General features: G+C 44.6%; 1 pseudogene; it reads left to right on the top strand.

The window, feature by feature from the left end:
- Positions 1-32,534: 32,534 nt before the first annotated feature.
- On the top strand, positions 32,535-66,809 carry LOC134475530 (casein kinase I-like; annotated as a pseudogene).
- The last annotated feature ends 5,280 nt before the right edge of the window (positions 66,810-72,089 follow it).

Genomic DNA, 72,089 nt, shown 5'->3' with positions numbered 1-72,089 from the left:
ACTAGCAATGTCTCCTGAGATCCACTCCATGTTGGAACTTCAGATTCTGGGAAGCAAAGCCAGCATCTCTCCTCCCTGTAAGCGGAGGCAGGTTGGCAGATTGCAGCCCTGGCAGTGGGAGGACAACACTATCTCCTGAGATTAAAGCCATGTTTGAACTTAGGACTCTGGAAAGCCAAGCTAGCACCTCCCCTCCATGGTAAGCAGCAGTAGTTCAGACCACTGTATCCCTTCCAGGAGGAGAACTAGCAGTGTCTCCTGTGATCCATGCCATGTTGGAGCTTAGGCCTCAGGGAGGCCAAGCCAGCACCTCCCCTCCCTAGTAAGTGGAGGTAGTGTGGCCCACTACAGCCCTTTCAGGGAGAGATCTTGCACTGTCTCCTGAGATACACGCCATGCTGGAAGTTAGGACTCTGGGAAGCCAAGACAAAATCTCTTCACCCTATAAGCAGAGGCAGGTTGGCAGAATTCAGCACTTCCAGTGGGAGCACAACAGTGTCTCCTGAGATCCACGCCATGTCGGAACTTAGGACTCTGGGAAGCCAAGGCAGCACCTCCCCTCAATGTTAAGCGGCAGTAGTGTGGACCACTGCAGGCCTTCCAGAGAGAGTTCTAGCAGTGTCTCCTGAGATCCATGCCATGTTGGAGCGTAGGCCTCAGGGAAACCAAGCCAGCACCTCCCCTCCCTAGTAAGTGGAGGTAGTATGGCCCACTACATCCCTTTCAGGGAGAGATCTTGCACTGTCTCCTGAGATACACGCCATGCTGGAATTTAGGACTCTGGGAAGCCAAGACAAAATCTTTTCTCCTTGTAAGCAGAGGCAGGTTGGCAGAACACAGCACTTCCAGGGGAAGGACAACAGTGTCTCCTGGGATCCACGCCATGTTGGAGCTTAGGCCTCAGGGAAACCAAGCCAGCAGCTCCCCTACCTGGTAAGTAGCCATAGTGTGGCCGAAGCAGCCCTTCCAGAGAGAGATCTAGCAGTGTCTCCTGAGATCCATGCCATGTTGGAGCTTAGGCCTCAGGGAAACCAAGCCAGCACCTCCCCTACCTAGCAAGTGGAGGTAATGTAGCCCACTGCAGTCCTTCCAGGGGGACAACAAGCAATGTCTCCTGAGATCCACTCCATGTTGGAACTTCAGATTCTGGGAAGCCAAGCCAGCAGCTCTCCTCCCCGTAAGCGGAGGCAGGTTGGCAGACTGAAGCCCTGGCAGGGGGAAGACAACAGTGTCTCCTGAGATTAAAGCCATGTTTGAACTTAGGACTCTGGGAAGGCAATCTAGCACCTCCCGTCCATGGTAAGCGGCAGTACTTCAGACCACTGTATCCCTTCCAGGGGGAGAACTAGCAGTTTCTCCTGTGATCCATGCCATGTTGGAGCTTAGGCCTCAGGGAAACCGAGCCAGCACCACCCCTCCCTGGTAAGCAGCTGTAGTGTGGCCACCTGCACCCCTTCCAGGGAGAGATCTAGCAGTGTCTCCTGAGATCCATGCCATGCTGGTACTTCGTACTCTGGGAAACAAAGCCAGCATTTCCCCTCCCTGTAAGCAGAGGCCGGGTGGCAGACTGCAGCCCTTCCAGGGGAGAACAGGAGTGTCTCCTGAGATCCCCGCCATGTTAGAACTTAGGACTCTGGGAAGCCAAGTCAGCAGGTCTCCTCCCTGGTAAGCGCCGGTAATTTAACCCACTGAGGTCCTTGCAGGGGGAGAACTAGCAATGTCTCCTGAGATCCACTCCATGTTTGAACTTCAGATTCTGGGAAGCCAAGCAAGCATCTCTCCTCCCTGTAAGCGGAGGCAGGTTGGCAGACTGCAGCCCTTCCAGGGGGAGAACAGCACTGTCTCCTGAGTTCCACGACATGTGCAAAATTAGGGCTCTGGCAAGAAAAACCAGCACCTACCCTCCATTTTAAGGGCAGTAGTGTAGCCACTGAATCCCTTCCAGGTGCAAAACTAGAAGTGTCTCCTGAGATCCATGTCATGTTGGAGATTAGGACTCTGGGAAGCCAAGCCAGCACCTCCCATTCCTGGTAAGTGGAGGTAGTGTGGCCCACTACAGCCCTTTCAGAGAGAGATCTAGCACTGTCTCCTGAGATACACGCCATGCTGGAAGTTAGGTCTCTGGGAAGCCAAGCCAGCACCTCACATCCCTGGTAAGAACAGGTAGTTTAGCCCACCTCAGTCCTTCCAGGGGGAGAACGAGCAATGTCTCCTGAGGTCCACTCCATGTTGGAACTTCAGATACTGGAAAGCCAAGCCAGCTACTCTCCTCCCTGTAAGGGGAGGCAGGTTCGCAGACTGCAGCCCTGGCAGGGGGAGGACAACAGTGTCTCCTGAGATTAAAGCCATGTTTGAACTTAGGACACTGGGAAGCCATGCTAGCACCTCCCCTCCATGGTAAGCAGCAGGAGTTTAGACCGCTGTATCCCTTCCACGGGGAGAACTAGCAGTGTCTCCTGTGATCCACGCCATGTTGGAGCTTAGGCCTCTGGGAAGCCAAGGCAACACCTCCTCTCCCTGGTAAGCAGTCGTAGTGTGGCCAACTACAGCCCTTTCAGGGAGAGATCTAGCACTGTCTCCTGAGATACACGCCATGTTGGAACTTAGGACTCTGGGAAGCCAAGGCAGCACCTCCCCTCCCTGGTGAGCGCAGGTAGTTTAGCCCACTGCAGTCCTTCCAGGGGGACAACTATCAATGTCTCCTGAGATCCATTACATGTTGGAACTTCAGATTCTGGGAAGCCAACCCAGCATCTCTCCTCCCTGTAAGCAGAGGCAGGTTGGCAGACTGCAGCACTGCCAGGTGGAGGACAACAGTGTCTCCTGAGATTAAAGCCACATTTGAACTTAGGACTCTGAGAAGCCAAGCTAGCACCTCCCCTCCATGGTAAGCGGCAGTAGTATCCCTTCCAGGGGCAGAACTAGAAGTGTCTCCTGTGATCCATACCATGTTGGAGCTTAGGCCTCTGGGAAACAAAGCCAGCACCTCCCCTCCCTGGTAAGAAGCCATAGTGTGGCCAACTGCAGCCCTTCCAGGGAGAGATCTACCAGTGTCTCCTGAGATCCATGCCATGTTGTTGCTTAGTACACTGGGAAACAAAGCCAGCATCTCCCCTCCCTGTAACCAGAGGACGGGTGGAAGACTGCAGCTCTTCCAGGGGAGAACAGGAGTGTCTCCTAAGATCCCCACAATGTTGGACCTTAGGACTCTGGGAAGCCAAGTCAGCACCTCCCCTCCCTTTTAAGGGCAGTAGTTTAGCCCACTGCATCCCTTCCAGGTGCAAAACTAGCAGTGTCTCCTGAGATCCACGTCATGTTGGAGATTAGGACTCTGGGAAGCCAAGGCAGCACCTCCCCTCCCTGGTAAGCAGTCGTAGTGTGGCCAACCACAGCCCTTTCAGGGAGAGATCTAGCACTGTCTCCTGAGATACACGCCATGTTGGAACTTAGGACTCTGGGAAGCCAAGGCAGCACCTCCCCTCCCTGGTGAGCGCAGGTCGTTTAGCCCACTGCAGTCCTTCCAGGGGGACAACTATCAGTGTCTCCTGAGATCCATTACATGTTGGAACTTCAGATTCTGGGAAGCCAACCCAGCATCTCTCCTCCCTGTAAGCAGAGGCAGGTTGGCAGACTGCAGCACTTCCAGGTGGAGGACAACAGTGTCTCCTGAGATTAAAGCCACGTTTGAACTTAGGACTCTGAGAAGCCAAGCTAGCACCTCCCCTCCATCGTAAGCGGCAGTAGTATCCCTTCCAGGGGCAGAACTAGAAGTGTCTCCTGTGATCCATACCATGTTGGAGCTTAGGCCTCTGGGAAACAAAGCCAGCACCTCCCCTCCCTGGTAAGCAGCCATAGGGTGGCCAACTGCAGCCCTTCCAGGGAGAGATCTACCAGTGTCTCCTGAGATCCATGCCATGTTGTTGCTTAGTACACTGGGAAACAAAGCCAGCACCTCCCCTCCCTGGTAAGCAGCGGTAGTTTAGCCCACTGCAGCCCTTCCAGCACGAGACCTAGTAGAGTCTCCAGAGATCCACACCATGTTGGAACTTAGGACTCTGGTAAGCCAAGGCAGCACCTCCCCTCCCTGGTAAGCGCAGGTAGTTTAGCCCACTGCAGTCCTTGCAGGGAGACAACTAGCAATGTCTCCTGAGATCCACTCCATGTTGGAACTTCAGATTCTGGGAAGCAAAGCCAGCATCTCTCCTCCCTGTAAGCGGAGGCAGGTTGGCAGATTGCAGCCCTGGCAGTGGGAGGACAACACTATCTCCTGAGATTAAAGCCATGTTTGAACTTAGGACTCTGGAAAGCCAAGCTAGCACCTCCCCTCCATGGTAAGCAGCAGTAGTTCAGACCACTGTATCCCTTCCAGGAGGAGAACTAGCAGTGTCTCCTGAGATCCATGCCATGTTGGAGCGTAGGCCTCAGGGAAACCAAGCCAGCACCTCCCCTCCCTAGTAAGTGGAGGTAGTATGGCCCACTACATCCCTTTCAGGGAGAGATCTTGCACTGTCTCCTGAGATACACGCCATGCTGGAATTTAGGACTCTGGAAAGCCAAGACAAAATCTTTTCTCCTTGTAAGCAGAGGCAGGTTGGCAGAACACAGCACTTCCAGGGGAAGGACAACAGTGTCTCCTGGGATCCACGCCATGTTGGAGCTTAGGCCTCAGGGAAACCAAGCCAGCACCTCCCCTACCTAGCAAGTGGAGGTAATGTAGCCCACTGCAGTCCTTCCAGGGGGACAACAAGCAATGTCTCCTGAGATCCACTCCATGTTGGAACTTCAGATTCTGGGAAGCCAAGCCAGCAGCTCTCCTCCCCATAAGCGGAGGCAGGTTGGCAGACTGCAGCCCTGGCAGGGGGAAGACAACAGTGTCTCCTGAGATTAAAGCCATGTTTGAACTTAGGACTCTGGGAAGGCAATCTAGCACCTCCCGTCCATGGTAAGCGGCAGTACTTCAGACCACTGTATCCCTTCCAGGGGGAGAACTAGCAGTTTCTCCTGTGATCCATGCCATGTTGGAGCTTAGGCCTCAGGGAAACCGAGCCAGCACCACCCCTCCCTGGTAAGCAGCTGTAGTGTGGCCACCTGCACCCCTTCCAGGGAGAGATCTAGCAGTGTCTCCTGAGATCCATGCCATGCTGGTACTTCGTACTCTGGGAAACAAAGCCAGCATTTCCCCTCCCTGTAAGCAGAGGCCGGGTGGCAGACTGCAGCCCTTCCAGGGGAGAACAGGAGTGTCTCCTGAGATCCCCGCCATGTTAGAACTTAGGACTCTGGGAAGCCAAGTCAGCAGGTCTCCTCCCTGGTAAGCGCCGGTAATTTAACCCACTGAGGTCCTTGCAGGGGGAGAACTAGCAATGTCTCCTGAGATCCACTCCATGTTTGAACTTCAGATTCTGGGAAGCCAAGCAAGCATCTCTCCTCCCTGTAAGCGGAGGCAGGTTGGCAGACTGCAGCCCTTCCAGGGGGAGAACAGCACTGTCTCCTGAGTTCCACGACATGTGCAAAATTAGGGCTCTGGCAAGAAAAACCAGCACCTACCCTCCATTTTAAGGGCAGTAGTGTAGCCACTGAATCCCTTCCAGGTGCAAAACTAGAAGTGTCTCCTGAGATCCATGTCATGTTGGAGATTAGGACTCTGGGAAGCCAAGCCAGCACCTCCCATTCCTGGTAAGTGGAGGTAGTGTGGCCCACTACAGCCCTTTCAGAGAGAGATCTAGCACTGTCTCCTGAGATACACGCCATGCTGGAAGTTAGGTCTCTGGGAAGCCAAGCCAGCACCTCACATCCCTGGTAAGAACAGGTAGTTTAGCCCACCTCAGTCCTTCCAGGGGGAGAACGAGCAATGTCTCCTGAGGTCCACTCCATGTTGGAACTTCAGATACTGGAAAGCCAAGCCAGCTACTCTCCTCCCTGTAAGGGGAGGCAGGTTCGCAGACTGCAGCCCTGGCAGGGGGAGGACAACAGTGTCTCCTGAGATTAAAGCCATGTTTGAACTTAGGACACTGGGAAGCCATGCTAGCACCTCCCCTCCATGGTAAGCAGCAGGAGTTTAGACCGCTGTATCCCTTCCACGGGGAGAACTAGCAGTGTCTCCTGTGATCCACGCCATGTTGGAGCTTAGGCCTCTGGGAAGCCAAGGCAACACCTCCTCTCCCTGGTAAGCAGTCGTAGTGTGGCCAACTACAGCCCTTTCAGGGAGAGATCTAGCACTGTCTCCTGAGATACACGCCATGTTGGAACTTAGGACTCTGGGAAGCCAAGGCAGCACCTCCCCTCCCTGGTGAGCGCAGGTAGTTTAGCCCACTGCAGTCCTTCCAGGGGGACAACTATCAATGTCTCCTGAGATCCATTACATGTTGGAACTTCAGATTCTGGGAAGCCAACCCAGCATCTCTCCTCCCTGTAAGCAGAGGCAGGTTGGCAGACTGCAGCACTGCCAGGTGGAGGACAACAGTGTCTCCTGAGATTAAAGCCACATTTGAACTTAGGACTCTGAGAAGCCAAGCTAGCACCTCCCCTCCATGGTAAGCGGCAGTAGTATCCCTTCCAGGGGCAGAACTAGAAGTGTCTCCTGTGATCCATACCATGTTGGAGCTTAGGCCTCTGGGAAACAAAGCCAGCACCTCCCCTCCCTGGTAAGAAGCCATAGTGTGGCCAACTGCAGCCCTTCCAGGGAGAGATCTACCAGTGTCTCCTGAGATCCATGCCATGTTGTTGCTTAGTACACTGGGAAACAAAGCCAGCATCTCCCCTCCCTGTAACCAGAGGACGGGTGGAAGACTGCAGCTCTTCCAGGGGAGAACAGGAGTGTCTCCTAAGATCCCCACAATGTTGGACCTTAGGACTCTGGGAAGCCAAGTCAGCACCTCCCCTCCCTTTTAAGGGCAGTAGTTTAGCCCACTGCATCCCTTCCAGGTGCAAAACTAGCAGTGTCTCCTGAGATCCACGTCATGTTGGAGATTAGGACTCTGGGAAGCCAAGGCAGCACCTCCCCTCCCTGGTAAGCAGTCGTAGTGTGGCCAACCACAGCCCTTTCAGGGAGAGATCTAGCACTGTCTCCTGAGATACACGCCATGTTGGAACTTAGGACTCTGGGAAGCCAAGGCAGCACCTCCCCTCCCTGGTGAGCGCAGGTCGTTTAGCCCACTGCAGTCCTTCCAGGGGGACAACTATCAGTGTCTCCTGAGATCCATTACATGTTGGAACTTCAGATTCTGGGAAGCCAACCCAGCATCTCTCCTCCCTGTAAGCAGAGGCAGGTTGGCAGACTGCAGCACTTCCAGGTGGAGGACAACAGTGTCTCCTGAGATTAAAGCCACGTTTGAACTTAGGACTCTGAGAAGCCAAGCTAGCACCTCCCCTCCATCGTAAGCGGCAGTAGTATCCCTTCCAGGGGCAGAACTAGAAGTGTCTCCTGTGATCCATACCATGTTGGAGCTTAGGCCTCTGGGAAACAAAGCCAGCACCTCCCCTCCCTGGTAAGCAGCCATAGGGTGGCCAACTGCAGCCCTTCCAGGGAGAGATCTACCAGTGTCTCCTGAGATCCATGCCATGTTGTTGCTTAGTACACTGGGAAACAAAGCCAGCACCTCCCCTCCCTGGTAAGCAGCGGTAGTTTAGCCCACTGCAGCCCTTCCAGCACGAGACCTAGTAGAGTCTCCAGAGATCCACACCATGTTGGAACTTAGGACTCTGGTAAGCCAAGGCAGCACCTCCCCTCCCTGGTAAGCGCAGGTAGTTTAGCCCACTGCAGTCCTTGCAGGGAGACAACTAGCAATGTCTCCTGAGATCCACTCCATGTTGGAACTTCAGATTCTGGGAAGCAAAGCCAGCATCTCTCCTCCCTGTAAGCGGAGGCAGGTTGGCAGATTGCAGCCCTGGCAGTGGGAGGACAACACTATCTCCTGAGATTAAAGCCATGTTTGAACTTAGGACTCTGGAAAGCCAAGCTAGCACCTCCCCTCCATGGTAAGCAGCAGTAGTTCAGACCACTGTATCCCTTCCAGGAGGAGAACTAGCAGTGTCTCCTGAGATCCATGCCATGTTGGAGCGTAGGCCTCAGGGAAACCAAGCCAGCACCTCCCCTCCCTAGTAAGTGGAGGTAGTATGGCCCACTACATCCCTTTCAGGGAGAGATCCTGCACTGTCTCCTGAGATACACGCCATGCTGGAATTTAGGACTCTGGAAAGCCAAGACAAAATCTTTTCTCCTTGTAAGCAGAGGCAGGTTGGCAGAACACAGCACTTCCAGGGGAAGGACAACAGTGTCTCCTGGGATCCACGCCATGTTGGAGCTTAGGCCTCAGGGAAACCAAGCCAGCACCTCCCCTACCTAGCAAGTGGAGGTAATGTAGCCCACTGCAGTCCTTCCAGGGGGACAACAAGCAATGTCTCCTGAGATCCACTCCATGTTGGAACTTCAGATTCTGGGAAGCCAAGCCAGCAGCTCTCCTCCCCATAAGCGGAGGCAGGTTGGCAGACTGCAGCCCTGGCAGGGGGAAGACAACAGTGTCTCCTGAGATTAAAGCCATGTTTGAACTTAGGACTCTGGGAAGGCAATCTAGCACCTCCCGTCCATGGTAAGCGGCAGTACTTCAGACCACTGTATCCCTTCCAGGGGGAGAACTAGCAGTTTCTCCTGTGATCCATGCCATGTTGGAGCTTAGGCCTCAGGGAAACCGAGCCAGGACCACCCCTCCCTGGTAAGCAGCTGTAGTGTGGCCACCTGCACCCCTTCCAGGGAGAGATCTAGCAGTGTCTCCTGAGATCCATGCCATGCTGGTACTTTGTACTCTGGGAAACAAAGCCAGCATTTCCCTCCCTGTAAGCAGAGGCCGGGTGGCAGACTGCAGCCCTTCCAGGGGAGAACAGGAGTGTCTCCTGAGATCCCCGCCATGTTAGAACTTAGGACTCTGGGAAGCCAAGTCAGCACTTCCCCTCCCTGGTAAGCGCCGGTAATTTAACCCACTGAGGTCCTTCCAGGGGAGAAGTAGCAATGTCTCCTGAGATCCACTCCATGTTGGAAACTTCAGATTCTGGGAAGCCAAGCAAGCATCTCTCCTCCCTGTAATTGGAGGCAGGTTGGCAGACTGCAGCCCTTCCAGGGGGGAGAACAGCACTGTCTCCTGAGTTCCACGACATGTGTGAAATTAGGGCTCTGGCAAGAAAACCAGCACCTACATTCCATTTTAAGGGCAGTAGTGTAGCCACTGAATCCCTTCCAGGTGCAAAACTAGCAGTGTCTCCTGAGATGCATGTCATGTTGGAGATTAGGACTCTGGGAAGCCAAGCCAGCACCTCCCATTCCTGGTAAGTGGAGGTAGTGTGGCCCACTACAGCCCTTTCAGGGAGAGATCTAGCACTGTCTCCTGAGATACACGCCATGTTGGAACTTAGCACTCTGGGAAGCCAAGGCAGCACCTCCCCTCCCAGGTGAGCGCAGGTAGTTTAGCCCACTGCAGTCCTTCCAGGGGGACAACTATCAATGTCTCCTGAGATCCATTACATGTTGGAACTTCAGATTCTGGGAAGCCAACCCAGCATCTCTCCTCCCTGTAAGCAGAGGCAGGTTGGCAGACTGCAGCACTGCCAGGTGGAGGACAACAGTGTCTCCTGAGATTAAAGCCACATTTGAACTTAGGACTCTGAGAAGCCAAGCTAGCACCTCCCCTCCATGGTAAGCGGCAGTAGTATCCCTTCCAGGGGCAGAACTAGAAGTGTCTCCTGTGATCCATACCATGTTGGAGCTTAGGCCTCTGGGAAACAAAGCCAGCACCTCCCCTCCCTGGTAAGAAGCCATAGTGTGGCCAACTGCAGCCCTTCCAGGGAGAGATCTACCAGTGTCTCCTGAGATCCATGCCATGTTGTTGCTTAGTACACTGGGAAACAAAGCCAGCATCTCCCCTCCCTGTAACCAGAGGACGGGTGGAAGACTGCAGCTCTTCCAGGGGAGAACAGGAGTGTCTCCTAAGATCCCCACAATGTTGGACCTTAGGACTCTGGGAAGCCAAGTCAGCACCTCCCCTCCCTTTTAAGGGCAGTAGTTTAGCCCACTGCATCCCTTCCAGGTGCAAAACTAGCAGTGTCTCCTGAGATCCATGTCATGTTGGAGATTAGGACTCTGGGAAGCCAAGGCAGCACCTCCCCTCCCTGGTAAGCAGTCGTAGTGTGGCCAACCACAGCCCTTTCAGGGAAAGATCTAGCACTGTCTCCTGAGATACACGCCATGTTGGAACTCAGGACTCTGGGAAGCCAAGGCAGCACCTCCCCTCCCTGGTGAGCGCAGGTCGTTTAGCCCACTGCAGTCCTTCCAGGGGGACAACTATCAGTGTCTCCTGAGATCCATTACATGTTGGAACTTCAGATTCTGGGAAGCCAACCCAGCATCTCTCCTCCCTGTAAGCAGAGGCAGGTTGGCAGACTGCAGCACTGCCAGGTGGAGGACAACAGTGTCTCCTGAGATTAAAGCCACGTTTGAACTTAGGACTCTGAGAAGCCAAGCTAGCACCTCCCCTCCATCGTAAGCGGCAGTAGTATCCCTTCCAGGGGCAGAACTAGAAGTCTCTCCTGTGATCCATACCATGTTGGAGCTTAGGCCTCTGGGAAACAAAGCCAGCACCTCCCCTCCCTGGTAAGCAGCCATAGTGTGGCCAACTGCAGCCCTTCCAGGGAGAGATCTACCAGTGTCTCCTGAGATCCATGCCATGTTGTTGCTTAGTACACTGGGAAACAAAGCCAGCATCTCCCCTCCCTGTAACCAGAGGACGGGTGGAAGACTGCAGCTCTTCCAGGGGAGAACAGGAGTGTCTCCTAAGATCCCCACAATGTTGGACCTTAGGACTCTGGGAAGCCAAGTCAGCACCTCCCCTCCCTTTTAAGGGCAGTAGTTTAGCCCACTGCATCCCTTCCAGGTGCAAAACTAGCAGTGTCTCCTGAGATCCATGTCATGTTGGAGATTAGGACTCTGGGAAGCCAAGCCAGCACTTCCCATCCCTGGTAAGTGGAGGGTGTGTGGCCAACTACAGCCCATTAGGGGGAGAGATCTAGCAGTGTATCCTGAGATACACGCCATGCTGGAAGTTAGGACTCTGGGAAGCTAAGACAAAATCTCTTCTCCCTGTAAGCAGAGGCAAGTTGGCAGAATTCAGCGCTTCCAGGGGGAGGACAACAGTGTCTTCTGAGATCCACGCCATGTTGGAACTTAGGACTCTGGGAAGCGAAGATAGCACCTCCCCTCCTTGGTAAGTGGCAGTTGTTCAGCCCACTGTAACCCTTCCAGGGGGAGAACTAGCAGTGTCTCCTGCGATCCATGCCATGTTGGAACTTAAGTCTCTGGGAAACCAAGCCAGCACCTCCCCTCCCTGGTAAGCAGCGGTAGTGTGGCCCACTGCAGCCCTTCCAGCACGAGACCTAGTAGAGTCTCCAGAGATCCACACCATGTTGGAACTTAGGACTCTGGTAAGCCAAGGCAGCACCTCCCCTCCCTGGTAAGCGCAGGTAGTTTAGCCCACTGCAGTCCTTGCAGGGAGACAACTAGCAATGTCTCCTGAGATCCACTCCATGTTGGAACTTCAGATTCTGGGAAGCAAAGCCAGCATCTCTCCTCCCTGTAAGCGGAGGCAGGTTGGCAGATTGCAGCCCTGGCAGTGGGAGGACAACACTATCTCCTGAGATTAAAGCCATGTTTGAACTTAGGACTCTGGAAAGCCAAGCTAGCACCTCCCCTCCATGGTAAGCAGCAGTAGTTCAGACCACTGTATCCCTTCCAGGAGGAGAACTAGCAGTGTCTCCTGTGATCCATGCCATGTTGGAGCTTAGGCCTCAGGGAGGCCAAGCCAGCACCTCCCCTCCCTAGTAAGTGGAGGTAGTGTGGCCCACTACAGCCCTTTCAGGGAGAGATCTTGCACTGTCTCCTGAGATACACGCCATGCTGGAAGTTAGGACTCTGGGAAGCCAAGACAAAATCTCTTCACCCTATAAGCAGAGGCAGGTTGGCAGAATTCAGCACTTCCAGTGGGAGCACAACAGTGTCTCCTGAGATCCACGCCATGTTGGAACTTAGGACTCTGGGAAGCCAAGGCAGCACCTCCCCTCAATGTTAAGCGGCAGTAGTGTGGACCACTGCAGGCCTTCCAGAGAGAGTTCTAGCAGTGTCTCCTGAGATCCATGCCATGTTGGAGCGTAGGCCTCAGGGAAACCAAGCCAGCACCTCCCCTCCCTAGTAAGTGGAGGTAGTATGGCCCACTACATCCCTTTCAGGGAGAGATCTTGCACTGTCTCCTGAGATACACGCCATGCTGGAATTTAGGACTCTGGGAAGCCAAGACAAAATCTTTTCTCCTTGTAAGCAGAGGCAGGTTGGCAGAACACAGCACTTCCAGGGGAAGGACAACAGTGTCTCCTGGGATCCACGCCATGTTGGAGCTTAGGCCTCAGGGAAACCAAGCCAGCAGCTCCCCTACCTGGTAAGTAGCCATAGTGTGGCCGAAGCAGCCCTTCCAGAGAGAGATCTAGCAGTGTCTCCTGAGATCCATGCCATGTTGGAGCTTAGGCCTCAGGGAAACCAAGCCAGCACCTCCCCTACCTAGCAAGTGGAGGTAATGTAGCCCACTGCAGTCCTTCCAGGGGGACAACAAGCAATGTCTCCTGAGATCCACTCCATGTTGGAACTTCAGATTCTGGGAAGCCAAGCCAGCAGCTCTCCTCCCCGTAAGCGGAGGCAGGTTGGCAGACTGAAGCCCTGGCAGGGGGAAGACAACAGTGTCTCCTGAGATTAAAGCCATGTTTGAACTTAGGACTCTGGGAAGGCAATCTAGCACCTCCCGTCCATGGTAAGCGGCAGTACTTCAGACCACTGTATCCCTTCCAGGGGGAGAACTAGCAGTTTCTCCTGTGATCCATGCCATGTTGGAGCTTAGGCCTCAGGGAAACCGAGCCAGCACCACCCCTCCCTGGTAAGCAGCTGTAGTGTGGCCACCTGCACCCCTTCCAGGGAGAGATCTAGCAGTGTCTCCTGAGATCCATGCCATGCTGGTACTTCGTACTCTGGGAAACAAAGCCAGCATTTCCCCTCCCTGTAAGCAGAGGCCGGGTGGCAGACTGCAGCCCTTCCAGGGGAGAACAGGAGTGTCTCCTGAGATCCCCGCCATGTTAGAACTTAGGACTCTGGGAAGCCAAGTCAGCAGGTCTCCTCCCTGGTAAGCGCCGGTAATTTAACCCACTGAGGTCCTTGCAGGGGGAGAACTAGCAATGTCTCCTGAGATCCACTCCATGTTTGAACTTCAGATTCTGGGAAGCCAAGCAAGCATCTCTCCTCCCTGTAAGCGGAGGCAGGTTGGCAGACTGCAGCCCTTCCAGGGGGAGAACAGCACTGTCTCCTGAGTTCCACGACATGTGCAAAATTAGGGCTCTGGCAAGAAAAACCAGCACCTACCCTCCATTTTAAGGGCAGTAGTGTAGCCACTGAATCCCTTCCAGGTGCAAAACTAGAAGTGTCTCCTGAGATCCATGTCATGTTGGAGATTAGGACTCTGGGAAGCCAAGCCAGCACCTCCCATTCCTGGTAAGTGGAGGTAGTGTGGCCCACTACAGCCCTTTCAGAGAGAGATCTAGCACTGTCTCCTGAGATACACGCCATGCTGGAAGTTAGGTCTCTGGGAAGCCAAGCCAGCACCTCACATCCCTGGTAAGAACAGGTAGTTTAGCCCACCTCAGTCCTTCCAGGGGGAGAACGAGCAATGTCTCCTGAGGTCCACTCCATGTTGGAACTTCAGATACTGGAAAGCCAAGCCAGCTACTCTCCTCCCTGTAAGGGGAGGCAGGTTCGCAGACTGCAGCCCTGGCAGGGGGAGGACAACAGTGTCTCCTGAGATTAAAGCCATGTTTGAACTTAGGACACTGGGAAGCCATGCTAGCACCTCCCCTCCATGGTAAGCAGCAGGAGTTTAGACCGCTGTATCCCTTCCACGGGGAGAACTAGCAGTGTCTCCTGTGATCCACGCCATGTTGGAGCTTAGGCCTCTGGGAAGCCAAGGCAACACCTCCTCTCCCTGGTAAGCAGTCGTAGTGTGGCCAACTACAGCCCTTTCAGGGAGAGATCTAGCACTGTCTCCTGAGATACACGCCATGTTGGAACTTAGGACTCTGGGAAGCCAAGGCAGCACCTCCCCTCCCTGGTGAGCGCAGGTAGTTTAGCCCACTGCAGTCCTTCCAGGGGGACAACTATCAATGTCTCCTGAGATCCATTACATGTTGGAACTTCAGATTCTGGGAAGCCAACCCAGCATCTCTCCTCCCTGTAAGCAGAGGCAGGTTGGCAGACTGCAGCACTGCCAGGTGGAGGACAACAGTGTCTCCTGAGATTAAAGCCACATTTGAACTTAGGACTCTGAGAAGCCAAGCTAGCACCTCCCCTCCATGGTAAGCGGCAGTAGTATCCCTTCCAGGGGCAGAACTAGAAGTGTCTCCTGTGATCCATACCATGTTGGAGCTTAGGCCTCTGGGAAACAAAGCCAGCACCTCCCCTCCCTGGTAAGAAGCCATAGTGTGGCCAACTGCAGCCCTTCCAGGGAGAGATCTACCAGTGTCTCCTGAGATCCATGCCATGTTGTTGCTTAGTACACTGGGAAACAAAGCCAGCATCTCCCCTCCCTGTAACCAGAGGACGGGTGGAAGACTGCAGCTCTTCCAGGGGAGAACAGGAGTGTCTCCTAAGATCCCCACAATGTTGGACCTTAGGACTCTGGGAAGCCAAGTCAGCACCTCCCCTCCCTTTTAAGGGCAGTAGTTTAGCCCACTGCATCCCTTCCAGGTGCAAAACTAGCAGTGTCTCCTGAGATCCACGTCATGTTGGAGATTAGGACTCTGGGAAGCCAAGGCAGCACCTCCCCTCCCTGGTAAGCAGTCGTAGTGTGGCCAACCACAGCCCTTTCAGGGAGAGATCTAGCACTGTCTCCTGAGATACACGCCATGTTGGAACTTAGGACTCTGGGAAGCCAAGGCAGCACCTCCCCTCCCTGGTGAGCGCAGGTCGTTTAGCCCACTGCAGTCCTTCCAGGGGGACAACTATCAGTGTCTCCTGAGATCCATTACATGTTGGAACTTCAGATTCTGGGAAGCCAACCCAGCATCTCTCCTCCCTGTAAGCAGAGGCAGGTTGGCAGACTGCAGCACTTCCAGGTGGAGGACAACAGTGTCTCCTGAGATTAAAGCCACGTTTGAACTTAGGACTCTGAGAAGCCAAGCTAGCACCTCCCTCCATCGTAAGCGGCAGTAGTATCCCTTCCAGGGGCAGAACTAGAAGTGTCTCCTGTGATCCATACCATGTTGGAGCTTAGGCCTCTGGGAAACAAAGCCAGCACCTCCCCTCCCTGGTAAGCAGCCATAGGGTGGCCAACTGCAGCCCTTCCAGGGAGAGATCTACCAGTGTCTCCTGAGATCCATGCCATGTTGTTGCTTAGTACACTGGGAAACAAAGCCAGCACCTCCCCTCCCTGGTAAGCAGCGGTAGTTTAGCCCACTGCAGCCCTTCCAGCACGAGACCTAGTAGAGTCTCCAGAGATCCACACCATGTTGGAACTTAGGACTCTGGTAAGCCAAGGCAGCACCTCCCCTCCCTGGTAAGCGCAGGTAGTTTAGCCCACTGCAGTCCTTGCAGGGAGACAACTAGCAATGTCTCCTGAGATCCACTCCATGTTGGAACTTCAGATTCTGGGAAGCAAAGCCAGCATCTCTCCTCCCTGTAAGCGGAGGCAGGTTGGCAGATTGCAGCCCTGGCAGTGGGAGGACAACACTATCTCCTGAGATTAAAGCCATGTTTGAACTTAGGACTCTGGAAAGCCAAGCTAGCACCTCCCCTCCATGGTAAGCAGCAGTAGTTCAGACCACTGTATCCCTTCCAGGAGGAGAACTAGCAGTGTCTCCTGAGATCCATGCCATGTTGGAGCGTAGGCCTCAGGGAAACCAAGCCAGCACCTCCCCTCCCTAGTAAGTGGAGGTAGTATGGCCCACTACATCCCTTTCAGGGAGAGATCCTGCACTGTCTCCTGAGATACACGCCATGCTGGAATTTAGGACTCTGGAAAGCCAAGACAAAATCTTTTCTCCTTGTAAGCAGAGGCAGGTTGGCAGAACACAGCACTTCCAGGGGAAGGACAACAGTGTCTCCTGGGATCCACGCCATGTTGGAGCTTAGGCCTCAGGGAAACCAAGCCAGCACCTCCCCTACCTAGCAAGTGGAGGTAATGTAGCCCACTGCAGTCCTTCCAGGGGGACAACAAGCAATGTCTCCTGAGATCCACTCCATGTTGGAACTTCAGATTCTGGGAAGCCAAGCCAGCAGCTCTCCTCCCCATAAGCGGAGGCAGGTTGGCAGACTGCAGCCCTGGCAGGGGGAAGACAACAGTGTCTCCTGAGATTAAAGCCATGTTTGAACTTAGGACTCTGGGAAGGCAATCTAGCACCTCCCGTCCATGGTAAGCGGCAGTACTTCAGACCACTGTATCCCTTCCAGGGGGAGAACTAGCAGTTTCTCCTGTGATCCATGCCATGTTGGAGCTTAGGCCTCAGGGAAACCGAGCCAGGACCACCCCTCCCTGGTAAGCAGCTGTAGTGTGGCCACCTGCACCCCTTCCAGGGAGAGATCTAGCAGTGTCTCCTGAGATCCATGCCATGCTGGTACTTTGTACTCTGGGAAACAAAGCCAGCATTTCCCCTCCCTGTAAGCAGAGGCCGGGTGGCAGACTGCAGCCCTTCCAGGGGAGAACAGGAGTGTCTCCTGAGATCCCCGCCATGTTAGAACTTAGGACTCTGGGAAGCCAAGTCAGCACTTCCCCTCCCTGGTAAGCGCCGGTAATTTAACCCACTGAGGTCCTTCCAGGGGGAGAAGTAGCAATGTCTCCTGAGATCCACTCCATGTTGGAACTTCAGATTCTGGGAAGCCAAGCAAGCATCTCTCCTCCCTGTAATTGGAGGCAGGTTGGCAGACTGCAGCCCTTCCAGGGGGAGAACAGCACTGTCTCCTGAGTTCCACGACATGTGTGAAATTAGGGCTCTGGCAAGAAAAACCAGCACCTACATTCCATTTTAAGGGCAGTAGTGTAGCCACTGAATCCCTTCCAGGTGCAAAACTAGCAGTGTCTCCTGAGATGCATGTCATGTTGGAGATTAGGACTCTGGGAAGCCAAGCCAGCACCTCCCATTCCTGGTAAGTGGAGGTAGTGTGGCCCACTACAGCCCTTTCAGGGAGAGATCTAGCACTGTCTCCTGAGATACACGCCATGTTGGAACTTAGGACTCTGGGAAGCCAAGGCAGCACCTCCCCTCCCAGGTGAGCGCAGGTAGTTTAGCCCACTGCAGTCCTTCCAGGGGGACAACTATCAATGTCTCCTGAGATCCATTACATGTTGGAACTTCAGATTCTGGGAAGCCAACCCAGCATCTCTCCTCCCTGTAAGCAGAGGCAGGTTGGCAGACTGCAGCACTGCCAGGTGGAGGACAACAGTGTCTCCTGAGATTAAAGCCACATTTGAACTTAGGACTCTGAGAAGCCAAGCTAGCACCTCCCCTCCATGGTAAGCGGCAGTAGTATCCCTTCCAGGGGCAGAACTAGAAGTGTCTCCTGTGATCCATACCATGTTGGAGCTTAGGCCTCTGGGAAACAAAGCCAGCACCTCCCCTCCCTGGTAAGAAGCCATAGTGTGGCCAACTGCAGCCCTTCCAGGGAGAGATCTACCAGTGTCTCCTGAGATCCATGCCATGTTGTTGCTTAGTACACTGGGAAACAAAGCCAGCATCTCCCCTCCCTGTAACCAGAGGACGGGTGGAAGACTGCAGCTCTTCCAGGGGAGAACAGGAGTGTCTCCTAAGATCCCCACAATGTTGGACCTTAGGACTCTGGGAAGCCAAGTCAGCACCTCCCCTCCCTTTTAAGGGCAGTAGTTTAGCCCACTGCATCCCTTCCAGGTGCAAACTAGCAGTGTCTCCTGAGATCCATGTCATGTTGGAGATTAGGACTCTGGGAAGCCAAGGCAGCACCTCCCCTCCCTGGTAAGCAGTCGTAGTGTGGCCAACCACAGCCCTTTCAGGGAAAGATCTAGCACTGTCTCCTGAGATACACGCCATGTTGGAACTCAGGACTCTGGGAAGCCAAGGCAGCACCTCCCCTCCCTGGTGAGCGCAGGTCGTTTAGCCCACTGCAGTCCTTCCAGGGGGACAACTATCAGTGTCTCCTGAGATCCATTACATGTTGGAACTTCAGATTCTGGGAAGCCAACCCAGCATCTCTCCTCCCTGTAAGCAGAGGCAGGTTGGCAGACTGCAGCACTGCCAGGTGGAGGACAACAGTGTCTCCTGAGATTAAAGCCACGTTTGAACTTAGGACTCTGAGAAGCCAAGCTAGCACCTCCCCTCCATCGTAAGCGGCAGTAGTATCCCTTCCAGGGGCAGAACTAGAAGTCTCTCCTGTGATCCATACCATGTTGGAGCTTAGGCCTCTGGGAAACAAAGCCAGCACCTCCCCTCCCTGGTAAGCAGCCATAGTGTGGCCAACTGCAGCCCTTCCAGGGAGAGATCTACCAGTGTCTCCTGAGATCCATGCCATGTTGTTGCTTAGTACACTGGGAAACAAAGCCAGCATCTCCCCTCCCTGTAACCAGAGGACGGGTGGAAGACTGCAGCTCTTCCAGGGGAGAACAGGAGTGTCTCCTAAGATCCCCACAATGTTGGACCTTAGGACTCTGGGAAGCCAAGTCAGCACCTCCCCTCCCTTTTAAGGGCAGTAGTTTAGCCCACTGCATCCCTTCCAGGTGCAAAACTAGCAGTGTCTCCTGAGATCCATGTCATGTTGGAGATTAGGACTCTGGGAAGCCAAGCCAGCACTTCCCATCCCTGGTAAGTGGAGGGTGTGTGGCCAACTACAGCCCATTAGGGGGAGAGATCTAGCAGTGTATCCTGAGATACACGCCATGCTGGAAGTTAGGACTCTGGGAAGCTAAGACAAAATCTCTTCTCCCTGTAAGCAGAGGCAAGTTGGCAGAATTCAGCGCTTCCAGGGGGAGGACAACAGTGTCTTCTGAGATCCACGCCATGTTGGAACTTAGGACTCTGGGAAGCGAAGATAGCACCTCCCCTCCTTGGTAAGTGGCAGTTGTTCAGCCCACTGTAACCCTTCCAGGGGGAGAACTAGCAGTGTCTCCTGCGATCCATGCCATGTTGGAACTTAAGTCTCTGGGAAACCAAGCCAGCACCTCCCCTCCCTGGTAAGCAGCGGTAGTGTGGCCCACTGCAGCCCTTCCAGCACGAGACCTAGTAGAGTCTCCAGAGATCCACACCATGTTGGAACTTAGGACTCTGGTAAGCCAAGGCAGCACCTCCCCTCCCTGGTAAGCGCAGGTAGTTTAGCCCACTGCAGTCCTTGCAGGGAGACAACTAGCAATGTCTCCTGAGATCCACTCCATGTTGGAACTTCAGATTCTGGGAAGCAAAGCCAGCATCTCTCCTCCCTGTAAGCGGAGGCAGGTTGGCAGATTGCAGCCCTGGCAGTGGGAGGACAACACTATCTCCTGAGATTAAAGCCATGTTTGAACTTAGGACTCTGGAAAGCCAAGCTAGCACCTCCCCTCCATGGTAAGCAGCAGTAGTTCAGACCACTGTATCCCTTCCAGGAGGAGAACTAGCAGTGTCTCCTGTGATCCATGCCATGTTGGAGCTTAGGCCTCAGGGAGGCCAAGCCAGCACCTCCCCTCCCTAGTAAGTGGAGGTAGTGTGGCCCACTACAGCCCTTTCAGGGAGAGATCTTGCACTGTCTCCTGAGATACACGCCATGCTGGAAGTTAGGACTCTGGGAAGCCAAGACAAAATCTCTTCACCCTATAAGCAGAGGCAGGTTGGCAGAATTCAGCACTTCCAGTGGGAGCACAACAGTGTCTCCTGAGATCCACGCCATGTTGGAACTTAGGACTCTGGGAAGCCAAGGCAGCACCTCCCCTCAATGTTAAGCGGCAGTAGTGTGGACCACTGCAGGCCTTCCAGAGAGAGTTCTAGCAGTGTCTCCTGAGATCCATGCCATGTTGGAGCGTAGGCCTCAGGGAAACCAAGCCAGCACCTCCCCTCCCTAGTAAGTGGAGGTAGTATGGCCCACTACATCCCTTTCAGGGAGAGATCTTGCACTGTCTCCTGAGATACACGCCATGCTGGAATTTAGGACTCTGGGAAGCCAAGACAAAATCTTTTCTCCTTGTAAGCAGAGGCAGGTTGGCAGAACACAGCACTTCCAGGGGAAGGACAACAGTGTCTCCTGGGATCCACGCCATGTTGGAGCTTAGGCCTCAGGGAAACCAAGCCAGCAGCTCCCCTACCTGGTAAGTAGCCATAGTGTGGCCGAAGCAGCCCTTCCAGAGAGAGATCTAGCAGTGTCTCCTGAGATCCATGCCATGTTGGAGCTTAGGCCTCAGGGAAACCAAGCCAGCACCTCCCCTACCTAGCAAGTGGAGGTAATGTAGCCCACTGCAGTCCTTCCAGGGGGACAACAAGCAATGTCTCCTGAGATCCACTCCATGTTGGAACTTCAGATTCTGGGAAGCCAAGCCAGCAGCTCTCCTCCCCATAAGCGGAGGCAGGTTGGCAGACTGCAGCCCTGGCAGGGGGAAGACAACAGTGTCTCCTGAGATTAAAGCCATGTTTGAACTTAGGACTCTGGGAAGGCAATCTAGCACCTCCCGTCCATGGTAAGCGGCAGTACTTCAGACCACTGTATCCCTTCCAGGGGGAGAACTAGCAGTTTCTCCTGTGATCCATGCCATGTTGGAGCTTAGGCCTCAGGGAAACCGAGCCAGGACCACCCCTCCCTGGTAAGCAGCTGTAGTGTGGCCACCTGCACCCCTTCCAGGGAGAGATCTAGCAGTGTCTCCTGAGATCCATGCCATGCTGGTACTTTGTACTCTGGGAAACAAAGCCAGCATTTCCCCTCCCTGTAAGCAGAGGCCGGGTGGCAGACTGCAGCCCTTCCAGGGGAGAACAGGAGTGTCTCCTGAGATCCCCGCCATGTTAGAACTTAGGACTCTGGGAAGCCAAGTCAGCACTTCCCCTCCCTGGTAAGCGCCGGTAATTTAACCCACTGAGGTCCTTCCAGGGGGAGAAGTAGCAATGTCTCCTGAGATCCACTCCATGTTGGAACTTCAGATTCTGGGAAGCCAAGCAAGCATCTCTCCTCCCTGTAATTGGAGGCAGGTTGGCAGACTGCAGCCCTTCCAGGGGGAGAACAGCACTGTCTCCTGAGTTCCACGACATGTGTGAAATTAGGGCTCTGGCAAGAAAAACCAGCACCTACATTCCATTTTAAGGGCAGTAGTGTAGCCACTGAATCCCTTCCAGGTGCAAAACTAGCAGTGTCTCCTGAGATGCATGTCATGTTGGAGATTAGGACTCTGGGAAGCCAAGCCAGCACCTCCCATTCCTGGTAAGTGGAGGTAGTGTGGCCCACTACAGCCCTTTCAGGGAGAGATCTAGCACTGTCTCCTGAGATACACGCCATGTTGGAACTTAGGACTCTGGGAAGCCAAGGCAGCACCTCCCCTCCCAGGTGAGCGCAGGTAGTTTAGCCCACTGCAGTCCTTCCAGGGGGACAACTATCAATGTCTCCTGAGATCCATTACATGTTGGAACTTCAGATTCTGGGAAGCCAACCCAGCATCTCTCCTCCCTGTAAGCAGAGGCAGGTTGGCAGACTGCAGCACTGCCAGGTGGAGGACAACAGTGTCTCCTGAGATTAAAGCCACATTTGAACTTAGGACTCTGAGAAGCCAAGCTAGCACCTCCCCTCCATGGTAAGCGGCAGTAGTATCCCTTCCAGGGGCAGAACTAGAAGTGTCTCCTGTGATCCATACCATGTTGGAGCTTAGGCCTCTGGGAAACAAAGCCAGCACCTCCCCTCCCTGGTAAGAAGCCATAGTGTGGCCAACTGCAGCCCTTCCAGGGAGAGATCTACCAGTGTCTCCTGAGATCCATGCCATGTTGTTGCTTAGTACACTGGGAAACAAAGCCAGCATCTCCCCTCCCTGTAACCAGAGGACGGGTGGAAGACTGCAGCTCTTCCAGGGGAGAACAGGAGTGTCTCCTAAGATCCCCACAATGTTGGACCTTAGGACTCTGGGAAGCCAAGTCAGCACCTCCCCTCCCTTTTAAGGGCAGTAGTTTAGCCCACTGCATCCCTTCCAGGTGCAAAACTAGCAGTGTCTCCTGAGATCCATGTCATGTTGGAGATTAGGACTCTGGGAAGCCAAGGCAGCACCTCCCCTCCCTGGTAAGCAGTCGTAGTGTGGCCAACCACAGCCCTTTCAGGGAAAGATCTAGCACTGTCTCCTGAGATACACGCCATGTTGGAACTCAGGACTCTGGGAAGCCAAGGCAGCACCTCCCCTCCCTGGTGAGCGCAGGTCGTTTAGCCCACTGCAGTCCTTCCAGGGGGACAACTATCAGTGTCTCCTGAGATCCATTACATGTTGGAACTTCAGATTCTGGGAAGCCAACCCAGCATCTCTCCTCCCTGTAAGCAGAGGCAGGTTGGCAGACTGCAGCACTGCCAGGTGGAGGACAACAGTGTCTCCTGAGATTAAAGCCACGTTTGAACTTAGGACTCTGAGAAGCCAAGCTAGCACCTCCCCTCCATCGTAAGCGGCAGTAGTATCCCTTCCAGGGGCAGAACTAGAAGTCTCTCCTGTGATCCATACCATGTTGGAGCTTAGGCCTCTGGGAAACAAAGCCAGCACCTCCCCTCCCTGGTAAGCAGCCATAGTGTGGCCAACTGCAGCCCTTCCAGGGAGAGATCTACCAGTGTCTCCTGAGATCCATGCCATGTTGTTGCTTAGTACACTGGGAAACAAAGCCAGCATCTCCCCTCCCTGTAACCAGAGGACGGGTGGAAGACTGCAGCTCTTCCAGGGGAGAACAGGAGTGTCTCCTAAGATCCCCACAATGTTGGACCTTAGGACTCTGGGAAGCCAAGTCAGCACCTCCCCTCCCTTTTAAGGGCAGTAGTTTAGCCCACTGCATCCCTTCCAGGTGCAAAACTAGCAGTGTCTCCTGAGATCCATGTCATGTTGGAGATTAGGACTCTGGGAAGCCAAGCCAGCACTTCCCATCCCTGGTAAGTGGAGGGTGTGTGGCCAACTACAGCCCATTAGGGGGAGAGATCTAGCAGTGTATCCTGAGATACACGCCATGCTGGAAGTTAGGACTCTGGGAAGCTAAGACAAAATCTCTTCTCCCTGTAAGCAGAGGCAAGTTGGCAGAATTCAGCGCTTCCAGGGGGAGGACAACAGTGTCTTCTGAGATCCACGCCATGTTGGAACTTAGGACTCTGGGAAGCGAAGATAGCACCTCCCCTCCTTGGTAAGTGGCAGTTGTTCAGCCCACTGTAACCCTTCCAGGGGGAGAACTAGCAGTGTCTCCTGCGATCCATGCCATGTTGGAACTTAAGTCTCTGGGAAACCAAGCCAGCACCTCCCCTCCCTGGTAAGCAGCGGTAGTGTGGCCCACTGCAGCCCTTCCAGCACGAGACCTAGTAGAGTCTCCAGAGATCCACACCATGTTGGAACTTAGGACTCTGGTAAGCCAAGGCAGCACCTCCCCTCCCTGGTAAGCGCAGGTAGTTTAGCCCACTGCAGTCCTTGCAGGGAGACAACTAGCAATGTCTCCTGAGATCCACTCCATGTTGGAACTTCAGATTCTGGGAAGCAAAGCCAGCATCTCTCCTCCCTGTAAGCGGAGGCAGGTTGGCAGATTGCAGCCCTGGCAGTGGGAGGACAACACTATCTCCTGAGATTAAAGCCATGTTTGAACTTAGGACTCTGGAAAGCCAAGCTAGCACCTCCCCTCCATGGTAAGCAGCAGTAGTTCAGACCACTGTATCCCTTCCAGGAGGAGAACTAGCAGTGTCTCCTGTGATCCATGCCATGTTGGAGCTTAGGCCTCAGGGAGGCCAAGCCAGCACCTCCCCTCCCTAGTAAGTGGAGGTAGTGTGGCCCACTACAGCCCTTTCAGGGAGAGATCTTGCACTGTCTCCTGAGATACACGCCATGCTGGAAGTTAGGACTCTGGGAAGCCAAGACAAAATCTCTTCACCCTATAAGCAGAGGCAGGTTGGCAGAATTCAGCACTTCCAGTGGGAGCACAACAGTGTCTCCTGAGATCCACGCCATGTTGGAACTTAGGACTCTGGGAAGCCAAGGCAGCACCTCCCCTCAATGTTAAGCGGCAGTAGTGTGGACCACTGCAGGCCTTCCAGAGAGAGTTCTAGCAGTGTCTCCTGAGATCCATGCCATGTTGGAGCGTAGGCCTCAGGGAAACCAAGCCAGCACCTCCCCTCCCTAGTAAGTGGAGGTAGTATGGCCCACTACATCCCTTTCAGGGAGAGATCTTGCACTGTCTCCTGAGATACACGCCATGCTGGAATTTAGGACTCTGGGAAGCCAAGACAAAATCTTTTCTCCTTGTAAGCAGAGGCAGGTTGGCAGAACACAGCACTTCCAGGGGAAGGACAACAGTGTCTCCTGGGATCCACGCCATGTTGGAGCTTAGGCCTCAGGGAAACCAAGCCAGCAGCTCCCCTACCTGGTAAGTAGCCATAGTGTGGCCGAAGCAGCCCTTCCAGAGAGAGATCTAGCAGTGTCTCCTGAGATCCATGCCATGTTGGAGCTTAGGCCTCAGGGAAACCAAGCCAGCACCTCCCCTACCTAGCAAGTGGAGGTAATGTAGCCCACTGCAGTCCTTCCAGGGGGACAACAAGCAATGTCTCCTGAGATCCACTCCATGTTGGAACTTCAGATTCTGGGAAGCCAAGCCAGCAGCTCTCCTCCCCGTAAGCGGAGGCAGGTTGGCAGACTGAAGCCCTGGCAGGGGGAAGACAACAGTGTCTCCTGAGATTAAAGCCATGTTTGAACTTAGGACTCTGGGAAGGCAATCTAGCACCTCCCGTCCATGGTAAGCGGCAGTACTTCAGACCACTGTATCCCTTCCAGGGGGAGAACTAGCAGTTTCTCCTGTGATCCATGCCATGTTGGAGCTTAGGCCTCAGGGAAACCGAGCCAGCACCACCCCTCCCTGGTAAGCAGCTGTAGTGTGGCCACCTGCACCCCTTCCAGGGAGAGATCTAGCAGTGTCTCCTGAGATCCATGCCATGCTGGTACTTCGTACTCTGGGAAACAAAGCCAGCATTTCCCCTCCCTGTAAGCAGAGGCCGGGTGGCAGACTGCAGCCCTTCCAGGGGAGAACAGGAGTGTCTCCTGAGATCCCCGCCATGTTAGAACTTAGGACTCTGGGAAGCCAAGTCAGCAGGTCTCCTCCCTGGTAAGCGCCGGTAATTTAACCCACTGAGGTCCTTGCAGGGGGAGAACTAGCAATGTCTCCTGAGATCCACTCCATGTTTGAACTTCAGATTCTGGGAAGCCAAGCAAGCATCTCTCCTCCCTGTAAGCGGAGGCAGGTTGGCAGACTGCAGCCCTTCCAGGGGGAGAACAGCACTGTCTCCTGAGTTCCACGACATGTGCAAAATTAGGGCTCTGGCAAGAAAAACCAGCACCTACCCTCCATTTTAAGGGCAGTAGTGTAGCCACTGAATCCCTTCCAGGTGCAAAACTAGAAGTGTCTCCTGAGATCCATGTCATGTTGGAGATTAGGACTCTGGGAAGCCAAGCCAGCACCTCCCATTCCTGGTAAGTGGAGGTAGTGTGGCCCACTACAGCCCTTTCAGAGAGAGATCTAGCACTGTCTCCTGAGATACACGCCATGCTGGAAGTTAGGTCTCTGGGAAGCCAAGCCAGCACCTCACATCCCTGGTAAGAACAGGTAGTTTAGCCCACCTCAGTCCTTCCAGGGGGAGAACGAGCAATGTCTCCTGAGGTCCACTCCATGTTGGAACTTCAGATACTGGAAAGCCAAGCCAGCTACTCTCCTCCCTGTAAGGGGAGGCAGGTTCGCAGACTGCAGCCCTGGCAGGGGGAGGACAACAGTGTCTCCTGAGATTAAAGCCATGTTTGAACTTAGGACACTGGGAAGCCATGCTAGCACCTCCCCTCCATGGTAAGCAGCAGGAGTTTAGACCGCTGTATCCCTTCCACGGGGAGAACTAGCAGTGTCTCCTGTGATCCACGCCATGTTGGAGCTTAGGCCTCTGGGAAGCCAAGGCAACACCTCCTCTCCCTGGTAAGCAGTCGTAGTGTGGCCAACTACAGCCCTTTCAGGGAGAGATCTAGCACTGTCTCCTGAGATACACGCCATGTTGGAACTTAGGACTCTGGGAAGCCAAGGCAGCACCTCCCCTCCCTGGTGAGCGCAGGTAGTTTAGCCCACTGCAGTCCTTCCAGGGGGACAACTATCAATGTCTCCTGAGATCCATTACATGTTGGAACTTCAGATTCTGGGAAGCCAACCCAGCATCTCTCCTCCCTGTAAGCAGAGGCAGGTTGGCAGACTGCAGCACTGCCAGGTGGAGGACAACAGTGTCTCCTGAGATTAAAGCCACATTTGAACTTAGGACTCTGAGAAGCCAAGCTAGCACCTCCCCTCCATGGTAAGCGGCAGTAGTATCCCTTCCAGGGGCAGAACTAGAAGTGTCTCCTGTGATCCATACCATGTTGGAGCTTAGGCCTCTGGGAAACAAAGCCAGCACCTCCCCTCCCTGGTAAGAAGCCATAGTGTGGCCAACTGCAGCCCTTCCAGGGAGAGATCTACCAGTGTCTCCTGAGATCCATGCCATGTTGTTGCTTAGTACACTGGGAAACAAAGCCAGCATCTCCCCTCCCTGTAACCAGAGGACGGGTGGAAGACTGCAGCTCTTCCAGGGGAGAACAGGAGTGTCTCCTAAGATCCCCACAATGTTGGACCTTAGGACTCTGGGAAGCCAAGTCAGCACCTCCCCTCCCTTTTAAGGGCAGTAGTTTAGCCCACTGCATCCCTTCCAGGTGCAAAACTAGCAGTGTCTCCTGAGATCCACGTCATGTTGGAGATTAGGACTCTGGGAAGCCAAGGCAGCACCTCCCCTCCCTGGTAAGCAGTCGTAGTGTGGCCAACCACAGCCCTTTCAGGGAGAGATCTAGCACTGTCTCCTGAGATACACGCCATGTTGGAACTTAGGACTCTGGGAAGCCAAGGCAGCACCTCCCCTCCCTGGTGAGCGCAGGTCGTTTAGCCCACTGCAGTCCTTCCAGGGGGACAACTATCAGTGTCTCCTGAGATCCATTACATGTTGGAACTTCAGATTCTGGGAAGCCAACCCAGCATCTCTCCTCCCTGTAAGCAGAGGCAGGTTGGCAGACTGCAGCACTTCCAGGTGGAGGACAACAGTGTCTCCTGAGATTAAAGCCACGTTTGAACTTAGGACTCTGAGAAGCCAAGCTAGCACCTCCCCTCCATCGTAAGCGGCAGTAGTATCCCTTCCAGGGGCAGAACTAGAAGTGTCTCCTGTGATCCATACCATGTTGGAGCTTAGGCCTCTGGGAAACAAAGCCAGCACCTCCCCTCCCTGGTAAGCAGCCATAGGGTGGCCAACTGCAGCCCTTCCAGGGAGAGATCTACCAGTGTCTCCTGAGATCCATGCCATGTTGTTGCTTAGTACACTGGGAAACAAAGCCAGCACCTCCCCTCCCTGGTAAGCAGCGGTAGTTTAGCCCACTGCAGCCCTTCCAGCACGAGACCTAGTAGAGTCTCCAGAGATCCACACCATGTTGGAACTTAGGACTCTGGTAAGCCAAGGCAGCACCTCCCCTCCCTGGTAAGCGCAGGTAGTTTAGCCCACTGCAGTCCTTGCAGGGAGACAACTAGCAATGTCTCCTGAGATCCACTCCATGTTGGAACTTCAGATTCTGGGAAGCAAAGCCAGCATCTCTCCTCCCTGTAAGCGGAGGCAGGTTGGCAGATTGCAGCCCTGGCAGTGGGAGGACAACACTATCTCCTGAGATTAAAGCCATGTTTGAACTTAGGACTCTGGAAAGCCAAGCTAGCACCTCCCCTCCATGGTAAGCAGCAGTAGTTCAGACCACTGTATCCCTTCCAGGAGGAGAACTAGCAGTGTCTCCTGAGATCCATGCCATGTTGGAGCGTAGGCCTCAGGGAAACCAAGCCAGCACCTCCCCTCCCTAGTAAGTGGAGGTAGTATGGCCCACTACATCCCTTTCAGGGAGAGATCTTGCACTGTCTCCTGAGATACACGCCATGCTGGAATTTAGGACTCTGGAAAGCCAAGACAAAATCTTTTCTCCTTGTAAGCAGAGGCAGGTTGGCAGAACACAGCACTTCCAGGGGAAGGACAACAGTGTCTCCTGGGATCCACGCCATGTTGGAGCTTAGGCCTCAGGGAAACCAAGCCAGCACCTCCCCTACCTAGCAAGTGGAGGTAATGTAGCCCACTGCAGTCCTTCCAGGGGGACAACAAGCAATGTCTCCTGAGATCCACTCCATGTTGGAACTTCAGATTCTGGGAAGCCAAGCCAGCAGCTCTCCTCCCCATAAGCGGAGGCAGGTTGGCAGACTGCAGCCCTGGCAGGGGGAAGACAACAGTGTCTCCTGAGATTAAAGCCATGTTTGAACTTAGGACTCTGGGAAGGCAATCTAGCACCTCCCGTCCATGGTAAGCGGCAGTACTTCAGACCACTGTATCCCTTCCAGGGGGAGAACTAGCAGTTTCTCCTGTGATCCATGCCATGTTGGAGCTTAGGCCTCAGGGAAACCGAGCCAGCACCACCCCTCCCTGGTAAGCAGCTGTAGTGTGGCCACCTGCACCCCTTCCAGGGAGAGATCTAGCAGTGTCTCCTGAGATCCATGCCATGCTGGTACTTCGTACTCTGGGAAACAAAGCCAGCATTTCCCCTCCCTGTAAGCAGAGGCCGGGTGGCAGACTGCAGCCCTTCCAGGGGAGAACAGGAGTGTCTCCTGAGATCCCCGCCATGTTAGAACTTAGGACTCTGGGAAGCCAAGTCAGCACTTCCCCTCCCTGGTAAGCGCCGGTAATTTAACCCACTGAGGTCCTTCCAGGGGGAGAAGTAGCAATGTCTCCTGAGATCCACTCCATGTTGGAACTTCAGATTCTGGGAAGCCAAGCAAGCATCTCTCCTCCCTGTAATTGGAGGCAGGTTGGCAGACTGCAGCCCTTCCAGGGGGAGAACAGCACTGTCTCCTGAGTTCCACGACATGTGTGAAATTAGGGCTCTGGCAAGAAAAACCAGCACCTACATTCCATTTTAAGGGCAGTAGTGTAGCCACTGAATCCCTTCCAGGTGCAAAACTAGCAGTGTCTCCTGAGATGCATGTCATGTTGGAGATTAGGACTCTGGGAAGCCAAGCCAGCACCTCCCATTCCTGGTAAGTGGAGGTAGTGTGGCCCACTACAGCCCTTTCAGAGAGAGATCTAGCACTGTCTCCTGAGATACACGCCTTGCTGGAAGTTAGGACTCTGGGAAGCCAAGCCAGCACCTCCCCTTCCTGGCAATTGGCGTTAGTGTGGCCCACTGCAGCCCTTCCAGACAGAGATTTAGCAGTGTCTCCTGAGATACACACCATGTTGTAACTTCGGCCTCTTGGAAACCAAGCCAGCACCTCCCCTCCCTGGTAAGGACTAGTAGTTTAGCCCACTGAGGTCCTTCCACGGGGAGATCTAGCAAGGTCTCCTGAGATCCACTCCATATTGGAACTTCAGATTCTGTGAAGCCAAGCCAGCATCTCTCCTCCCTGTAAGTGGCGGCAGGTTGGCAGACTGCAGCCCTTCCTGGGGGAGAACAGCAGTGTCTCCTGAGTTCCACGACATGTTCGAAATTAGGGCTCTGGCAAGCAAAACCAGCAGCTCCCCTCCCTTTTAAGGGCAGTAGTTTAGCCCACTGCATCCCTTCCAGGTGCAAAACTAGCAGTGTCTCCTGAGATCCATGTCATGTTGGAGATTAGGACTCTGGGAAGCCAAGCCCGCACCTCCCCTCAATGGTAAGCAGTGGTAGTGTGGACCACTGCAGCCCTTCCAGAGAGAGAGATCCAGCAGTGACTCCTGAGATCCACCCCATGCTGTAACTTAGGACTCTGGGAATCCAAGCCAGAATCTCTTCTCCCTTTAAGCGGAGGCAGGGTGGCACACTTCAGCCCTTCCATGGGGAGGACAACAGTGTCTCATGAGATCCACACCATGCTGGAACTTAGGACTCTGGAAAGCCAAGCCAGCACCTACCCTCCTTGGTAAGCGCAAGGGTGGCAGACTGCAGCCCATACAGTAGGAGATCTAGCAGTGTCTCCTGAGATCCACGCCATGCTGTTACTTAGTACACTGGGAAACAAAGCCAACATCTCCCCTCCCTGTAAACAGACACCGGTGTCTGACTGCAGCCCTTCCAGGGCAGAACAGGAGTGTCTCCTGAGATCCCCGCCATGTTGGAACTTAGGACTCTGGGAAGCCAAGTCAGCACCTCCCCTCCCTGGCAAGCAGTGGTAGTGTGGCCCAAGCAGCCCTTCCAGAGACAGATCTAGCAGTGTCTCCTGAGATTCACGCCATGCTGGAACTTAGGACTCTGGGAAGCCTAGCCAAAATCTCTTCTCCCTGTAAGCGGAGGCAGGGTGGCAGACTTCAACCCTTCCAGGGGGAGGACAACAGTGTCTCCTGAGATCCACGTCATGTTGGAACTTAGGACTCTGGGAAGCCAAGCCAGCACATCCCCTCCCTGGTAAGCGCCGGTAGTGTGGCCATCAGCAGCCCTTCCAGAGAGATCTAGCACTGCTTCCTGAGATCCACGCCATATGGTAACTTAGGACTATGGGAAGCCAAGGCAGCCCCTCCCCTCCCTGGTAATCACAGGTAGTTTAGCCCACTGCAGTCCTTCCAGGGGGAAAACTAGCAATGTCTCCTGAGATCCACTCCATGTTGGAACTTCAGACTCTGGGAAGCCAAGCCAGCATCTCTCCTCCCTGTAAGCACAGGCAGGTTGGCAGACTGCAGCCCTGCCAGGGGGAGGACAACACTGTCTCCTGAGATTAAAGCCATGTTGGAACTCAGGACTCTAGGAAGCCAAGCTAGCACCTCCCCTCCATGGTAAGTGGCAATAGTTCAGCGCACTGTATCCTTTCCAGGGGGAGAACTAGCAGTGTCTCCTTCGATCCTTGCCATGTTGGATCTTAGAAATCTGGGAAACCAAGCCAGCACCTCCCTTCCCTGGTAAGCTGCGGTAGTGTGGCCCACTGAAGCCCTTCCAGCAGGAGACCTAGCAGTGTCTCCAGAGATCCACACTATGTTGGAACTTAGGACTCTGGGAAGCCAAGGCAGCACCTCCCCTCCCTGGTAAGCGCAGGTAGTTTAGCCCACTGCAGTCCTTCCAGGGGGACAACTAGCAGTGTCACCTAACGTCTATGCCATGTTGGAGCTCAGGACTCTGGGAAGCCAAGCCAGCACCTCCCCTCCCTGGTAAGCGGTGGTAGTGTGTCCCACTGCAGCCCTTCCAGGGAGAGATCTCGCAGTGTCTCCTGAGATCCATGCCATGTTGAAGCTTAGGACTCTGGGAAGCCAAGCCAACACCTCCCATCCCTGGTAAGCGGCTGTAGTGTGGCCCACTACATCCCTTTGAGGGAGAGATCTAGCACTGTCTCCTGAGATCCACGCCATTCTGGAACTTAGGACTCTGGGAAGCCAAGCCAGCCTCTCACCTCCCTGTAGGCAGAGGCAGGGTGGCAGACTTCAGCTCTTTCAGAGCGAGGACAACCGTGTCTCCTGGGATCCACACCATGTTGTAACTTAGGACTCTGGGAATCCAAAGCAGCACCTCCCCTTCCAGGTAAGCAGCGGTAGGATGGCAGCCTTCAGCCCTTCCAGGGGAGAACTAGCAGTGTGTCCTGAGATCCTCGCCGTCTTGGAACTTAGGACTCTGGAAAGCCAAGCTAGCACCTCCCCTCCATGTTAAGCGGCAGTAGTTCAGCCCACTGTATCCCTTCCAGGGGGAGAAATAGCACTGTCTTCTGCGATCCACACCATGTTGTTGCTTAGGCCTCTGGGAAACCAAGCCAGCACCTCCCCTCCCTGGTTTACAGCGGTAGTGTGGCCCACTACATCCCTTCCAGGGAGAGATCTAGCAGTATCTCCTGAGATCCATGCCATGTTGGAACTTTGGACTCTGGGAAGCCAAGGCAGCACCTCCCCTCACTCTAAATGGTGGTAGGGTGGCAGCCTACAGCCCTTCCACAGGGAGAACTAACAATGTCTCCTGAGATCCACGCCATGTTGAAACTTAGGACTCTGGGAAGCCAAGCCAGCACCTCCCCTCCCTGGTAAGCGGCGGTAGTGTGGCCCACTGCAGCCCTTCCAGGGGGAGAACTAGCAGTGTCTCCTGAGATCCTCGCCATGTTGGAACTTAGGACTCTGGGAAGCCAAGCCAGCACCTCCAAAAAAAAAAATCAATGTATATTATATGCAAGTTGTCGTACACCAAAATATAATCCACTATTCTGTGCAATTTATGTGAATTTATAAAGTCATTTTTGGATTCTATAAAATTAAAAAAAAAGAAGTCTATAATATGCTAGTCATGGATCTTCTGGGACCCAGCCTTGAAGACCTCTTCAATTTCTCTTCAATAATGTTTACAATGAAAACTCTACTTATGTTAGCTGATCAGATGATCAGTAGAATTGAATATGCGCTTACAAAGAATTTTATACACAGGACATTAAGCCAGATATTGGGTATTGAGTATTAATGGGTATTGGGCATCAGTGTAATATTATTCCTTATTTATTTTGGTTTGGCCAAAAAGTACAGAGACAAAAGGACAAGTCAATACATACCATGCAGAGAAAGTAAAAACCTCCCTACACTGCCCAATATGCTAGGATCAATGCACATCTTGGTACTGAGCAGAGTTGTCGAGATGACATGGAATCATTAGGATATGTTTTGATGTATTTTAATAGAACAAGCCTGCCATGGCAAGGACTCATGGCTGCACCAAAAACAAAAATATGAAAAGATTAGTGAAAAAAGATGCCCACTCCTATTGAAGTTTTATGTAAGGGATTTCCTACAGAATTTGCTGTGTACTTAAACTATTGTCATGGGCTGTGCTTTGAGGAAACCCCAAATTACATGTACCTGAGGCAGCTATTTCGCACCCTTTCGGGAATTTGAATCACCAATATGACTACACGTTTGACTGGACAGTGTCAAAGCAGCAGGAAGCACAGCAGACTACAGCACCTGGTATTCCCAAGCGGTCTCCCATCCAAGTACTAACCAGGCCTGACCCTGCTTAGCTTCCGAGATCAGACGAGATCGGGCACGTTTTGTTTTTATTGGTCTTATTCTTTACTGTTTTGTTCAATTTTATTATAACTGATGATATAGACAATTCTTTTTAAGATAGCAAGAGGCATTATGGTAACCATTGTTGATCACCTTGTATTTTGTTTTTACATTATGCATTATGTCCATCCTTTTGATTTGACTGACTCTGTCCTGGTATGTCACATTTGGTTTTACTTTCTTCAAAAAAAAAAAAAAAAAAGTAATAAGAACTGTGGGAGTAATAAAACCCAAAATGAGTAATTGTCATTGTACAAAAGAAAGGAAAAGAAAGTTCTCTAAAAGATATAACTGCATATGTATTTAAGTGTATAAGATAGATAACCATATTACTGAGTTTTGTTGGATTATTGAACAAAACTGTTTGCAGTCTCACTGTTTGAAAGTCCCCTCTATATGCTTTAATTTTGTAACTTCAACAACTATTTCTAAGATGACAATATGTAATTAACTAGTGATTTCCTACTGTTTATTTTTTCTGAAATTCTGTATACCTTGTACCCTTTTTCTGTTTTTTTTTTTCTTTTTTCTCCTTAAATAAAATTTTTAAAAAAGATATATTTGATGCTACAGTATATGAAGTTATACTCAAGGTTTTCAAGGAAAGAGACAATATGGTAACTACTTTTATGTTGGGATTATCTTGTGGTGAAACACTATTTTGCTTAAATGATTATGCTTTGATCTGCGCTGTTTTGCTGTTATGCCCTCTTTTATCTCAATCTCCATTTTATTATTTACTTTTTTATTTTTATCCTTTTAATTAAGTGAAAAATGAATAAAAAATAGCAGGATATATTATAGTAACCCACTTTGACTTTCCATTATCTTGATTTAAAGCCCTGTATAGCTCTCACCATCTTGTTTTGACTGATGTCCCCCTATTCTGTTTTGCTTGATAGCACCAGGTTCGAAAGTTTAGGCAACAGCTGTAAAGATAGTGGGATTCATTATGACGCCCATTCTGGTTGACTATTATCTACTTTTGAAGACCTATAATGTCTCCAATGTTTTGGTTTTGCCGCTTTTGTTCTTTACTGTTTTGTTCAATTTTGTTATAACTGATGATATAGGCAATTCTATTAGAGATAGCGGGAGACATTATGGTAACCATTGTTGATCACTTTGTATTATGCTTTTACATTATCTATTATGTCCACCCTTTTGATTTGACTGACTCTGTTCTGTTATGTCACATTTGGTTCTACTCTCTTCCAAAAATGTAATAAGAACTGTGGGAGCAACAAAACCCAAAATGTGTAATTGTCATTGTACAAAAGAGAGGAAAAGAAAGTGCTCTAAATGATATAACTGCATGTATATTTAAGTGTATAAGATAGATAATGATATTCCTGAGTTTTGTTGGATCATTGAACAGAACTGTTTGCAGTCTCACTGTTGGAATGTTCACTTTATAAGCTTTAATTTTGTAACTTGAACAACTATTTCTAAGATGACAATATGTAATCCATTAACTAGTAATTTCCTACTGTTTATTTTTTTCTGTAAATCTGTATAACTTGTACCCTTTCTCTGCTTTTTTTCTTTTTCTCCTTAAATGAAATTAAAAAAAAAAAAAAGAAGAAGCACAGCAGACAGTCTCCTCCAGTGGACAGGGTCAGCACACCCAAACCCCCACAGGCTTCTAAGCATGAATTGAAGAACAGAAGAAGCAAACCAGATGATCGGAGCAGCATTTGTTTCTCCGCAAATCTAGAAAGTTTAGTTCATATGTACACTAGCCAGTGGTTGTGGACAACCATTTACTTGGTGTAAAGAACTTAATTTAAGTATAAACTGGCTCTGGGCAGTGCCGCTGATGCTTTGTCTGGAGTTGTAGGTGCTGTAATTGTGAATATTTAACCGAGATAGTGAAAAAAATAGCTTCAGTACCAAATAATAATAAAAATAATAATGTTTAACATTTGTAGAGATTTTACTATAAGCTAAGCATTCTTCTAATGACACTATAGTATCACTTGTGCTTTCCACTATGGTATCATTTAAAAAGCCTGAGTTCAGGGATGTGTTGATGTTCTATTGCTGCATGTCACATTGCCACAGTTTAGCAACATCAATTTATATTCTCATGCTTTCTGTTTTAAAGACTCTGCCTAGCTGAGTATCTCAGTTTAAGCTGCTGTAACAAACTATGTAGAATAAAAGTGAATTAAACAACAGACACTTATTTCTCACCATTCTGGAGACTAGAAGTCAAGGGTCAGAGTGCCAGCATGGTGAGCTTTTAGTAACAGATCTCTTCAAAATTGTATACTATTATGGTTTGGATTTGAAATGTCCCCTAAAGGCTTCTGTGTTGAAGACTTTGTCCCCAGTGCAGCAATGTTCAGAGGTGAGACTTTTGGGATATGAATGCATTCTGAGGGTTATAACTTCATCAGTGGATTAGTTTATTGGTAGTCATAATTTGAAAGCATTATTGGAGAGGCATAAAAACTAGAAGGTGGGGCCTAGTTGGAGTAAGTGGGTACATGCCCCAAAATGAATAGTGTATGTATTTTATCTCTGACCTCCCCTCCCCTCGCCTCTCCTCTCCTCTCCTGTCCTCTCTTTCCTCCTCTGTCTCTGTCTGTGTCTCTATCTCTCTCTGCCTGACTTTGTTTCTCTCTCTCTCTCTCTCTCTCTCTCTCTCTCTCTCTCTCTCTCTCTCTCTCTCTCCTCTCTCTCTCTCTCTCTCCTGCCACAAATTGAGCAGCTTTGCTATACCATGCTGGTATGAATTAAGAACTGGTAGTCAACTTAATACCAGCTATATTACATTAGCATGGCACTGAGTGAAGATGCTCCACCTGAGGAAATTTGCTGACATAACTAGGTAGGCGTTAAGGCGTTATTGCATTGAGGCACTGTGGGTTCTCCTGCAAGTTGATGTTTGAGCCATTGGTTCTCCTGGAGAAGCTTTGGTCCTCACATTGAGCATTGCTTCCTGGCTCTGGAGGGAAAGATGTGTGCTGCTTGATCTCCAGGATGAACTTGTCACACTGGCTTCCTGTCATGTACCCAACTGTGCTTGTCTACAGAGCACAACACAGAGCTCAGGGGCTCTGTGTTGCTGAGGATGGCTGTGATTCCTTTCAGGACATCCCTGGTCTTTGTTGTGTGTGTGACTTCTCAGCTCCAGCTTAGAACCTTCATCCCCCAGCATAGCTCCTTCACTCCAGTGGCATGGACTTTCTGGCTTCCACCGCTGACCTTTGAGCCTTCCCAGGATGGATCCATAAAGGAGACTGGCATGAGTCCTTCTTGTGGGCTCTGGACCTCCAGTTGGACTTGTGGGAGGCATTGTCATGAGTTCTGGGTTTTCATCTGCACTCATGTGGGATGTTGCTGTGGAATTTAGGCCCTTGACTACATACTCTATGTCTTTGGTATTGCGGATAGATTTCCTGCATTATCTTGTGTTAACTCCCAGTGACCATTATAAAAATAATAAAAACTCCATGTCCCGATTCTAATTGTTCTCTGCACAACCCCTGACTATAACACATGCCATCTTCCCCCATGATATATTCTGCCTTACCTCAGTCCCACAGCAATGGGCCCAATAAACTACAGGCTAAAATCTCTGAAACCTGAAACAATTAAGCTTAGCTTAAATTGATTTTGTCAGGTATTTTGCCACAGTGATAGAAAGTTGACTAATATGCAGACTATCAACTTCTCTTTATATTCTCCCATGGTAGAAAGAAGATGAGAGAGTTCTGTAAGGTTTCTATTCATGACCTAATCACCTCCCAAATGACCTATTTTCTAAAGTCATCACATCGGGATAACAGTTTTAATGTATCAATTTAGGGGTGACACAAACATTCAGTGCATTGACCTAGGTGTTTGCTCAAGGTCTCCCTAGGCTAAAATTAAACATTGGCTGGAGCTGTACCCTTATCTAAGACTTGAGATCTTTCAAGCTCACCAGTTGTTGGCAGAATTTATCTCTTTTCTGTTGTAGAGCTAATAATGTTCCTGTTTTTTCCTAATTGCCTGCCAGGGACTACTTTCAGCTCTTGTAATCAAACTCAGCAAGCCTCTTGTCAACAGGATAGCTTACTTCCTTGAGGCCAACAGATTCTTTCTTTTGACTCCCCTGATTAATCTCAACTCACTCAGGGCAATCTCCCTTTTTGTTAACTCAGTCAACTGATTAGTGACTTTTATTGAGAAAAATGTCTTCATCTTTGCCACACAGAGTTTTTGCCACATAGAGTAATCTAATTATGAGAGTGCTAGCCCATTATGTTTACAGGTTCTGCCTGCACTCAGGGGGAGATTATACGTGGGGCATATAACTAGGACATCAATATTGAGAGTTATCTTAGAATTCTGAGTACCATAGAAGCCTACATCTGACATTTGATTTCATTAGGTTAATGCAATTAGTGATATCAGTACATTTACATCTGCCATTTTGCTACTTATTTTTAATGTCTTTAGTCTGTTTTTTCCTCCATTACTATCTTCTTTTGTGTAACATAGGTTTTTTTTAGTGTTTCTTTTTAGTACTTTTGTTATTTTATTACTGTATCTATAGAGGTTTGTCTCTTTGCTTTTGCTCTGATGATTGTGATATGCATCTTAATTTAAAACACATCTTTTCAGATTAATGCCAATTTAATTCTAGTAAATAGATTTTGCTTCAACATAGCTCTCTTTCCTGACTTTTATACTATTGCTGTCATTTTTATTATACATTTATATATTAGAACACTGACATAATTATATATGTGTTTCATGCAACTCCTTTTTGAATCAGTTAAGAGAACTACTATATATTTATTCTATATTTTGTATTTACCTAGATAATTTTACTAATGCTTTTTATTTTTTCATGTGTTTTTGAGTTACAATCTAGTGTCATTTCCATTTAGCCTAAAGGCAGATCCACCAGCCACAATTTCTCTTAAGATTTATTCATCTTGTAATTCTTTTTATTTCTCTTTCATTTTTGAAGAGCTTTGTTTGCTGAATATAGAATTCCACATTTACAGTGTTTCTTTTCAATACTTTGATTATGTCATTCCACTGTCTTTGAGACTATTTCTGGTGAGATACCAACAGTTAACATTTTTGAGGATCACTTTGCAGAGATCACTTTTTTGAGATTCACACTTCGTTATTATCATTTGACAATGCATGTATCATTTTGTATTTATCCTACTTATAGTTCATTGAGTTTTTTGAGTATGTAGATTCATGTTTTTTCACCAAATTTGCCAACTTTGGGGTTTGAAAAATATTTTTTCTGCTGGCTTATCTCCTATTTTCTGAGATTGCCATTACATGTCTAATGGTCCACTTACTCATGTCACATATACCTTTGAGGCTTTGTTCATATTTCTTCAATATTTTATTCTCTGTATTTCAGGTTGCATAATCTTTAGTGATCTACTGTCAAGTTCACTGACTCTTCTTCAGCTTATATTTACTATTGTCTTCTCCAGTGAACTTTTCAAGTGTTGTACTTTTAAATTCCAGTTGGTTCTTTTTAATGTTTTAGATTTTTCTTTATATTCTGCATTCAATGAGACATTGTCATCACAATTTTTTAGTTACTTAAAAATGGTTTCTACTAGTTTTTTTAACATATTAAAAATATGTACTTTAGACAGATTTTTTCTTTTTTCTTTTAAACAAGTTCTTGGATGTTCTCAGGATGACCTCCAATTCATATTCCTCCTGCCTCAACTTTGAAAGCAATTGAGATTATAGGCACATACCACTGAGCCAAACTGATACAGTAATTTTCAAACAGCCCCCAAATAAAGAGGCTTTGCTGTCTAAAAACATAAGGCAGAACGGGCAATCTAATTCCTTCCACAGCATTTTTCAGTGAGCCCAAAAATTAGGTCTAAACTGTGTGTGGCAGTACACTCTTAATCCCAGCACCCAAATGGTTGAGGCAGGAGGATCACCATGAGTCAGAGACCAGCCTGAGCTACATAGTGAGTTTAAGGCCAGTCTATACTACATAGTGAGACTTTCTCAATCAATCAGTTGATATCTTTTTTAAAAGTATTTAAAAATGTTTATGAAAGAGTTTTTGACACAGAAGCCAAAATATAAAGTGGCCTTCATTTTAAGAATGCAGAGAGAGAACTTCTTGACCACTGAGGTCTGGCTTTCTCTCTGTGCGACAGGTGGTGTGGGGGCATACATATAGCTTAGGTTTGGGGTGGAACCTAAGGGGCATTACTGATGCACAGGTAGCCCATTGGAATTCATTTCGTGCCACAGGTAAATTGCCTAGGGGCAGGGAAGGTGACCTTTCACCTCCCACCCTCCCATCAATCGCTACATCGTCCCTTTTAGGGCAAAATCCTTTCAGTTTATTTCTTCATTGCCCAAAGCACAAAATCAATGTTCCTTGCTACTATAAGATACTTTTCTTTTCATATTTTTGACATATAAGTGTTTATTTGTTTGTTTTTGTAGTACTGAGGGACACAACCCAGGGCCTTCACATTGAGCTACATCCCCAATCCTTTTTTATTTTTTAGTTTGAGACAGGCTCTCATTAAGTTGCTAAATTGCCTGGACTGGGCTGGATCTTATGATCCTCCTACCTCAGCTTCTGAGTGTTGGGATTACAGGTGTCAATTTAGATGTTTTATATTTTTGACAAAGTAAAATTTATTTATCTATATCTTTATGTTTTATGCCTCATCTAACCCATTTTAACATTACTCTTCTGTAGTTACTTTTTGCCTTTTATTATTTTATATTATGTGTTTTAATCCTTAATCTATCTAAAATTTATTTTCGTGAAAGTCATAAGGTAAAGATATAACTTTATTTTTCTTAAATGAATAATTGGTTTTATTAAATATGTATTCATTAAATACGTCATATTTTCTCCTTTGTCAAAAACTGGATTTCCACATATATTTGGATGTATTTTGGACTCTAGTCTCATCTGCTGATCCATTTGTCATGTGCTGCTCCACTAGCTCACCACTTAATTGCTATAGCTCTATAGCACTGTAATTGCTATAGTTAATTACCCTAGCTCTAAATTGTGATATCTGGCAAGGTAATCCACCTTCCACCATTCTTTTCCAAAATCATCTCAGTTTCCAGTATATTTTCTAGGCAAAGTTATTTTTAGAATCAATTTTTTGGGTTCTATTAAAATATTATTAGGATTTTTACTGGGGTTAAATTTATAGACTATTAAAAGTAATTGACATGCTCACAATATTGAACTTTACCATAGTAGAGTATACCTATCACTTCATTCCGATAATTTTGTTTGTCCTGCAGTAAATTTTTACATTTATATTCATCTAGATTTGTTGTTGGATTTTTCCCTATGCAAATTATAGTTCTGGGAGTTACTATGATTAAGAATTTTTAATCTGTTACATTTTCTAGTAGACTATTGCTGGTGTATAAAAACATTGCACTTTTTTCTGTTGCTCTTGTATTTTGCCACTTTCCTGAACTACTTTTTATTGATTTAGTGGTTTCTTGGTTAACTGTCTTGGGTTCTTGTGTAAACAATTATATTTTCAATAAATAATGATAGCTTTATATTTGTTCAGTACTTATAGTTCTTTTGCTAAAGTTAATTCATCTGTTTCATATTTATTGGGTGGATGCTCTGTTCCAGGCTTGTTATGAACTCTGGAGATAGAATAATGGACAAAAGAGACAAGGTTTCTGCCCTCTAAAGTTTATATTCTACTCAGGAGAGATTTATAATCTAGGAAAGAGGAAAAAGTCAATCATCAATGGCAAAAGGTCCCTGTATTTAGTGGCTGAAAGTAATAATAAATGTTACCTCACATAGTTTATGTTGATCAAGAATCTGGGGACAGATTACCTAGGTGATTCTAGCTCACAGTCTCTTATGAAATTGTAGTCAACATGTCAGCTGGACTTGTTATCATCTATAGGCTTGACTGAGGCTAACAGATACATTACCAAGGTAGCTCCTGGCTGGCAAACTGGTGTGGCAGGGGACCTGAGTTCCTTATCACATGCCTTGTCTTCATAAGGCTGCCCAAATATCTTCCTTACACAGCATCAGGCTTTCTCAGAAAGTGTGATCTAACAGCGAGAGATGTACAGAAGCTATACAGCCTTCTATGACCTAGCCTTAAAAGGTATATTATGTCATTTCCACAATATACTATTGGTTACTAAGGTCAGCACTATTCAGTGTAAACAGGGCAACCCAAAGGTTGGAATGAGGCAGAGATCATCACAAGCCATCTTTGAGTCTGGCTACCAAAGACTATACATGAATTTTGAAAGACTTGTAAGCCAAAAAAGTTGAAGGTGTCAGCAGTTTAATGTAGAAAAGTAGAGACTAAGACACAGGCCCACAGGGAACAAAGCAAGATTATAAAGGAAGGAAACTGTAACATAATGATTCTCAACCATCAAACTTAATAATAGTTTTTAACAAATATTTTCTTATAAATGAAATTATTGGATAAATAACCTACTAATTTGTATAATTTGAAAGGATGAATTTAATGTCCTAACAGTAATATGAAGAACATATAAAATGCAAATTTTAATAAAATAAGATGTATCTCAGTTGTTTTGTTTTGCTTTGCTTTTTATTCTTTTTAAAATAAAAAATGCTGTAAAAATAAATGCTCAATCATGACTTTACTAGAAGGCATAATGAAGTCAGTTGTCTCTACTGAAAAATGTCAACTGATGCAGATGTCTTATATTAGCCATTCAAATTCCATAAATGGTATTGTCTTTGTAGTATGTTTTCCAAATGGTGAAGCACTCTTGACAAAATTTTGAACAAAGTGCAGCCTTCCCTGATTTCTGTAATATATGCCTTCTGGGAAAATTCAGCTTTAACTTAAGTTATATAAAATACTTGATGGTTTTATGCAATATGGAGTTAAATTATAAACTCAAATAGTTTAAAATTAATTATGTCCTGCGGGACGATAGAAAGTCACACAGGAAAGGAATTCCATGTGCATTGTAGGACTTTAACAACTCTCCCCCTACCAAAAGTGCCCCCAAATTGTTGTGGCACCGAACATATCACTACTCATTTCTAAAAATGCCCTCTAGACATAGCAAGTACCTCTCAAATGAGAAATTATGGAAGAAAGGCGTGAAAGGCAGGGGTAGGAAGCAATGGAATGGACACAGTTTCTGACGCCATGGACTGAAACCGTATTGGATCCAAAAGTTGGCCTGCAAACCTGAAGCTTATGCTTAACAGCTGATCTACAAGTTGGACTTGAACCCAGCTGATGAGAAAGGCAACAGTGTGCTTGAGGTGGTTACAGTGAAAAAGCACATAGAATGTGTCCAGGTCTAGCAATGGCAAAAGGTATACCGAATAGACTTTTAAGGACCAAAGATTATTCAGTCCATTGGTGTTACTGCCACACTGACTAGGGTAACAAGTTGCACAGGTTTTTAAATTCACTATCTTTAATATTTAAGTTCTTGACTACTTTCCACTACTGGCACGACTCAGGGAATATGAGAATTCCATCCTCTCAATTCCTTTGAAGAGTTTGAGGAGTACTGGTACTACAGCATCCTTAAAGGTTTTGTAGTATTCAACCCTGAATCTCTCATGTCCTAGGCTTTTTTTTAGTTGGTAGATTCTTTAAAATTGTGTTTAATTCATTGCTGGTTATTGAATTGTTAAGTATATATGTGTCTTATTTGGTTAATTTTGGTAGTTTGTATGTGTCTAGGAATCTGCCCAATTCTTCAAATTTTGCTAATTTGACAGAAGATACTTTTTTTTAATTTTGAAAGAGAATAAAGCCAAAGAAATAAAACAGAATAGAGTCAATCAAAGCAAAACAATGAACATGGTGCAATACTTTAAAACAAAAATATAAAGAAATCAATAATAGCTACCATAATGCCTCTTGTTATCTTCACAAGAATTGCCCATACCATCAGGCGTAATAAAATCAAAAAAATAGTACAGAATAAAATCAATAAAAACAAAACAGTAGAAACAGTACAGGACTTCAAAACAAGATAATAGTAAAATCATAGTGGGTACCATAACGCATCTTGTTATCTTCAAAGTAGTTGCCTATACCATCAGACATGATACAATCAAACAAAACAAAACAGAATGTCAGAAAATGCTTTTTTGAAGCAGTTACTGTCTTCTGAATTTCCAGAGTATCTTTTGCATTTCTAATGGCATTGCTGTGAGTCTTTTCTCACTTTCTCTTGGTAAGTCCAGCTAGGGCCTTATGTACTTTAACTATTCTTTCAAAGAAACACCTCTTTGATTCATTGATTCTTTTACTAGGATTTTTATCTCAATTTCATTGATTTCTGCTCTCATCTTTACAATTTCCCTTCTTAATTTTGTTTTGGACCTGGATTATTGTTATTTCTCAAGTATCTTAAGATTTTTTCATAAGGTTTTCTATTTGAGCTTGCTGTTTTCCTAATGTGAGCATTGATTGCAATGAATTTTCCTCTAAAATCTCTTGCATAGTGTCCCAGAAGTTTTGACAAGTTGTACCATCATTCTCATTAACTTTCAAAAGTTTTTAAATTTTTTCTTTGATTTCTTTTGTGATCCATCAGTTGTTTAGTAGTATATAGTTAATTTCCAGGAGCTCTTTTCTTTTCCAAGATTTCTTCTTTCCTTGATTTCTATTTTCATTGCACAGTGCTTTGATAGTATGCATAGGTTAATTTATAATCTTTTGCGTTTACTTACGCTGGTTTTCTGGACTTGTCTGTGATCTATTTTAGTAAAAGTACCATGTGCTGTGAAAAAAAATGTATGCTCTGTTGTAGATGTTAGGATACTCTGTATGTGTCTGTAAAGTCCATATATTCAAGGATATGGTTCAGTTCTGAAATTTAATTATTGGTTATTTTTTTCAGTTTGTTTATCTCTTTGTGAAAGTGGAGTGTTAAATCCCCTACAGTGATTGTGTTAATGTTTATTCAATCTTTTAATTTCAAAGGTTTTTGTTTTATGAAGATAAGTGATCCAATATCTGGTATATATATGTTTATAAATGTTATCTCTTCTTGATATATTGTTCCATTAGCTAGTATGTAGTGACCTTCTTTATTTCTTTTAATCAGTTTAATTTGATATTTATCATGTCTGATGTTGAAATTGCTACCTTTGCTTGCTTTCAGAGTCCTGGTACATGAAATGTTTTCCATCATTTAATTTTTAGTCTCTGAATATCTTTTTTTGATCAGATGAATTTACTGAATGCAACAAATTGTGGGATTCTGTTTTGTGATCTGGTTTCCAGTCTGTGTTTTTTAATTGGAGAATTGAGGCTATTAACATGGAGAGATATTACTGAGATGTGTTGGTTATTTACTACCATAGTTTTTTTAATCTGTTGCTGTATTCTTTAGTTACTTTTCCTGATTTTTGCTGATGTTTAACCATTGATCTCACTAGTTTCCTCTGTGCTTTTAGGTATGTCCAATTCATTGTTTCTATTGAGAATATTTTTAAGTGTTTTCACTAGAGCTGGCCTAGCATTCATATATCTTCTGAGCTGGATTTTTTCATGGAAATAACTTATTTCTCCATCTATTTTCAAGGATAGCTTTGGTGGGTAAGTTAATCTTGGTTAGAAGTTAATTGCCCTTAGGGCTTGAAATACTTTATTCTAAGTTTTTCTGGCTTTCAGGGTTTATGCTGAGATCTGAACAACAGGAAATCAACAGTGCTACCATAATGTCTCATTTTCTTCAAAATAGCTGTCCATATCTTCACATATTATAAAATCAAATGAAACAAAAATAAAACAACACCAATCAGAACAAAAGAATGAAAGTTGTGATTCGAATTGGTTTAATTTTATATCTATTTATTTGGTATTCTCTAGCTCCCCTAAAACTCTCTTTTTTTAAAAGTAAATAAGAACCAAAATGTATAATAGATACTGTGAAAGTGAAAGGGGAAGAAATTTCTCAAAAGGAAACAACAACTGGAATGGGTAATGGAGCAAAGAGAAAAGAGTAGAGATAAGAATATATATATATGATACAATAACTAAGCCACAAATCTCTATTATTTCATTGAAAAGTACAGTTTGTGCTTACACTGTTTGATCAGTTTCTCATGTCTTTATCTTATAATCTGAGCAAGTACTTTGAAGATAATATGCAATATATTAACCATTTTTTATTTTTTATTTTAAAGAGAATAAAACAAAATAAAGCAAAACAGAATAAAGCAGGTCAGAAAATAACAATGCAAGCAATACAGAATTTCAAAACAAGACCATAAAAAATCAGCAATGGCTACCATAATGTCTCTCGTTTTTCTCACAAGAGCTGTCCATACCATCACACATAATAAAATCAAACAAAACAAAATAGAACAAAAGCGATCAAAACAAAAGAATGAATGCATTTCAGGACTCAAAACAAGATATTAGGAAATTAACAATGGCTACCATTATGTCTCTTGCTTTCTTCAAAATAGCTGTCCGTATCTTCACACATCATAAAATCAAACAAAAAAAAAATAGAACAAAACCAATCAGAACAAAAGAATGCAAGCATTACAGGGCTTCAAAACTGGACAATAGGAAATCAACAATGGCTACCATAATGTCTCATTTTCCTCAAAGTACCTATCCATATCTTCACATATATTATAATCAAACAATACAAATAGACTAAGAATGAAAGCATTATAGTACTTCAAAACCAGACAACAGGAAATGAAAGTGGCCACTATAATGTCTCTTGTTTTCTTCAAAATAGCTGTCCATACTATCACACAGAACAAAACTAATCAAGACAAAAGTATTAAAGCATTATAGGACTTCAAAACAAGATGATAGGAAATCAACAATAGTCACTATAATGTTTTATTTTCTTCAAAATATCTATCCATAGTATCATGCACAATAAAATTAAACAAAACAGAACAAAACCAATCAAAACAAAAGAATGAAAGCATCACAGGACTTCAAAACAAGGTAATAGGAAATCAACAATGGTTACCATACTACATCTCGTTATCTTCAAAATAGCTGCCCATACCATTAGACACAGTAAAATCCAACAAAACAAGACAGAATAAAACCAAACCTACCAAAATTATGAAGGAACTACAAGAATTCAAAACAAGATAATAAGAAATTGTGATTACCACCTACCCTTTTCAGACATCTCCTCCACTATCACCTTCACAACATCTATTTTGCCCTTTGGATTCCACTAACTCTTTCAGTTTTCTATGCTAGAGAGACAACTTAGTATTCACCTGTATGAGCCCAAAGCATTTCACCCATGAGCACAATCTCCAGTTGCATCCATTTGCCTACAAGAGCCTCAAGACCATCCTACTTTATAGCTGGGTAGCTTTCCATTGTACAAAAACACCAAATCTTTCTTATCCATTCTGCAGTTGATGGACGTTATCTTTCCTTTTTTCTGGTTTCCAGTCAAGTGGAACAATTGTTTTCTCTTCTTTAATTTTTCAGTCTACTAATTTCCTTTTACAACCAGTGTGTATTGGTTCTTCTCTGCAATGCTATCCTCTTGATGTTGGCCCTCCACTTTTCTCCTTTGTTCAATTGCCTGTCCTGTTTGGCAATCCTTCTCAGCTGCTTTTTCTGGAACCACAGTCATCTTTATCTCTCTCTAAAATATCCTTCAGCACTCTCAGTAGGGTTGGTTCGGTGGTCATGAATTCCTTCAGTTGTTCTTTATCATGGAAATATTTTATTTTTCCATCAGTTTTGAAAGATAGTTTTTCAGGGTATATCAATATGGGCTAGAAATTGTTTTCTTTCAGTATTTGACTTCCAACTTTTCTTGACTTTATGGTTTGTGTTGAGAAGTCTGCTGTGATTCTGATTGGTTTTCCTTTATAGGTGATCAGTTTCTTCTCCCTAAAAGCTTTTAATAGTCTGTTCTTGTGCTGAAATTCTGGAATCTTGATGATTATACATCTGGGTGTAGATTTATTTTGGTTATGGCTATTTGGAGTTCTATATGTCTTGCACATCTGTATACCAGGTCCTTTTCCCATGCTTGGGAAGTTTTCTGCTATTACTTCTGTAAATAGCCTTTTTATTTCATTTGTGTTGACTTCTGCTTTTTCACTGATACCTATTACTCAAATTATTTTTTCTTCGTGTAATCTTGCAGTTGTTGAATTGCTATTTCCTGGTTCTTTGCTATTTTTAAGAGATTTTTCCTTTTACAATTGCTGGCTGCAATCCTGTCTTCAAGGTCTAAAAGTCTATCTTCAGACTTCCAAGCAATTTTGCCAGCTTTTGATTGATTTTTTAATCTCTTGGATATCTCTTTGAATCTGTTTTTCACATTGTAATTCCTTCCTATATTGTTTATTCAAGGTTTTCATCATTTTCCTATGCTCCTGTTTTTTAATCTATGTCTTCTTTAGATATGCTCAGCAATTCTTTCATTATGTTTACGATTTCTTCTTTTAACTGAGACATTATTTCTGATATCATGAAGCTGTTTCTTTACTTCAGTTCCTAGCCTCTCAGGGATCCCAGGTATGTGACTTTCATTTTCCTCCATGACTGCATCCCCCAGACTTGTTCTGTGTGGGCTGGATGTCTGAGATTGCTTTTTGCTCCTTTGTCTTGACATTCTCCTGAGTTCCTCCCAACAAGCCAGTTTTGGGGTCCCAGGCTCCTCCCACATTGGCTGTCCCTATGCAGTGTAGAGGAATTGGACAGACACCTTAGTTTCTCTGGGCCCAGGTTCCCAGGGAGATAGCAAGGCATGGGGCAGACTTCTCTAGACCTGAGAAGCTACACTGAGGTTTCCGGGATGGCCAGTCTTGCATGGTGTTGGTGCTGCTTCTCTCATCATGCATGTTTACACTAGGACTCCTCCAAGAGTGGCAGGCACACAAGGGTGTGTTTTTCTGATTCTCCCAGTGGGCACTGGCTGCCCAAAGGAAGCAAGCCTTCTGATGGTGCAGCAGGCAAGCAGGGGCAGATCTGGCTGGATCTCCCTGCCCATACTGGCTGCCCTAACCATTATTAATCTCCTATTATCTTGTTTTAAAATTCTATATCATAGTTTTTATTTCTTAATTTTTTTTTAATTTGCAGACTAGGGAAGAGAGAGAACAATGGCTGTGCTAGCAAGCAAGCCCAGTCTGGGAACCAGCGCCATGCATGGGCCACCATGGACTGGAAACAGCTAGACCCCAACCCCATAAGTGACTGGCTTATCCAGAGAAACATAAGCTGTGATAATAGCTATCAAGGTGAAGTGCAATTTGTTTCACTAACATTGCAGGTCTAGGGCCACTGGTCTGATCATGGATTCAGAAGACATGGGTTCACAATATGGCATCTAGGGGCGATCTCCTTCTGAGAGTTGCAACCACTGTTGACTCCCTATGGTCTTGTTTTGACGTCTAATATCATTTTCATTGTTTTGTTGGCTTGGGTTTTATTCTCTTTTGTTTTATTTGATTATGTTAATTTTGATGGCAGGAGAAACTATTTCAAAGATAGCAAGATACATTATGGTAGCAATTTTGGATTTACTATTGGCTTGTTTAAAATCCTTTATTGTGTCCATTGTTTTGATTTTATTGTTTCTATTCTAGTCTATCCTGTTCGATTTTTACTATGTCCAAAGTTAACTGAAGTTATTTTGAAGACATCAAAAAGCATTTTAGTAACTATTGTTCGTTTTGTAATGTTTGGAAGTCCTGTTATCTCTTACACTGGTTTGTTTTGATTGGTTTTATTCTGTTTTATACTCTTTAAAATAAAAAGACATGCCTTGGTGCAGTCCTCTTTTCATTATAATTGTTTGTTGTTCTATAATCATCACTTACTTTTCTTAAATTTTCTTCCATAATTTCTGTAAGCTTGTTACTGAATCAATCTATATTATCTCCTAATTTTCCTCTAATTTCAATCAGCCTTAAGTTGATCTTCTTCTTGTCCTCTAGTAGCTGGTATATAGTTTCGTCTTGTTCTCTTATATTCTTTTTTGCTTGTTTGAACACCTTACCATGATTCACTATTTTTTTCTCAATATCAGTCACTCTAGGCCAGGCTGGCCTGAATAGTGAGTGAGCCCATTATGAACTATATAGTGAGATCTGCCTCAAAAAACAAAAACAAAACACAAGCACTCTATATTCACATTGATCATTTTTGCAATGTATGAATTTTTTTTTTGTCTTTTTCTTTTTTATCAGTACCGGGGATCAAACTCATGACTGCCTCCTTGCAAGGCAGGCGCTTACGCCACTGAGCTAAATCCCCAGACCCTGCAATATATGAATTTTACACGGTTTTTTTATTTCAGGTATTTCTGTCTGACTTACTTCAAAGGTTCATCTTTGTTGAATCTGTCATTCAGATCTTTTAACTTTTTTTTAATCTTCTCCAGTTTTTTATCTATTTTCCTGAAATTCATCATGGGCATATTGAGTAAAATTATTGTGTGATATGAACTTTTGGGTCATTTCCTCTTTGATCTCATCTATTTCTTCATCCCTTCTAATAATTTTTCATATATTTCTGCTACCTTGTATTTGGTATTCTTTTCTCCTTCCATTATGATCCATTGCTCTGCCTTGGGATAGTTGGAGGAGTTTGGAGATCTACTTCCTTGCTTCCTCATTTCCCCATTTTCCTAAGGACACACACACACACACACACACACACACACACACACACACATATATAATTATATATGGCACTTTTTTCCTCCTTTTTAGAGGGGGAGTTGCTGCCAGTTGGGTACTAGAGAACAGTAGATAGTTTAATCTTACATGGGGAGTTTTAGTAGGATTGTTACCTCTCCATGAATAACTTTCAGATTTGTATGTTCAGTGCTAGTATTTACTTCTTTCATCAATTATTTTAGGTTATTTCAACTCTGTTCCTATGTTTTGATGAAAGAATTACTTCTATTTATAATAGCACCTACAGATTCAATCTTACAACACTTCCATATGATATTCCTTATAGTCACTCTTACCCACCTTGTCTATTCTCTATGCACACTATGAAAGCTTATTATTTGTGGTTGCTCTGCAATGAGGTACATGAGATGGGGTGGGAAGAATGGCAGGTATTTGGATGAGTAGTGTTAGACTCTATGAGAGAGATTTGAAAGAAAGAATAGTGGCAAGTGAGAAGAAAAGTTTGGTGTGTTGTCTGATATTATTGGAGTACTTTTGGTTGAGTCATATTGAGAGTTAGTATTAAGAGTTTTCAGAGGATATTTTGTGGGGGAAAGAGCAAGATATTGGAGAAGGGGGGTTTACTTTGTGATTGAGGAAAGCTATGCAATTGTCAGAATTTGTGCATAGGTAGGACAATAATCCAGCTAAGATATGAAAGAGCCAAAGATATAAGATGAAAAAGATTGAGAAATAACACTAGTGAAGATTCAATTGACTGTGAGGAAGCTAACTATGGGGTATTTTAAGACATGGGGGGGTTAATGTTTGAAAAAGAATAAAGAACTATGTTAATAATTTTGTTGGGGAGGGGATTGAGTTTGAGAAACTAAGCAGAGATAACTTCCTATAAATCAGCACTATGTGTGGGCTATGGGGAAGACAACCAGACCCACCCCCTTCCTTTTTTTTATTTTTTTTATTTTGAAGGTAGTAAAATACAACAGAATAAGACAGAACAGAGCCAATTGAGACAATGTAGTGAAAGTGGTACAGAATTTCACAGCAGGATACCACGACAACAGTAATAGGTATCCTATATCTCGTTATCTTCACAATAGTTGTCCAGTCACTCAAGTATAGTAAAATCAAATAAAAAACAGAACATTACAAGAACATTCAAAAGAGAATATTGACTAGCGTAATACAATTAATCATAATGAAACAAAACAGCGAAAAAAACATTTGCCTTCATACAGAGTATGGAAGGAAATCCCCCATATTTAATATAATGCATCCTCTCAAGACATGCTCAGACCTTTGTCCCCAGGTGCTAACCGAGGGAGGGAGGTTGGGATTTTGATTTCCAGCACGTGCGCAGCTCACGAGAGCTGCTAACTGGGTCTCCTCCTGACTCGAGCTGGAGGAAGGCACTTACCAAGAGGTAGGGCGAGTTGCCTTCTTCTGCAGCCGCCTGGGTTCTACCATCACCAGCCCCTTCTTACTAGTGGATTCCATGCATGGGCCATAGGGAGGAGAACAAGAAGCCACTTCCTGTGAGTCAATGCCATGCACAGGCTACAGGGATGACAACCATGTGCAAGCTGGGAAACAAGAAGAGCCAAGGTTACCCTCCTGCCCTCTGTGAGTGGCCAGCTGATCCAGAGAAACACAGGCTGAGATGATAGCTGTTGAAGTAAAATGCAACTTAATGCTTGTAGTGTTTAATTGACTTTGCAGGCCTAAAGTCAGTGATCTGATCATCTATTTAGAGGATGACAATATGCAGTATGTCACCAATGAGGATCTTCTTATGAGGGTGGTAGCTATTGTTAATTCCATATTATCTTGTTTTAACATCCTGTGTTGTTTCCATTGCTCTGTTTGGTTTGATTTTATTCTACTATGTCCTGTTTGATTTTGTTATATTTGATGGCATCAGCAGCTATTTCAAAGATAGCAAGATATATTATGTTAGCTACTTTGGATTTACTCTTAGCTTGTTTTGAAGTCTTGTATTGTTTTCGATGTTTTGTTTTCATTGGTTCTATTCTGTTCTTTTTGTTTGACTTTCCTATGTCTGATTGTATGGGAAGCTATTTTGAAGACAAGAGACATTATGGTAGTCATTGTTGATTTTCCATTATCTAGTTTTGAAACCCTGTATCACTTACACTGTTTTATTTTGTTTGGCTGCATTCTGCTTTATTTATCTTGGTTTTGTTCTTCTTTAAAATAAAAACAATTTTTAAAAAACGAAACTAGCCAGAGAGCTAAGATAAGGGAGAAAATCTAGACACCTATTAAACCAGAGCCAATGAAAGAACAAATGCACACAAGTCACAACATAATAAACACAAGAAACCGTAAAAGAACATAAGCCCACATTACTAAATAAATCAGTAAACATACAAAAACCTAAACCTATATGATCTCCAGAGGTAACACAGATTAATATTCCAATGAGACATTACATATGCAATTCCCAAGTAGTTCTTTGCCAGATAGTCTAACTGCTCACACCCCAATTACTCTTCTGATTCCTCCTCCACAGTGCTGAAGCTAACTCAGACTCAGGACTTTTTTCATGTAGGCTTCAGACACTCTTGCCGAGTCTGATCAATTCTGGGTTAGGAATTCTTGCTGTCTCTCTCCCTGATTGTGATGGTGAATTCAGCAGATAGGTTAATTGTCACTAAATTGTCCACTTATCAGTATTATTCCTATTCAGTCAATGCAACTACAGCAGTAATAGGCTAAATTATTACAGTGTATTTATCAGGGAGAGTTGAAAAATGGCATACCATGAGACCCTGTTTGGGATCTCCCTTTAACTTAAAGAAGCAATCCCAGTTATGCTGTAAACATTACAACAATCCAAGCCTTGATTTGCAGTTAATATGCACTAAATGTGATGGCTGTGTCTCATCTACACACATTGAACAGCATTCAACCACAATTTTATACATCAGTTATGTAAAGCCCAGTAGATTAAGGACTGGGTAATGCCAGAGAGGAGACAAGAAGAGAAAAAACAAACTTTTTTAAAGTCCTCAGCTCTGTGGTATTGACATAGATTAGAGCACAGCAAAGCTGACTGGGGAAACAGCAATGACATGTTAACTAGAAGACCCCTGAACACAGAGCAGAACAGTCTCCAAATCCCTGCACCTAGACTTCTCAAAAGAACTTGAGCAGATTTTCAATAGGATGCCCTAGACCTGGCATCAGCCTGAGGTGTGGGATCCCAGCACTGCCTCTCAGGACGTGTATGTAGAATCTCTCTCATATTTCCTCACAATTTAGACAGCATGAAAGGACGCAGATGCCAAGAAGAACTTGCTATTGCTCATAATATCCCAATCTGATTTCTCCAAGCTGTTCTTTTATCTTGCATTTCCCTCTTTTACTGGGCCCAAGCTCACTCTGCAGAGCCAGTTTCACTCTCACTTTTCACTTTTACTTTTTCAAATAAACTTTGCCATTGCTCATTGCTCATTTAATTCAATTCTTTGTTTGAGATTAGAAGAATCTGGAACCAAACTTCAGAAGGGGAAGTGAGCAGCCTAGAACCCAATAAGGTTTAATTGGCAAGCCACTTTTAGAGAGAGCTGTCCGATAACACTTTGGCATAGCCAGCCAGGCGAATCAAAAGCCAGGAGATTCTGATAACAGTATGGGAAGGAAGAAACAGGAAGGGGGACAAAGGTCTTATTGGTGGCAAAGGTATATTATTATAAATTTAGGAGGAAATAACAGGGAAGTCTGGGTACAAAATTGTTAATGAGAAATGGGGATGGGAAAAGATACTATGATTGATATAAAATATTAGAGGATAAGTTAAAGGGAGACAAATGAAAAAGCAGAGAGAAAAGAAAAAGAAAGACTGAGAATGAATAAAACACAGAAGAAAGAAAGGCAAGGAGATATGGATAAAAGTGAAAGGCTAGGGGGCTGGGGATTTAGCTCAGCAGCATAAGCACCTGCCTTGCAAGCAGGCAGGCATGAGTTCGATCCCTAGTACCAATAAAAACGAAAAAGACAAAAAAAAAAAAAAAAAAAAAAAAAAAAACAAGTGAAAGGCTGTAAAAAGAATAAGGGAGGATTCCTTTACCTTCTATAAACTATATTGGGAGACAAAAGGCAACAGGAAGAAAAGTACGCATGCATAGACACATGCATAAATAAAATGGGTAAAATAGTGAAATAAAATTGGGGAAATTTTTCAAAAGGTAAAGTGTAAAACATATTTTCAATGAAAATATAATCAAATTGAAGAATAGCAAAAGAAAGTTTTCTGTTTATTTGGACACATGGCTTTTCTCCTCAGCCTAGAGGCAAGGAGCAGAGCTCAGGCCAGGATGCATTTCTGTTCACACTGGAAGTCTAAGGCGGCTGTCTGTCCCCAGAATGGTGCTGGATATAGAGACTTCTTTACAGTGACAACACAGTGCCAGTGCAAACTTCCAATCCTGTGTAGCTCACTCGGCTAAAACTAGCTTCTGGTAAGAGCTGGGTCTGCTTTCACCAGCTCCTGGCTCTTGGCATGATTTCCCCATCTGATCTCCAACTACCGAAAGTCTCCCATGACTGCCTTTTCCTCATCCACTTGCTACTGTGAAGTCGTCAAAGAAGGGGTAGTTTTGGGACCCAGGTTCAAACACTCAGTCCTTTTTTTACCATGCCATCCCAAGCAACTCCTGCTCCTGCTTGTGACCTCCAGCAGGCACTTGTACCAAGGTCACTCATCAACTTTTGACTGTGGAAGGCCATTCTGGAAGCACTGTCTTGCATTCTCCTTGCTGGTTCTAACTGCAGAAGACTTTCCCCATCCTGGTGCAGTTCTCTGGTTCTTCATGAGCAGAAAAGTTGTTAGTTTCAGCTTGCCTCCCAGATGGTGGCTAGCCAGTCACTGTGGGCATTGCTGTGCAGTCTCTTCTCCACAATGTGATCTTTTTCTACTTAATCCTGTTACCTTCTCCTCTCTCATTTCCGTCATGGTTCTTATATACCCTTCGCTGATCTTGATCCCTCTCCAAGCTATTGATTTCCAGACTTAAAACACCTTGCCCTCGAGAAGCTGAGTTGCTTGCACTCACTGCTCTGCAACTTTTGGGCTTTTTTTTTCTTTCATAGTTTTTATTTTTACTGTGTTAAGTTTGGAAGTGATACCAAACTGTTGTATTTCTTTAATCAATGTGCTCTCTTCAGTGACATACATTACATTGTATATTTGGCAGGCCTGAGCTCAGGTAGACCTACTGACAATATGATGCCTTCAACAAAGAAGAATTAACAGACACAAAGAAGTTTAGGACTAGATCTGCAGTCTTCTTGATACCAGCTCTATCTACACACCTGTGCTGATTGCCCTTACGGTTTTGACTCTAAACATTCCATCCAGTTTCCTTGAGATTGTGACCCCAAACCTTAAATACACACACACACACACACACACACACACACACACATATATATATATATATATGGCCTCCCCTTCAGATATCTGCTGATATCACTCCAATGTCAGCCTGCTGGTATGTAGGTGTAACAAAATCTAATCTTTCCCACAGTCTCAGTCTCTAGGTGTTTCCTCACACACCATTAATTAACAATATTAATATGTGTATCAATATATTGATATGTATTATAGTTACACATACTAACACATAAATAAAATGAGTGAAAATTATACCCCTTGTATTATCGATACTCTCTTCAGAGAGATGCTAAGCAGCAAAATATTGATATTGTGATATCCAGAAATAGAAGAGAGTATTAATCCATGTGTAAGAGTTACAAAATTCAAATGACCTCATTGTCACTGAGAGTCCCAATGAGAAAGATTTATCTAAGAAAATACAAGTAAAGTTATGCATAAAAAGGAATGAGAAGTGGAGAGGTGACACTGTGGAGACATACTTGAGAATAAGACATGACACATTTGCAGTCTTGGGGCTTCCACTTGATGCCTTGACATCTCCACAGATATTTATTTTTATAACAGGGACAGACAGTGAAGATAGAGAGAAGATGGATGAAGCATCTAGGACTTGTGGACCCTAAACAAGCAGTACTCAGAAACTACCATTGCACCTTTGATGAAGTCACTTTTGCATTCTAGAAACTTCATTTATTTATTTATTTTATTGATCTTGCTCCCTTGGGGCTTAAACTACTAGCACTTCTAACATGCTTGCTACTGCTGAGAGACATCTCTCCTTTGCATGTGAGAAGATTGAAGCCTAAAAGTATGAAATGTCTTGAAGAAGTCTCTATAGCATGTTAATAGCTCAGCTGGGACTTTCCACTTGAGCACTTTTATACCTGTAAGTGAAAGGTCTGATCGGAGCTACTATAGGTGTGTGAGCCTTGCCTTCGTCTTCAGGCTTCTTTCTTTGGGCTAAGATTAGAGACACACCGCTGTCCCATTTAAGACTCAGCTTCCTACCACCTGGAACGTTATGTCCTGTGCTTTTTGTATTTAGTTGTTAAAGATACAAGCACTTGAAGGTCCTGAGCAGTCAAAATACTTATATTTGCCCAAGAGTGTGCTGGAGTCTTCCATCCCCTAGCCAGATGTGCCTTAAGCTGGCACATCTATGGCACATCTTAAGAACTATGTGTCTCCTGGGACTGAGTGGCCTGAGAATGTTGTCAAGCTGCCCAGTAAAGACAGTCTCCTCCTTCTACCATCTCATGTCCTCTGATTCTGATATGAGGGATGCTAGATACAAGCTTATCCTGTCATAATTGTCTTGTTCTCCTTCAAAGGTCTGACACCTAGTAGGGTGTTCAGAAAGGTTAATTTCTTCCTCAGGGACCCAGGCAAATCTCCTGAGAAAGATGATTAATATTCCCCGATGGTTCCAATTATCTACAGCTGGGTAAAAGCTACTTCAGAGCTGGTTGTAAAGCAACCATTTTATTAACTCTCACAATTTTGAGAGCTAGGAATGCTTGTAGGCCTCAACTAGATGATTTTTCTGTCCTGTGTGACTGAAGTCACTCTCACTGGTTAGACGGGTGGGTTTTGAGGGTCTACAATGGTTTTATTTACATTTGACCTTATTGGGCTTACTACTGGAATCCTGGTGCAGCTGAGAAAGCTGATGATGATGCCTGAATGTGAACTCTGCTGCATGGCAGTCTTAGAGTATTTGAAATTCTTACAGGGTAGGTTACTGCTACCAGAGTGAGTGTTACAAAAGGTCTAGAAAAAAGCTGCAAGTCATGTTATGATGAGATTTTAGAAGTTCCAGAACATCACTTTGCTATATTCTGTTGGTCAAGCAAATCGAACAATCCAGCCCAAATTCAAAGGAGAAAGAGACTAAAGTTCCTTCTCAGTGGAAATTGTAGCAAGAGATTTGTAGCTATCATCAATCTACCACATCAGAATCAACAAATATTTATTAAATGTCTACCATGTGCCAAGCATAGTTCTAGTCATTGTACGTAGTGAGACAGGAGATTAGAGCATGGCAAAGTTCACTATGGTAGTAGGCATAGCTTCTTAATTTCAAAATCACAGAGCACATGTGCAGAATGGTTCCCAAAGCCCTGAACATGGATTTCTTGAGATAACTGAGCAGGTTTTTCATACAATAGGCGAGTCCTGATAGCCAGCCTGAGGAATGGATGATTAAAAAAGGATGGGCCACATTGAATTTTGCCACTGTGTTCTCTTTATCATGGTGATTACCCTCATGATGTAGCATGTAGTACTTCTTTTATTGGGTAGCTTTCTTCTAAAATGCAGCTCATCAACTAAACGTTATTGAGTTCAAACTTGTTGGCCTCTCTTTCTGGAGTCAGATTCCAAGTTCTTCTCATCTTGAACAAAGAATTAGACAAAATTAGCAAAAAGAAGTGATAAAGTTTGAGAAAGCAAAAGTGAAGAGTAAGAGAGAAACTGTCTCTGCAGAGCAAGCATGGGCCAAGTAAATAGAAAAAGAGAATGAGAGCAAGGATGAAAGTACACGCTCTGTCTGGGAAGTACAGTGTGGGCTATCACGGAAAACTACAGTAACACCAGCTCCTCATGGCTACCTTTCTTTTATATTGTCCAAATCTTAAGGAAACTCACAAGAATTTCTTCTGCATCTGGGTCATGAGAGGCAGTACGGAGATCCCAAGCCTCAGGCTAGTGTCAGGTCTAGGGCATTCTATTGCAAGCCTGCTTTAGTTCTTGTGAAAAGTCCATGTACAGGGCTTTGGGAAGTATTCTGTGCATGTGTCTGGGATCTTATGGTTAACAGGTCATGCCTACTACACCAGCCAGTTTACGCCACGCCCTAACCTCCTATCCTAAAAATGCCACTGTCGATCCATATATTAAATATTAATCAAGCAAAATTTATTTTCAAGTTAACAACTAAATATAAGGTACTATAATCCACTGAAGTATCTTCCACTCTTTAGTTTAGAGTCTTCTGCTATGTGTAATTGGCCTTCCATATGCTTGGGTTCCACATCCAAAGATTCAAACAAGGACCCAAAATATTTCTTAAAGATGCATCTGGGCTGAATGTGGTAGCATATTCCTGTAATCCCAGCACTCAAGAGGCAAAGGCAGCAGGATCACCGTGAGTTCAAGGCCAGCCTACACTACATGATGAGATCCTGCTTCAAAAAAAATGCATCTGCCAGAGGGATATCTGTACTTGTATGTTTGTTGCAGCACTATTCACAATAGCCAAGAAGAAAAGAAAAACATGTATCTATTAAGTGAGACATGAGTAAAGAAAATGTGGTGTATATACACAACGAACCACTGCTCAGTGATGAAAAGATGAAATCTTATTTGAAGTGACATGGATGAAATGGGAATCACTATGGTAAGTAAAATAAACCAAGCATAGAAAGACATGTACCACACAATCTCACTTAAATATAGGATCTGAAATATCAGTCTCATAAGCGTTGAGAATAGAAAATGGTTACTCGAGAGTGGTAAGATGAGAGGAGAGGGAAGAATGGGAAAGGTTGATCAATAGGTACTAAATTGCAGTTAGATAATAGGTATCAGTATTATATCACACAGTAGAGTGACAATAAATAATTAAAATGTGCTATGTATTTCAAGAAACCTAGCTGAAAGAATTTTGAATGGTTTTACCAAAAAAATTGATAAATTTTTGAGGCAATAGATAGACTAACCTTGATTTGAACATTACACAATGTATGCATGTATTGAAACATCATATGGGCTGAGCATGGTGAAACTGGCCTATAATCTCAACACTCTGGGAGGCTGAGGCAAGAGAATCACAAATTCCTAGCAACTTAGCAAATTAGTGAGACCCAGTCTCAAAATAAGAACGGTCATAAATGAAGTTTAGCACAAAATCACATGGTACCCTATAAATGTGTACAATTTTATGTGAAATTAAAAATCACATCTGTATTGAATATTCAGACATCATCCTGCCATTATTCCTAACCAATACAGCCTAGTAACTATTTGTAGGACATTTACATTGTTTTAGGAATTTTAAGTAATCTAGAAATGATTCATGTACAGTCTTTCAGTAATAGTACAATAATGCAATAGTACATTTAGTACAATTGTACAATTAGTAATTGTACTATTAGACATATTCAAGGATTAGATGGCATGAAGGAGGACTAGGGGAACACTTTTTAATATAATTCCCAGAATTAGTTTTGATGCCTATTTATTCCACCAGGGATCTAACTTTAGCTCAGATACCTCATACAAATAAGTACCTTCTAACCAGAGATTGTTTTTTTCAAATCTACAGATGTCCTACCCCACTAACTGATACTGGTACTTAATTCAGAGCTAAACTAATAACAAGGAAGGTTAGATAATCTTTTCAGGGTACTTGCTTGTATTAGTAAATCAAAAGCAGCAAATGTCAGTGTGGGTTTTAGCATAAACCATTTATTAGGTAATTGTTTTATGTGCCTGCCATTGCTTTAGGCACTTTCATGTACATTATCTTTTTTCTTGTACATTATCTTTAGTCACTTATTTCTAATCTTTGTGACAAATCTGTAAATCTGATGTTAATAGTGCATGAAGAGAAACAACATGCTCTCATAGCATATTATCTAGCACAGGCAGGTACTCAATAAATATTTCTTGATCTAATATCCCATCTAAACTTAAAATTAACTTCATGACTAAAATGAATAAAATCAATCATATGCAGAAACAGACCCTTCATGTGCAGCATTAGATAGGGTATTGTTTTAGCTTTTGCAACAGAAAGATCTAAAACAATGGTAGTTTAAGCAAGACAGTTCCTTTTTCTTGCAGATAAAAGTAAGGACTGCATTGGTGGCTTTACTCTTCAAAGTTGTCAGGGATGCAGGATACTTCTCACTGCATTATCATCTGCTTAATTAGTGTCATGTTTATGATCACATTGATTCACCTTATCTTTACTCCAGACAATAAGAGAGATGAAATGGAACAGGGTGGGTATGTCCTTTCCCTTTAAGGAAACAACTCATCAATGGCTCATAGCACTTCCACTTACTTTCTGCTGGCAAAAATTTACCTTTCCTTCTATGTGTGTCACATGGCCATACCTAGCTATGAGGGAGGCTAAAAAATGTCTTTATTCTGGGCAGCCATGCGTCCATGAAGTCCTGGGTATTATATTATTGTGAGAGAGAAGGAGAGAGTAGATATGGGAAATCAACCATCACTCTTTGTCACAGGTACTCATTCAACAATTTTAGTTGACATTTCCCCCCAGCACTGAGAACAGAAGCCAGAACCTTGCATGCGTTAGGCAAGTGTTCTACTGCTGTGATACACAACAGGTGCCCATCAAATAATTTTAAATGATGATGTTGCCAGTGAGAGTAGAAGAGTATCTTCTGACTTCTAGATAAGAGCCTAAGGGATTCCCTAAAATTGTCACAGGAAGACATCAATTTGTAAAGTAATTAAACTAAAAATATCAGTCTGTCATAAGATTATCTCATGGTGACTAAAATAGTCTATTGAAAGACCAGCCAAATGCTATGAATTAATGAGTACATCCAAATCTGTTTGGGGACTTGCCTTTCCCTGACAAATTGATATACCTTTCTGGACTACTGGGAACAGAAACTAGATTACAGATAAGCAATAATGGTAACATATCAAAGGAAGATTAGTGGCCATTAGAGAAAAATAAGGGTTTTAAAAGGCAAAATCAGATTGGTGGTTATCAGTGCTAGGATACAGAACACAGATTCCAATTAGTGTGCTGGTTACTGCAGAGTGCAAATGACACAGCCTTTCCAAATGATTCCTGTTTCTTTTGACTCTACACTCATCATACAATCTTCTGATTTTGCTTCCCAAGTAGTTTGATTCTAGATTGGCATAGGCTATGCAAAGAGCAACAAACGGTGTAATAACTACAAAGGGATCTTCACAACTGTGTCACAACCAATGATTATTCTGATTTAAATATCCTGTCAGATGTTAATGATAGTCAGTCACCAACAGTGTAATAATTTATGGGTGTACTGAAAATGTATTTGGGGTGGGTGCCACAGTTTGTTTGAAAATGGCTTTTCTTCCTTAAAACTCATGTTGAAATTTAGTATCCAATATAACAATTTTAAAAAATGGAAGGACCTTTAAAAAAGAGACCAGGCATAATGGCTCATGCCTGTAATCCAAGGTATTAAGGGAGGCTGAAGCAGGACGATTACAAGCTCAATCCAGTCTGTGAAATTTAGCAACTAGGTGATAACCTATCACAAAAAAAAGGAATGGGGATGTAGCTCACTGTGAAGCTAAAGGCCTGAGTCTAATCCTGAATACCACCAAAAAAAATCATTAATAGGAATTAATGCCTTTTTCATGGGATTATGTTTGTTTCATGAGAATCAGTTACTGTAAACTCCGTATATGTTGTCTCTTCCACATGCACTAGTGTTAGGCACAAAGTTAGACATTAGCAGGACTGAAATTCGTGGCTGGGGCAACTTAAAAAGCAAAGATATGATTTTTTTCCTTTTTTTAAAATTTTATTTAAGGAGAAAAAAACAGAGAAAGGGTACAAGTTATACAGATTTACAGAAAAAAATAAACAGTAGGAAATCACTAGCTAATGGATTACATATTGTCATCTTAGAAATAATTGTTCAAGTCACAAAATTAAAGCTTGTAAAGTGGACATTCCAATAATGATACTGCAAACAGTTCTGTTCAATGATCCAATAAAACTCAGTGATATCATTTTCTATCTTATACACTTACATATACATGCAGTTAGAAGTTTAGGCAACAGCTGTGAAGATTTTTTTCCTTTTTCTCTTCACTTTCTTAATAATTAGCTATAGATAAAATCCATACAAGCTTGTGGTTTCAAACATTAGCCCAAGATATTATAATATCCTCTGAGTATGCTGTTAAAGTCCAGGGACCAAACAAAGTCCAGACCATGGGAAACAGGCTGAAAAAAACCTGACAGTCTCAAAACAAACTAAGCAGAAAACATCCACTGAGGGGTAAATAGGGACCTAGTACTTCCACTTACTTTCTGCTGGCAAAAATTTACCTTTTCCTTGTAAAAGAACAATGACCTGAAGGAAGGGAGATATTCCTTGAAAGACCCAGTCTATCATATAAATGCAAAATGAGACCTCATTCAATGCATCTGCCATCTTGGCATGTACCCACTTTCATGCTCTCTCTCTCTCTCTCTCTCTCTCTCTCTCTCTCCACACACACACAAAAATATCATTTTTAAAATAAAGTCTACCTATACTTCATATGACAGCCTACTGGTCTTATCTGAAATCTTTTGTCAAAGATACACAGAATTGAGATGTCACTGGGTCCTCACAGTATTAGAACCTGGCTTACTGGTAACACTAGATTGCCTTTCCATTTTCCACCATGAGTTGAAGCAACACAAGTCCTCCCACCAGAAACCATACAGATGCCATCATTATGCTCTTGGACTTATCAATCTCCAGAACCATGAGCTAAATATACTTTGTTCTCTTATAAATTACCCAGTCTCACATATTCATTATAGTAACAGGAAACAGACTAAGACAAAGAGCAATGAGAAATCAAAGATCAGATCCTTGGATGATGATAACAAAATTTAGGTGCTGCCTAGGGTATTCCAGATTGAGTGGCCACAGTCCCCTTCAAAAAAAATTGATCTGTTCTAGGAACTATTTGCCTCTTATGCATCTGGATATAGGCTACCTATGAACATCACTGAATTCTAGCTTGTTTAAAATCAACAAATATTTTCTGAATGGCTATGCTGTATCACACTGGTTACTTAGACAACAGAGATACAAAGGCCTTAAAGGATGACCAGGAGTTTTCCAGGCAATGAAAGGCTGCGATGATGGTCCAAACAAAGAAACTACATGAGCAAAAGCATAAAGCATAACAAAGATATGCTGCATTCCAGGAAATTTCAAGTACTCTAGCACATGCCCTTATAGGAGGCCATTCAGTGGGAGAGAATGTGATAGGGTAAAAGGAGCATAGAATGCACTAGTATTACTGAAAGCAAACTTTCTATTTCTAAGCTCAAGTTATCATCATATACAAAACAGAGATGAAACTATTTCCCCCCAAAAGACAAAAAGTTAAGAAGAAAAGAAGGGGGAAAAAGGAGAAAATACCATGCTTCAAAGATTGTCATACATCTACACTAAGGGTAATATATGTCCAACATTTCGCATTTAGGAGGCATTCAGTCAGTATTAGGATACTGATTTCTTCTTAACTTGTTCTGATATTTTTATACTTGATATTTATTTTTATTTTAATTTTACTTTTTTCTTTATTTTTTTATTTTTGTTAGTGCATGTTTGTAGCACATCATGATTACACTCCTTGTGGGGAGTTGCTTGGTACATGTGCATAACACACCTTAATTCTTATTTTATCCCCATCCCCCTTTACCTCCCCCTGCCTCCTTCCACCTTTAAAGAGTTTTTAAAAATTATTTTAGTTTATTTGTACATGTGTTGGTGCACACTGCTAACATTTCCAGTGGGAAGTTGGTACATGTATATACTACATCTTATTTTTTTTGCACTTCCTTGAGCTTTATTTTTTATTATAAAGAACAAATCTATTTTGCAAATACTCAAAGAGTAGTTCTGTAAACTCTAAATGAAATATAAAATATTGATCAACTGAACAAGGTATTTGAGTTGTGATGAGATAGTTCTGCAATGGTTGTTCAGCTCTGTAGAGCTGTTTTATGACTCCTACATAATGTAACATATACATTACTCAGAATCACTGTGCTGTACACATACGTGTAGTACAAACCCCAAAGGTTATCCAAAATACAGCATTAGAGGCACAGCCATCAAAACTTTCATACATGCCACACAAGAAAGACATGAACCTTATGAAAACCCTGATCCAGGTTCACACAGATTTTATATGTATTAGGAAATACATAAATATGGCCTCTGATCCTGATAGTTTGCTTGTGGAAGCAGATGTCAAAGGCCTACGGCATGTGATGGTTATCTGTAACCAGAAGTAAAGTTATAATAGTAGCTGGAAATGTTATCTTTATATAGTTTTTGGTTTTTTTATTGTTTTGTTTTTTGTTTCTTTGTTTTTTATTCATTGCTCTATGGTTGCAACATATATAAACAATATATCCCATCACTGTAAAAGTAACTCAAGTGAAATGGAAGCTTATTGAGGTTCTTTTATGCATCTACTTTGTAATTTATTCATATTTTCTTTGAATATATTATGAATCACAAAATATAATGTACTTTTTCTCTCCATAATCTAACATAATTTTTAAAATTCTTTTTTCCTGGGAATTGGGGAAGGCTCTCACTATGTAGTTCAGGCTGGCTTTGAACTCACTATGCAGTCCAGGCTGACCTCAGACGCTTGTTAATCATCGTGCCTCAGCCTCCCAGGTGCTAGGATTATAGACATGCACCACCATGCCTAGCTGAGATATCTAGTCTTATATTTACACATATCTTCACCCATTCTGGTGTTTTTTCTTTTCTTTTTTTTTCTTTATTTCTGGTAATTTCAATTTTTCAATTTTCATTGTCATTTCTTTTCTGTATGAAGAACTTCTTGGTTATTCTCTTATAATAGATCTGATAGTGAGGAATCATGTTAAAATTTTGTTTCATCTGAGAATGTTTTTATTCACCTTTAGTCCTGCAGGATTGTTTTGTTTTGTTTTGAGCAGGGACTTGCAATGTACTCCAGGCCAGCCTTGAACTCAGAAAAATATTTTTGCCTCAGCCACTCAAGTGCTGGGTTTACAGGTGTGCACCATGACACCTGGCCTGCAGGATATTTTTAATAAATAAAGAATTCTGAATTGACAGGTTTTCACTTACAACACTTGAAAAATCTTGTGCTACATATTTCTGATCTCCATTAAAAATGGATAGATTAAACATTTTCAAAATGTAAAGCTATCATTCTGTGAAAAATATTAAGAGAATATCAAGATAAGACATCAATTAGAAAATGCTTACAAATTCACGATCTGACAAAAGACAAAATATAGAAAGGACACTTTAAATTCAACAGGAAGACAACAATGCAATTAGAAAATTGGCAAAAGACTTAGACACTTCATCAAAGGAGATAAGAATCTAAAAATACATGAAAAGGTCATCAACACCACTAACCATTTATAAAATGCAAATTAAAAGTACAATGAGATATCACTACATACTTTTTAGGATGGCTAACATAAAAAAAATATTGACAACATGGAATTCTGACCAGAATATGTGACCACTGGAAGTCTCAGATATTTCCATTGGAAATGAAAAATTATAGCACTACAATGTAAAATGGTTTGGTGGTTTCTTACCATGTAACCTGGTGGTTATGTAAAATGTATAATAGATATTGTGAATTGGGAAGAAATTATTCAAAAGAAAAGAGGAAAACCGTGATAGTGGAAAGAGGAAAGGAAGTAAGGGAAAAATGAATATATACACACACACACACACACACACACACACACACACAAGATAGTTATATAGCCAGTTTCTCTTCGTTTATTGAAACATTTGAGTTATATTGTTTGGACAGTGCTTTGTGCCATCTTATACTCTGAGTAACTACTATGAAGATAACAATATGCAATTGTTAATTGAGAGTAATTCTTGTTACTCTCCTATTAGCCTGTTTTCAAATTCTATTATATTTTCATTGTCATTTTTATTTTTTCTCTGTAAAATATAAAAAAGTAAGCCCTCAATATAGAGACATTTTTAAATTTTTGAGATGGTTCCTAAGCCCTTATACTCTCAGGAGCAAAAATCCTTTGCCATGCCCAATAAATATTTGCTAAAGGCATGCAAGCATGTGAACAAAAGACATCTACTGGATAACAAGCACCATAAAAATAAAGACTTGGGAGGATGAGGCAGGAGAATCACTGTGAATTCAAGACCAGCATGAACTATACAGTGAGACTCTGTCTCAAAAAAATGAAAGAAAAAAGATACCCTCACAAGTTACCATGGCTTCCCAGCCTCCAGCACCACAAGCTAAAATAAACTCTCCTTTCTAAATTAGCCAGTCCTGAGTATTTTGTTATAACAACAAAAAACTAAGACAGGCTTGAAAAGATGTACTTTGGATATTTATTTCAACAAGTAGCTCCTCAATATGAATAGCTCCTGAACCACACTAATCCAGTGAAACTTCAGAAGTTTGACTGACAGTGCAGGCCACAGCAGCTTGACCGATCCCCGCACGGCTGCACTCTAGCTGTCATCTCCAGTGCCTCCAGGCCTCCAGTGAGACCTGTTGCCACGGGCCCAGGAGCAACTCAGCGCCCACCAGCTGCCCGCGGCCCTGCCACCACCACCGCAGCCAACCTGCGGGGGAGGCTGTGCAAAGTAATGCAGTAGTGCAGGCCACAGCAGCTTGACTGACCCAGAGGGGAGGGGCCAGCATACGCTGTCCCTGTCTGCAACTCACTAGCACACAGCAGAGTGAAGGGTCCTCTAACCAGCGCACTTCAGAAGAATTGTAACCAACAAAGAAAGAAACTGGGGCCTTCTGGAAGAAGCAAAAAAAAATGGGAAGAGGAAGCAACAACAAAAAGTCCCCAGGTCCCAATGCTGAGAACATTGACCCAGGACAGGACAAAGGAGAATGAGAATAGCAAACATGCAATATCAGACACAGCACCAGTGGACATAAAGACATATATTCGGGACCTCATAGACGAGTTCAAAAGTGAAATATTTAGCCAAATAATGCAAAATATAAGAAAATTAATAAAAGAGATACTAAGCACCCCTCAAGCAGACACAGATGGAAGAAGGGAGGAACTCAAAGGAGAGAACCATTTGATGAAGAGTATAAAAAAAATAGAATACATAAAGCAGATTCAAAGAGATCACCAGGAAATTAAAATCTCTATGGAAAGATGGCAAATCAGCCTGAAAGAAACTAAGGAGAATGAAAGGGAAAATTTTAAACAATAACAAGGATACAAGCAGTAACAATACAAAGGCTAGAATATGACAAAAGGATCTGTAACTTGAGAATAAAGAATGTGAATGAAGAAGCTGGGGTACAAACAAAGGAACTACAAAGGTTATTCACAGAAATAATTAAGGAAAACTTCCCAAACATAGGAAAAGGAAATGATATTCAGATCTATGAGGTATACAGAACTCCAGACACCTACAACCAAAACAGAGCTACTCCCAGGCATATAATAATCAAGATCCCAGAAATTCAATATAAGAACAGAATATTAAAAGCTGTTAGATATAAGAAACAGATCACCTATAAAGGCCCATTAGTATTTAGCAGACTTCTCTACACAAACCATCAAGTCAAGAAGATCTTGGAGTGAAATATTCCAAGCCCTGAAAGAAAATAACCTCCACCCCAGATTGATATACCCTGATAAACTGTCTTTAGAAATTAATGGAGAAACAAGATGCTTCCAAGACAAAGAGGAAGTTGGGAAATTCGCAACCACCAATCCAACTCTACAGAGAATACTACAGGGCATTCTAGAGAGAGAGAAAAGTACTAGGATTCCAGAAACAGTGGTGGAGAGGCCTCAATGAATGGAGCAGAAAATAAAATGAAGAAGATAAGCAGACAACTGATGGCAAAAAAAGAGTGTAACAGAAATGAGGCAGAAAAGAAACCATATCAAAACTGATATGATTGATAGTATCAAGTCTGAGAGTATAGGCAACTACACTGAAGATGATACAATACACATTCTAGTTTGATAACTGCCTGTTTTTGAAGTTCTATATTATATGCAAAGTTGTGTTTTTATTAATACTGTTATGTACTGATATATTCAATTACACTATGTCTGATGATAGTCAATTCTATTGGAGAAAACAAGAGACGACACAGGAACCATGGTAGAACTCTTTGTACAATGGTCTTACATGTTTATTTCATTTCATGTGTTTATAGGAATATGTTTTGTTTTGTCTTGCTTTGTTTTGTTTGTCCCTCTAATACAGAAAGGATAGAAATACATGTTAAGACTCATGTATATGTCGAATCTATAAATGGTTTATGAGAACTGATCTTATGACACATGATGAAATGAACAGACACTTTGAAGAAAAAGAGACACTAAAATACCCAGTGCTGATTCTGGCAGGTCATAATGTGAAACCCAGCAATAGTATTATTCTTTGTTCAGTGTGATATTAGCCTGGTTGGGTTTACTCAATCTCAACATAATTGATGATATGGATAACTGCATGTATGTTTAAGTGTATAGAATTGATAAGCATATTTCTAAGTTTTTTGCTGGATTGTTGAACAGAACTGGGTGCAGTCTCACTGTTTGAATCCCCACTTTATAATGCTCCACTTTAGTATCTTGAATAACTATAAGAAGACAATCTGTAATCATCAATTAGTGATTTCATACTATTTATTTTTTTCTTTGAAATTATGTATTATTTTTACCCATTTTCTGTTTTGTTTAGTCTTTCTTTAAATTAAATTTAAAAAAAAAAGACACTACAGTACCCAGTGCTGATCACGGAGTTTCATGATGTGAAATCTAGCAATACTATTTATTATTCTTTGTTCAGAATGATTTTAACCTGCTTTATTTAATCTAAACATAAATGAAGATATGGATAACTGCATGTATGTTTAAGTGTATAGAATTGACAACTATGTTACTAAGTTTTTGTTGGGCAGTTGAACGGAACTGTTTGCAGTCTCACTGTTCAAATTCCCACTTTACATGTTCCATTCTTGTACCTTGAACAACTATTTGTAAAACGACAATATGTAAACATCAACTAGTGATTTCTTACTGTTTTTTTTCTCTGAATATATGTATTATTTCTACCTATTTTCTGTTTTGTTTAGTCTTTTTTTAAATAAAATTTTAAAAATATGAATAGTTCCTGTTAGGAAGACTGAGGTCACCTAGAGGGGCTCACTTTCAGGCTTAATTACAAATATTTCTATTCCTGTCCTGTGAATTTCTAATCTCTCCCCCAAAGAAGCAAATAGCTGTCAGCATAGGGGCCCCAGTTATTTCACTAGAGTAAAGTAGAAAAGGAAATGTCATTTTTGAGCATCTACTGAGTACCATAAAGTGATCCTCAGGCAGAAATAAATTGGCTGCATTTGTAAGGAACTGACAAAAAGGTCATATGCTAGGAGCAAGTGAGAAAATGGGTTAAGGGGCTGGGGATTTAGCTCAGCGGCATAAGCGCCTGCCTTGCAAGCAGGCAGTCGTGAGTTCGATCCCTGGTACCTATAAAAAAGGAAAAAGTCCTCCGCTCTACCAGCTGAGCTATCGAAGGGTGCACAAAAGGAAAAAGACAAAAAAAAAAAAAGAAAGAAAAAGAAAAGGGGTTAAATGGTAAGAGATGAGGTGTATTCATTCATTGGTCTGTACTGCCTTGACAATGTACCACAAATGGAGAGCTTATCGACAGAAATGTATTATTTCACAGTTCTGGAGATTACTGTAAAAAGATCATTGAAGGCTACAGGTATAGCTTATCAAAATCGAGATATCAGCATGGGTCCTTCTGAAATCTGTGGGAAAGTGTTGATTACATGATACCCCTGCATCTACTTCTGGTGTTTCTCTGGCAATCATTGGTATCTCTTTTCTTGTAATAGAAGAATCACCCCACTTTCTGCTTCATCTTCACATGAATCTTCCCTGTGTGTGTCTGCATCCAAATCTCCTGCAGTTTTTTGTGGTACTGTGGATAAAACCCAGGGTAGCATGCATGCTAGATAAGTACTGTACCACTGAGGGGTACCCCTGCCCTAAACATGAATCTTTTTTCACAGTATTGGAGATCGAACATAGGGCTTTCATACTGAGCTATATCCCTAGCCCCTTTTCAGTTTTTTTTTAAGACAAGGTCTTGTTAATTTGCCTAGGCTCAGCTTGAACTTCAGCTCCTCCTGCCTTTGCCTTCCAAAATACTGGAATTCAAGGAGTGTGCTAGTACACCCAACCAAAGTTGTCCTTCTTATGAGGACAATGCTTATATTATATTAGGGGCCCATCTTTTCTCTTTGTGCCTAATGTGGTCTGAGAGAACCAGGAGATGGGCCTCTACCTGCCAGACACTGCTGCCAGAAGATCTCCTCTGTGTGCCCAGTGCGGGTCAACGGAGACAGACAGATCCACCTCTGCCTGCTGTGCACCACCATCAAAAGGCCATGTGCTGCAGGTGGCCAGCATGTGCAGAGAGAACAAGCAGATCCACCTTCACCCTCAGAGAGCTGCCACCAGAAGGCTCCTTCCTGCAGGCAACCAGAAGGAGCAGGGACACACAGCCAGGTAAGCCCTGTGCATCAGTAGGCCAACATTGGAGGCCCTTGGTTTCCTCAGACAGCCATCACCCACTAGCAAAATCAGACAAACACACTCCTGTGTGTCTGCCACGATCATGGGAGTCCCAGTGTAGACACACAGGCCGAGAGAAGCAGCCTCACCTCCATGCACCCCTGATCATCAGCAAAGCCACAGTGTAGCTGCATAGTTCTAGAGAAACCTGCTCCACCTCCTGCTATCTCCCTGTAAATCTGGAATTAAAGGAATCCAGGTGCCTGTCTCATCTCCTTACACTGCCTAGGGGCAGCCAACATGGGAAGTGCCTGGGGCCCCAAAACCAGTTTGTTGGGAGGAACCTAGGAGAATGTCAAGACAAAGGAGCAAAAGGCAAACTCAGACCTCTAGCCCACACAGAAGGAGTCTGGGAGGTACCATCATGGAAGAAAACAGAAGTCACAGACCTAACATCTCTGAGAGGAGAGCAACTAAAATAAGGAAACAACTTTATGAGATTGTAAAAACAGTCAAATCAGAAATAATGTCTCACATAAAGGAAGAAATCACAAATATCCTGAAAGAATTGTTTACCACGTCCAAAGAAGACAGAGACAATAAAGAGGAGCATAGGAAAATGATGGAAACCTGGATGAATGTAGAAAGGAATTACAATGCATGAAATAGATTCAGAGAGGGATCCAGGAAATTAAAAACTCAATTGAAAGCTGGTAAAACCACTCGAAAGAGACTGAAGATAGACTTTCAAACCTTGAAGACAGAATTACAGCTAGTGATCAGTAAGGAAAGGCCCCTTAAAAATAACATGGAATCAAGAAATAACAACCCAATGGCTACAAGATGATGCAGAGAAGCATAACTTAAGAGTGATAGGTGTTGGTGAAGAAGCAGGGGTCAACCCAAATGAAATTAAAAGGATATTCAGAAGTAATAGAAGAAAACTTCCCAAACATGGGAAATGGATCTGGCATGCAGATAAGGGAGGCATATAGGACTCCAACTATCCATAACCAAAGTAAATCTACACCCAGACATATAGATCAAGATCTTAGAAATTCAGCACAAGAACAGACTATTAAAAGCTGTTAGAGAAAAGATACAAATCACTTATAAAGGAAAACCGATTAGAGTCACAGCAGACTTATCAACACAAATCATCAAGTCAAAAAGAGTTCGGAGTGAAGTGTTTTAAACCATGAAAGAAAACAACTTTCAACCCAGATTGATCTACCCTACAAAACTCTCTTTCAAAATGGATGGAAAAATAAAATACTTCCTTGATATAAAGAACAACTGAAGAAATTCATGAGTACTAAACCAATGCTACAGAGAGGGCTAAAGGATATTCTAGAGAGAGATA

Source organism: Cavia porcellus, unplaced genomic scaffold (genome assembly GCF_034190915.1).
Source record: "Cavia porcellus strain 051 isolate PalLab524CR breed Dunkin Hartley unplaced genomic scaffold, mCavPor4.1 scaffold_3, whole genome shotgun sequence".
In the NCBI taxonomy this organism is placed as follows: domain Eukaryota; kingdom Metazoa; phylum Chordata; class Mammalia; order Rodentia; family Caviidae; genus Cavia; species Cavia porcellus.
The sequence above is the reverse complement of the archived record's forward strand: the minus strand, read 5'-3'. Positions and strand labels throughout refer to the sequence as shown.